General features: G+C 38.7%; 1 protein-coding gene across 2 annotated transcripts; it reads right to left on the bottom strand.

Moving 5' to 3' along the window:
- Positions 1–15,701: 15,701 nt before the first annotated feature.
- TMEM161B (transmembrane protein 161B) lies at positions 15,702–67,468 on the bottom strand. Of its 2 annotated transcripts, XM_054185050.1 has the most exons (12): positions 67,357–67,468; positions 56,896–56,999; positions 50,697–50,777; positions 45,273–45,370; positions 43,377–43,533; positions 36,439–36,590; positions 35,851–35,911; positions 33,993–34,133; positions 31,117–31,230; positions 29,831–30,005; positions 27,700–27,796; positions 15,702–26,830 (listed from the first exon to the last, which is right to left on the bottom strand). In XM_054185050.1, exons 1-12 carry the CDS (start codon positions 67,357–67,359, stop codon positions 26,553–26,555), a joined length of 1,461 nt encoding a protein of 486 aa, XP_054041025.1. In that variant the 5' UTR covers positions 67,360–67,468; the 3' UTR covers positions 15,702–26,552. The 2 variants fall into 2 exon arrangements, with proteins under 2 accessions (XP_054041025.1, XP_054041026.1); XM_054185051.1 differs by lacking the exon at positions 33,993–34,133.
- Between the last annotated feature and the right edge of the window lie 4,621 nt (positions 67,469–72,089).

The following is a 72,089-nucleotide window of genomic DNA, read 5'->3' as shown; positions in this document are numbered from 1 at the left end:
AGAAGAGAAGAGAAGAGAAGAGAAGAGAAGAGAAGAGAAGAGAAGAGAAGAGAAGAGAAGAGAAGAGAAGAGAAGAGAAGAGAAAAGAAATTAAAAAACCTGAAAGAAACAAACAAAAGAAAACAAAAAAATAAAATTAAAAAAAAAGAAAGAAACAAACGAACAAAAACAAAACAAAACAAAAAAGCAGGGGGGAGCCAACCAAAACCCAAAATAAAAAACAATATTAAAAAAAAAACAAAACTTAAAAAAAATAACCTAGAGAAAGCAGGAGGCACGGAGAAGGGGAAATGCCACGAAGGCACTGACTCCTTTTCCTACAACATCCCGGAGGTCCAGGAGCATCTTTCCCGCCAGGCCAGGGAGGGGAGGACTGGAAGGGCCGCATCAGTATCAACCTGGCAGCGAACGCACAGAAACGCTATTTTTTTTTATTTTAAAGCAGATGTTGTTGCTCATCTCGCTTCAACTCACTTGAAGCCAAAGGAGCTGCAAACCAAAGTTATTTTCATGTGAGGTATCACAGTAATGGTTGTTAATATGGTAAGGATTGTTTCTGATTTGCTCTACAAAAGGCTTTTTACACAAAAGGATTAAAGTAGTTTGGAGTATAAAAAGCCACGCCACACTGCCTGAATAATTTAATAGTGATAACGATGACCCTCACCCAGCACGAAATTACGCTATGCATGCATGCATTGTATATCCATATTAAATCACCTTTGATTTACTTTATTTTTTCATATTTCTTTGTGTCTAGTGGTCCGGGATGGTTTATAGATCACAATTATTCCAGTATTTGTTTTGTTGTTGTTAAAAAAGGGGGACTTGTTACTAAATGGATGTTTTATAAGTATCAGTTACTTCAACAAGAAAATATCGTCACCTAAGCCCCTGTGTTTTTCTCCCACAACAGTGAATTCTGTATTAAATTCAATATGAAATACAGATGTAAAAGACACTTTATCTTTTTCTCTTTTTTTCCTTTTTTCTCATTTTTTCCCTTTTGTTTTTTTTTTTTTTCCCTAAAGAGTAAGCTCTCACATAAACTGCCCTGTTCCTTTCTTTCCATAACCCCCTTCATTTATGGGAGATGATGAGAATTAAATTGTAATTTTTACAGATTTTCCCAATTTGCTTTCACAGCAAATCTAATTACAATATTTTTCAGTATTTTGAAAGTGAGAGCTCCAAAGCTCTTTTGCAAAGATGCCAGGAACTTGCTTAATTTTTTTAAACACAGAATAAACACAATTTTTTTGGCAATATACATTGTGTTAATATATAAAAAAATACAGTTACGCATACATTTAGATGCAAAGCAGAACTGTAGATTTTTTTTAATCAGTCCCCTCACAATAGATAGCACAGACTATAGGATTACAAAGGTATCTGCAAATACTAGAATGATGCTTAAAAAATCTCCAACTTTGTTGGTTTGGTCACCAAGTACAAATAAACTTACTCCAGTTTTCAGAAAGCTACCACTATGAATACTCATTAAATTAATAAGGGAGGGAGAGGAGGGTGCACAGCTCTCTTTTCTCCCCCCCCCCCCACCAAGAGATGTGTTTGCAAAATAACCCGGAGTAGTAGGTTATTGGATTTTATGGAAGTTTTAATTGTTAATCCAAAAGACACTGAATTTAAATTAATATATTTATGCAGGGATTTTTTGCCTGTTGCTTTGTTCTCATGCATCCATCCGAGCACCTGGGGCTTCCAACCCAGCCCCCGTCTGCTGCGTTTGCCACGAGAGATACCGCAAACTCCCTGGGAAAAACCCCTGGGCTTTTTGCAGGCACGGCATCCCCATCCCTCGGAGAGGAGGGAGCTGGAGGAGAGCTTTTCTTGCGGAGCACCAAACGCTGCGTGAACTGAGAGGAGCTGCGCTGGCATCTCCCCCCCATTGCAGACTTTTTGTTGTTGTTGTTGTTGTTCCAGTAAAAGCACAGCTTGGGGAAGTTCATGGGAAAGGTCTGTCCTGTCAGAGTCGCCCGCTCCCAGCAATGGCTTGGAAGTATTCTGTCGGGGGATACGTGGCTGCTGGAGTCGAGTGCATTAACGCATTTCCTTATTTTGTCATTTTCTCTTGAGAATGAAGGCTTCATTTCATCAACGAGGCGACCCAGGGCTGTGCAAGGCGCGTCCTTGTGGGTGTCAGCAGTCTGCACAACTGTTAGCGACTTTCCTTCCTTGTCGGAGCAATACTTTTAGGAAGCAATAGGGTTTTAGGGGTTTTTTTTTTTATTATTTTTATTCATTGCAGCCTGACTGTGCTAATATACAGAGTAGTTTTTGTTAGTTGCTGTAACTATAATCATTTAAGCTTTCAGAGGAAAATTTTGAAATTTTGCAGTGAAAACGCATTTTGCCCCCCACCACGCCAAAAAAAAATTCAAATAAAGCCAGACAAGATTTTAACTTTTCTTCAATGCTGACCAAATGATACATATTCTTACAAAATGTGCATTCACAACACCTTAATTTAAAAAAAAAAAATAAAATCCAAAAATATTAACACAAAGGAGGACTCCTTCTTCAGCAATATTCCAGAACTCTGTCATGGGTTGCCAGGGTCTTGTTTGACCTAAAACAACGTGGTCAGCCATCACACAGATGAAACACCAACGTGATTGCTGAAACGCCTACAGCAATTTTGTATGATTTCAGGAAAACTCTCCAGCGAGAGCCGGTTCCTCCAGCCTGTGTCCTGCCTCCCTCACCAGCCAGAGGAGCCCAGGGTACCACAGCTCCCACGATGTCCTTGGGATGGATCCACTGCAGTGGCAGGGAGGTGGCAATCCCTCTCTTCCTCTCACCAGATAATTTGCTAAGAAACTGATTTTATTAAGGCACAAAGCTTCACAGAATTATTGAAGACCAGACCCTTCCTATTTTCTTTGCAGACGTTTTGCCCCTCCTTATAAATGACATAACAGTTGGAAAATTTACCTGCAGGATTTTGTCTAAGTTGGGAAAATCTCTGTGTGGTGATGATCCGGAGAGGCTGCTGTGGATGCTGCCTCTGTGTCCTCTTCCTCCAGCAACAAAACCACTTTACATCTGCCTCTGGGGAACAGGAACATGGTCCAGGAGCCAAAATGAGTAACGCCTGGCGGGGTTTGGTTAGAGGGGCTTTGCCACAGAGCTGGGCACACAAATCCTGCCTTCTCACCTCTGCTCCTGTTCTCCTCCTGATGTTGTTCTGTGTGATGGAATTGGGGACCTGTCACCTCCCTCACAGGTGTGGCACAAACCTGTTTGGTTCAGCGGGGAAAGTTTTTGGGGAGTCTATGCACGTAGAATGGCAGAAATGTGAGGAAAGAGACCGGGCTAATAGAATGAATATAAACGGGCCAAACGCCACGCGTGCTTCATCGCTCTGCTGAAGCGATCTGAGGGCAGCTGCGAAAAGGCAAAGCACTGTTAAAATAAACCCCCACCATTCTGCTAGGCAAGTACTTTCCCGTCTTTCCAGTCTGGTTTATCTGCAGGGGAAGGAAACCTTCCTCTCCTTTGATGACCTGGATGCCGAAGCACGTCGGGTACCTTGCAGCGGGTGCTGGGGGCGAAGCTGCCGTCCCCGAGGGGCAGCAAAAAAGACTCCAGAAGAGATGTTTTACTCCTGGGGCAATTGCTGAGACTTCACCTCCACCCCCTGATTTTGCCACTGGGGCTGGAATGCTTTGTGGATGCACCGGAATCTGTGGGAACATTTGCAGCAAGCGCATTTAGTTCAGATGGGCTTGCTGCTTTCCACACATATGAGCGGCTATTATTATTATTACTACTATTATTATTAATTATAATAATATATAATATATAAATTATGTATAATATATTATTATATATTGTTATATTATATCATGAATATATTACTATATTAATATAATTCTATATTATATTGTATATATCATTAACAATAATTAATAATAATTTTGTTATTGTTTTATTATTATTATTATCAACAAAGGAAAACAAACCTTTATGTTTCTGAAACCCACACCTTCCTGGAAAGCTAATACACTTTGCCCTCTCACAGGCCAAAAGACATTTTGTAGGATCCCCTTGTTAAAATGCTGAGTGTCCATTATCACCCTTTTTCCCCCCCAAAGGGCTCTTCTTATTATGCAGGAACGTTTATCAAAGGTAAGTGGTCAGTCGGAAAATGCACAAAAAAATTATCCTTTTACTTTTTTGAAGTTAAAATCCATTCCCAGGAAAGGTACAGGACTGACAACAGCCCAAAAAATGAACCAAAGCCGCTTATTTACTAATAATGTCAAATACTCAAGTCACCTAAGGAATACCACAACCTGTCGCTCAGGTCAGCCCTGCCACCAGCAGCAACGTACACCTGCAGCCACAGGAAATAAAAGGCTCCTCCTCCTCTTTTTTTACTTATTTCATAACAGTTGTTAATTATTTCACTCCTTGCGGAGCCCACTTAGAGTCTACAGGAATTGTTTCTAAAATTTATAAACCTATTAAGTGCACAACGTACTGAAGTTATGCAATTCAAAATACCAAAAAAACCTTCTTGCTTTGATAAGTCAGACCTTGTTTGAAATTATTTGGTTAAAGAGCTATTAAAGATGCAGAAATAGAAGGTTCTTAATTATTTGATTCTCCCAAAATACCTTTGATTAGTCTGATGCAAAGGCATTTTCAGTTTATTAATTAAGCATACTTAATTAAATGTATTTCAATTAAGAATACTTAATTATGCCTAACATAAAACATATGAGTAATCCTGTTGCCTTCATCTATGCAGATATTTAAGTCCCTTGCAGAGAAACAGGGAGATGTTGCCGTTGAGTCTCCCAGCCAATTCCAGGAGAAACCGGCGCATAAACGAAGGGCCTCCAGCTGGAGGACTCTCGGTACGTGCTTACTCCTGTGGCCGACGGCCCTAATTCCCTCGAAATAAAAACTTGTTGAATGTGGAGCAGTTGGCAGCGTAAAGCATGTACGGTGTAGCGGCTAAACGAGAACTCAGCAACTTCGACTAGCTGAGATTTTGATTCCAGGCACTGGTTCCTTCTTGGGGTGGCACAGCAATAATTTAAAAAGAAAAAAAAAAAATCAACAAAAAAAAATCAACAAAATAAAAACCCCACAAACAACAAATTATTCAGTCAGCCAACTATTCTACATTTTGTTGTTCGGCAAAAGCCCTCTAAGTTGGCCATATAGGTTTATTCTGCCACCCAGGGGTCTCACGGTTAATTCACATGCCCTTGTGTAATAGTATTTAAAATCAAGCTGTGGGCAGAGGTTATTCCTGCTTACACCTCTGCGACTTTGTCCTAAAAAGGATGTCCTCTGTGCTTAAAGTGTCTTATCAAAGTGTTTCCCTGAGCAGTACATCCCAAAATCTGTTAAAACAGATGCAATTTTACGTTCTAGGTGTAGCACAGGGTTTCCAGAAGACTTTCCTGTTAGCACTGACACGTAGCAACAAATACCCCAAAGCCGCACTTCCCGTTCTGTTTCCCTCTTACCTGTATTTATACTTTTTCACACTTTGTTAAGAAAACAACTCAGAGCCCCACGGCAGTAGAGCCACGTCACAGCTCAACCTGCAAAGACTGGACCCAAAACAAGGAGTGAGGTAGCGGTCTGCTACACCCCCATCCCCCCGGCTGAACTTTCGGCTTATCTTAAAACCAGGTGCAGGGAGTTAAATTACCCCGTCTCAGAAACTGATAGCTTGATCCTCATGCAGGGAGACACATATACATCACCTGGGCATCACCACCGCCAGGCGTGTAGGCATCGCTCAATAACACAGTGGGGGGAACGAACCATCCATCAATCAAACCCTGCTGCTGAGGCCACAGCTGAGCAACTTCTAGAAGAGATTTCTCTGGCAGAGAGGAATCCGGCAACGAACTCACTTGCACAAGGTTGCAGGGAGACGTATGAGGTGGCAGGAGGTCTTGGCCTTCAGAAGGGAGGAGAAGGTGGGTGGTAGAAAGGGAAGAGAGAGCACTACATCAAGAGGTGAGTCATTTTTCTGACTATGCTTTCCTCCCCTGCAGTTCTTTATTTATATACACAACATTACATGTGCATATATATCAGGAGGGATCACCATCCAAGAGCAACTGCAATAATAAGTGACAACCTGGGGAGGGGTGACTTGCCGTACCACCTGTGGGATGCTAGTGACTGTGGCAAAGGGCAGAAGGAAGTTTGATGGAAACGTCACTGGAGCAGGCGGATGTTTCCCAAATGATAACGAAGCTGCTCATTTCTGAAAAGGGAGCATACAGTGAAAAGTTACAGCTGTGAAATGGTAAGGGATGACCATTCCCTTGTGATGTGGAATGACCCATGAAACCTAAAGAAAAGAAACAGTGGGAAACAATTTTGATGGAAGAGAAGTGATGGAAGAAGGACCCATGCGGTTGTACAAGCTGTAAAATTGTGTTGTTGGAGGCTCCAAAGTGGCTCTGAAGAAGAGGAGTTGCTCTGACTTGTTGGAGGAAGGACGAAACTCTGAGACAGAGCCTGACACAGCCCAAGCAGGACTTTGCAATGCATCTGCCCACCGTCCTCCGCAGAGAGATGGCACAGATTTGGGGGGAAAAAACACCTGCAGCATCCCTGATACTGTAGTATTTTGCTCTGCCACTGCTTCCAACGCAGCCCTATTTCTTTGTCCTTGTTGCCACATCACCCGAATTCTCACCTGGACTCACATCTTCCTTTTCTCACCAGCACTTGTACCCCCATTGTGGCGTGTCCGGCTTCATTGATGGGAATGCAAATTCCCAGTGCTCAGGGTGCGACCAGAGGGCAGGGTGGGCACCCATTGACTGAACGGCTGCTGCACTTTGCAGACTAAAATAAAGCAAACCAAGTCCTTTGTTCCCTTCCAGCTGCCAAATCTCTCACCCCTTCGCACAGGGGGCTTTTAGCAGGCGCTCACCCCCGGCTCAGCTCTGCTTCCACCAAGTTGATGAGCTGATGGTTAATCAACTGCAATATCTCAAACTTCTTGGGATTTGCAGCTTCACAAGTGAGACTTCTTTTCTTTTTTGCCTTTTTTTTTTTTCTATTTTTTTGAATCAGACTGTCCATAACTGCGTTTGCCCTACTGACACAGTTGTCTTTGAGCACTGCTCTCCTAGTTGCCTCTGAAAAGGTCAGATATCTGAGAGGCTACAAATAAAAAACCAGACTGCCAGTGCCTTACTCCCAGTATTTCAAAATTATAGTTGTACAGAGCATGGCATGTCTGTAATCACGTGTTAATTCACAGAAGTGTTCTTAATAAAAGTGCTCCAAAGAGTTTCCTCTCTTTGGAAGTCTTCCTCCATTACGGGTAGAGCTGGATGAATACCGGTATCGGTGAATACCAACACAAACCGTATGTGTATACTAGTGTTTTGTTTTCCAGTATTTTTGGGTTTTTCTTCCCCTTGGGTGAAAGTTTCCATCAACTTTGAGGGAAGCCAATTAATGACACCTGCTTCGATCCAATCCCCAAGAAAAGAGGTACGCATCCCCAAAGAGACACGCATAAATTTTGCTCACCATGAGGATTCAGACCAGGACGTTTATGATCTTGGGTTTATGCTCATTCATAAGACTAAGTGCAATTTGTATCACAGCTAAGATGATATTGGATTTCAAAAGTCAAAAGCAGACTGTGAAAGGGAAGACACAGGTCATTCCAAATGTGTAATGCTGGGGGCCGGGGGGAAATAATCAAGTTTTTTTGCAGAAAACTTAGTGTAAATTTGGTAGGAAATTTTACTTTAATATTGAGTAGGGAATGCACTGTTGATAGGGTATGTGAGTGTTCTTTGTTATTTCAAGGCAGAACATTCGTGTTACAAAATCACAGCTTTCAGGCATTCCTGCCTGACTGGGATGGGCAGTTGAGGTCGCTAAGCAAACCGAACTGTTCTCGTGCCACTTTGCAAAATGAGGAGAAAAATCAAGAGAAGGCATGTGCAAAAACTGTGATTTACACTCAAAATAACCGAATCATGTCATCACATAAGGAGAGAGTTTCTCTACAATAAGAAAGTAATTCCATGGCCACAAGAGTTAATAAGAAAGAGTAAGTAAGTACACAGGAGTAAGAAGGTGACAACTTAGCACTTTTTTCTTTTTTTTTTCTTTTCAAGTGTGGTAGGATTATTTTTCAAAATAGCAAGCCTTTTCGGATCTCAGTTTCTCAAACTGTTTAGTAAGCACGTGAGAGTGAAATGCATCCTCTTTTCCCACGTGAATGCACCTTTAACGTGACTAATGTCCCCACCAGCATCCGGATATTTTCATCAGGGTAGCGTTGCAGTGATCTCCCTCCCATCCACCCAGGCCAGGATGCTGCCGCTGAAGAGAAGTGTTGGTATTATCAGAGGGAGCCTTACGAGCACCAGCACCAACACATGGAGAGGTGGGGGGCGGAAAAAGCTAGGGAAGATTACAAGAGCATTTATAGGTTGTGCATACGACCGTACTAAAAGCCCTACAAAACTCACTACAATGCCGCTCGAGTCACTAACAAATTGAAGCACTTTACGAAATTTGTAGCTCTTCAATAATTTTGAATCATTCTAAAGTGCTCGCGCTCCAAACCATAAATTCTTTCTTAACCGCTGCAGACGTATAAAAGGCACATCACCAAAATGACGGTAATCAACTCCTTCAATCTCAGGTGTGAAATTGTTATGTATTTTTCCCTTGTCATTTTTGTTATTCACCAAGTGCAAAAAATAGAAGTGGTCATAAGGACACAAAAAAAAAAAAACCACACCGAACCACAACCTTTTCCTGGATTCCTATGTAATCAAATTCAAAAAACTTTGTGGATTAAAAAAAAAAATAAAATAAAATCACAGTTATCTTATGCAACATTGGCTAAGCTATCATAAACTATTTTTTAATAGCCATCCCATGAACAAAAAAAAAACCGAACACCCAAACATATAGGGAGTGACCAATCTCCAGAGATATTTCCTTTAGCAGAGAAAGTGTTTTATGGTCAGGAGATGCACACTTGAGGCATGTTGTGCTGGGTATTGAAAATATGTTAACAAATATGTTAAGCTTAGCATGTTTTTCCTATAACTCACAGCACACAGCAGAGAGCAGTATTGAATTGTCTAGGTTAGACATTCATGACTGGGAAGTCGTGTGAATAGTGGATATCTCAGTTTAGCCACTAAACCAAATGAACACTGGTGTGTGGGAGGAGGATAGCTCAACTTCTGCAATGAAAAAAGAAAAATCAAAATAATAAGAGAACATGAGCTTTGCCACAGTTGTTCATTTAATTCACAAATATGTTAGTCCCTTGAACAGAAAGGTCTTTTGGCTTTTGTTTTGTTTTTGTTTTTTTTTTTATTGAACTAACACTTCCTCTCCTACTGCTGAAGTGTAAACACGTGTTGCCAGCACACGCTCTTCTGTACACACTGTTATTGCAAGAATCCTCCTGTCCCTGTCCCCAAGAACAGCCCCGAAGAGAGATGTCCTGATGAAGTTTATTATAAATGCAGCAACACGGTGTGGTGCGTAAGAAATCTCACGCTTGCAAGACGTGAAACAGAGGTGGCTGCAAGGGAGAAAAAGGAGAGCCTTGCCAGAACTGGAAGAAGCAACTTTTCATTTTATTATTATTTTATTTAATTAATTTATTTTTTTTTTAATTCCTTTCTCCTTCTGTGGCCAACAAAAGTAATCAGATAAACCAGGTCAGCACAAATGAACAAGGTGAGCCAGCTGCAAACTCAATGGGCGACACAGCAGCGGCTGAGGTGGCTGGGAGGGCATACGCACCACAGTTCAAATCACCAGGGAACAGCTTCACACAGCTCTAATTAATTTTTACATGTGCTTACTCTTGGTTTTTACAAGTGGTTTTAAAACCGGTACTTCACACTAATTTTGGAACTATATTTTGTATCAAGCAACACAATAAACTAGTCACTAAGTTGCAAAACCTTCAATTAAAATTTCTTCCCTTTTTCAAATTAATCAAAATCTATCCCTTTTGATCCAGCAGGAACTAAGTAAGTGTCAGTGACCAGATTCCCTTGCAAACCTTCCACTTACCTAGTGTGTAAAACCTATGCATACTTTTATCAGTGAACAGAAGTTAAAAGGAAACTGCTCTCAGAATGCGCTAATTCACTCAAAGTACAAAGAAAAAGCACAGGATGAAGCAGGACCAGAATGGGAATCCCGCAGAACACTGCATAAAAAAGAAAATACAGGCAAAAGTAAGCAAATAACATTCCTCGGGTATCTCAGGAGTTTAAAACCAGCCCTGTGAAAGGGAGTTCTCATTAGGAGAAATGAACTAACTTCCATGTGAACGTGGTGGGTCTCGTCCTGTGACCCCATCTCTGCCCAGGACTTCGGGATTGCTCCCCATCCTTGGGGCAACGTCCAGCCCTCAACCAAGGGGTGACCTTTCATGGGCAAGAAGAAAAGAGAACTCAGTTCTAAGTTGCGGTGAACCCAACACTGCTATGTCTAAATCCTGTATCAATTTGCTTTTGCTTAGCCAGTTAGATATACGCCCGAGTTCAAAAGCCGCCAGCATAGCAAAACAAGACCAGGGTCTCCATACAGATTTAAGAGACAGACAGGCTTGAACGCTTTGCCCTGTGAAAACTCCCTCCCCCTGTTCCCAGCCACACAGTGCTCTCGCATTTACCCGCTAAACAAACTGTTTACATTGCTAATTCAGATTCATTGCAATTTTGTTTCTTCAGCAGCGGAAACTTAATTTTAAAACCCTTTTAATTGAATGACCTGCTAGAAGTACATTAAAGTGATTTCATTATTTTAAAATTTCCTATAGGAAAGGTCATTTGCATAGTGATCATTTTTCACATGCACCAGCAGTAGCCATTTTTCAGCACTCAGCTTCTACCCCTCCCTTCCTCCCTTGCATTTAATTTTACAGTAGGTAGCAGACAGGCTAAAGAGACACTGCAACCACGAAATCCAGTCAAATAATTTTTAAGTAGAGGTTAAAGCAGAGCCTAAAATTTAGTAGTAGATAGTTTCACACTTCGCCTTGTTTTTTCTTGCCTTCACTACATGAAACCTCACAAGGTCCTGAAAACTGGGCATGCCACGGAAAGGCGGGAGGACCTTTTGGGGAGAAGGTCTAAGAAAAGCCTTGTGGAGGACAAGGATTCAAGTCCCACATGGGTGTGAAGTGTATTGGCCCAAGTCAAGTGCCTGGGCAAGATTTGCTCGTGTCCCAAGGACTTTTCTCGTGCCAAAGTCTCTGCAGTAAAACCAGGACGCAAAGGTTATGGCCACAGATGCTTCAGGAGGTGAGCTTAAGCCCACCTTCCTCATCCTCTTCACTTCACCAGTAACTTACCTTCAACGCACTTGTACTCTTCAACCTCTGATTTTCTTACAACCAAAATACACTTCCTCGATGCTGCTTCTAAAATCTGATATTTTCACACGGATGCTGACGCCTGGCATTTTTATTTGAGTACAGAATGATGAAACCATCAGTAAATAAATATGTTGAGTCTTTACCAGTTGCACTTTCATCTACAACAGAACACGTGTTGAAACACGTAAGCGCCAGCAGACAAAATTTCTTTAATATTCTGACAATTTCATTTTTTTTATTAAGTATAGGAAACATTTGTATGTGAAAGGCTTAGCATAGTCATTTTCTCAGATATAATATCCCTTTCCCAGCAAAGAGCTTGTGAAAAATAAACCCGTTACACTTTTATGTGGTTGAATCAAAAGAAACACAAGATGGAAGTAAAAACAGGAATAAAATTTGCAGAAAGATATTTTATATAAGCAGCACGTGCCCTGACCACTTCAAAACTTTTTTCCCCTCCGTATTTTGGAGTGATGTTAACATAACCTAATTTGTTTGTTAAAAAGCAGAAATACTACTAAATCCACTTAAGCAAATAAGCCAACTTTCAGGGCATCTCTTCCTGCCCTGCTGGAGAGCTGCTCTGTTTCATATAAGTCTGCATCAGAGACATCAACAGCTGACTTTGGGCATATTTGTCCCTATTTAATGCGTTCCACAGAAGGCTACTTCCTTCTTTGCTACAGCTCTGGGATGGACAGAAAACGCCTATGAGTTTTTTTGTGTTGATTGGGAAGTTAAGAGAACACAGATGGAAAGCACCGTATTAATCAAAATCTGGTAAAAATAAAGACCATCCCACTGAAAGCAACTATTAATTCTATAATAAGAATCCTTTTTCTGTGAGTTTAGAATAACTTTGTTTTCTATAGACGCAAACATCAGGAATTTGTGGAGTTGACAGAAATTATGAAAGGCAGCAAAGGTGGACTTTACACGCTTTCCCAACAGGATAAATTTGTGCTGTGGGGTGACTTCAGTATGTTTCAACTCTTGCAACGGCTCTGTCTCTAAAACATATAAGAAACATGACTTCTTTAGTGGGAGTAAAGAGAGATGATACATAACGGTACCATGGAAGGACAGAAGGAATCAAGAGCAAGAAGAAGGTGGGATTTCTTTCACAACCAAACTCGGAACAAGAACAGCCAAACAACAGCACACAAATAAGAGGAAGCATAAAAAAAAAAATATCTACAACAGGCAGACAGGGACAAAACTGAGAAAGCTAAGAATATCTAAGGGATAATGGAAATAAGAAGGAAAATGAATAGCTGTCTATTACTTAATAGGGAAATTAAACAAATAAGTGGCTGGAATGCTCCTTAACTTTTTTATTTATCATTCGCAGTGGTAGACCAGGATACAGAAAGAAAAGACTGTCAAATATTAAGAAAAGTTAGATGCATTTAATCAGGAGTGCTTGAGGAAGGTCACCGGAGTGCTTAGCGCACTGGCCAAAAGCGTCACCACACAAAATCAACGACCAGCCCCAAAAAGCTCACGGAGGACAACAAGTTTCTTGAGGCTGAAGGCAGGGAAATACAAGGTCCACCTTTAGAAAGTGTGGGGTAACGGGGGTTATTAACCACTCAGCCCAACTTCAGCACCCAGACACACACCCTGAAGAGATTCCTAATCAATCTGTAAACTCTGAGAGGGTGAAGCGATAACGAAAGCGAACACAGACCTGCCAAGGACAGATCATGTCCAACCCACCCAATTTCCTTCGTTCAGACAACTGGCCTGGTGGGGAAGCGGAAAGTTAGAGATGCTATCTCTCTTGCCTTTATTAACGTCTTCGAGGCAATGCAGCAGGAAGTTTTCATAAACAGGTTAGAATATATGGATAAAGACCATGAAGCACCTACAGGCCGGTTAGGACACTTCACAGAAGAACTACTGTGAGCATTTTGCTGTTAGATGGGGAGTATATAACGGAGGTGGTGTTTATATATAAAAATACATACATGTAAATATATATACATAATACATCTGTGTGCACACTCCTATGAGGACAATATGCTTCAATGTTTTCCTTTAGCATCTTGGGGGCTGGACTAGATTATCTTTAAAGCTCCTTTCCAACCCAAACTATTTCATGATTCTATGACTGTATGATCCTACTATGTTTGCATAGAAGACACATATTAAATCTAATGGACTCAAGTTACAATTACCTTGAATTTAAAGTAACTTTTATGCATTGCAAAAATGCTCTAAATTTAATATTTTTTTTAAAAAAAGAAACACAACAAAGTGCCAACTACTTAATAAAAAAGAAAAAAGCATATATACAAAAATAGGGAATAATTGTCTTGTAATGGTACTGCATAAAAGGATCTGGGAATTACCACATATCCAGCTACGAACCAGTGTTGCAACGTTGCTGCAAAACAAGAGGCAGAGTTATTTGTGAGATACACTAACAGGGTGTCTTACTAAAGCTTGGGAGGTGATTGTCTGGGAGGGCTGAAAGAACCAGGCTTGTAGTCAAGGGTAGGAGGAAAAGAGACCAGGAAGACCGTAGCAGTCTGCATGAACATACATGGGGTGAGTAATAATGGGCTGAATCCATAACTACAGACGTTGGGGGAGTGCAGGTGTCCCATGTCCCTCTTCGTGGTGAGGAGGAGACAGGAGTACGGGATGCAGAGAGAGACGGTGAGTGTGTGCCTGGGATGGACGAAGGGACACAGCCGGCACCTACGAAGGCTTCTCTGCTGAAAACAACACCCCTCATCTAAAATCTGTGCTCTAGAGAGCGGACTCCGCAGTGAAAACTAAGATATGAAGGAATAGATATGAGTTAAAAAAAATATTTACAGAACATAGATGCTACTAAGGGAGAAAGTATCAAATCCAGCTTATGAAGACTTTGATAACAGACAAGAAACCTCTGAATTCCTACTGAAATATCCCAAACCAACCACAACATCTTGCTTGAACTACATCAGACATCCAATTCTCTAGCAAGGTTCTGATGAAAAGACAGAGTCGCAGGAGAAGAGGGGAGGATGTGTCTCCAAAGTATAGAGTTATCTTGAGAGTAGCAAAAACTTCTCAACAATATAGCCACCCAAGGGTTAATAGTAACAACAATGATGATAACACATAGCGGAAAAGAACAAAACGGTTCTTACCTCCAGGCATTTAAGAGAAGTGGGACCTTAAATTGCCAGCTCAGACTTGAAGCCAGTGAGAACAACAGCAAGTCTCCTCCTGCTGAAAGAACAACTTCTGCTGCTTGGAAAGCCAAAACCACAACTAACATTGAAGCGCAAGTTCTTGATCTCTCATCTACCCCCTGAACTCATCTGCTCTATTTCCAGCTGAGAAGTAAGAATCACAAAATTGTAGCATCAGAACAAAAAGTTCAAGTGCTGGAGACTTACACTTCTAACTTTGTAAGAGTCATGTTCTGACTCCACTCTTGAATGGAGTCCATGGAAGTCCACATGGAATTAGATTCAGCATCTTTTAGAATTTCCAGAGAATCTTCTTTCCTAAGATATCACTAGGCTTCTAGAAAGACAGAAAGTAATACTGCTATTTTCTTACTTTACAGTTCTTTATTTTCAAATTTACTTTTTTTTTTCCTAGATATCAGCAAAACTGTATTTTAAATTCTTTTGCCACTTACAACTTTTCAAAGGCATTAAAACCTGTGCAACATAAAGGAACGGCTACACTTAGTCCAGGTTTCAAATATGTTAAAGAAATGTTGTCTGCGTGTCTCCTGCTAGTCACGCGGCAATCCAGCCACAGCAGTGCCAATCCAAAAATTCCAAATTTCCAATTTTTAGAACAAACCTAAATTAAACATTGGTTTAGTTGTTTGTCCCCTGATGCCTTTACTTTTTGTTACTATCCTTGTATTGAGAGCAGTAACTTGCTCACCCATAGCAGGTTATAGAGAGGATCTCTGAAGACTATGCAGTGGAGAATTTAGCACTTCAGGCTGTAATGCAATTAGTGACTTTCCCTGTTAAAATCCCATTTTCTGCTACTGTAATTTATCTAGTGTCAGGTTGCAGCCTCTGGTTCCTGTTCTGTCTTCCTCTAAGATTGGAGTCCTTCTCTATGCAATTTTTATTCCGCATTAAGGTACTTTAACGTCTGAATCTACCCTTGATACTCTGCAGAGTTCTTACGTTTCTCACTAAAAGTCATTTTCCCAGTCCTTAAATCCTCCACAGCTTTCCCAGGTTTTCCCACGAAAAACAACCAACACGCAACACCTCGCCCTGCAGTGCTATGGCACTGGTCTCACTTACCCTGCGCTACACAACCTCCAACTCACCCCTTTGTTGGCTTTTGGTTTCGTGTTTTTTTTTTTTTTTTTTTTTTTTTTTTTTTTTTTTAAAATTGGAGTCACTTTCACTCCTCACCTCCTAGATGGCTTTTACTAGCATATATTGAACAGCCAATTTACCACATTGTACTTCCCTGTGGCCAAGGAATCCCTGTCCAGATCAGATGCTTCCTGTGTCTTTCATTCTGTAAATTCCAGCCCGAATTCCTTGACTCTGCTGTCCCCTTCCTCACTTCCGCGAGCTCCTGTTGCCTGGGAGGTGACAGTAACAGCTCAATCCCGCTCCACGAGCAAGAGGACAGGGGAACCGGCCATCTGGACCAGATACAGATGTTTGGGCTGGAGGAGATTTTATATTTTACTCTTCTAATGGGGCTGACACCAAGAACAGGAGTGGAATAGCACGTGCTCACCCAAGGAAGAAAACCAGACTTTGGGACCAAAACTTGCACATCTGTCCCATACCCAAAATAATCCAAATGAATGGGAAAAGGTCAGATACATCTAACTCCAACTAAGAGCTCGTATTCTTTTAGTATCTGACACATGCACAACTGTTTCATGCTATACCCCATACACCTATAAAAATGCGCATTTCAGGAAATCACACAAGTTCTACACTCGCTGAAAAACTGCTTTCAGATTTGACAGGTGGGAAGAACGTGGGCATCATGGAAAGTAGCTTGTGAATCTCATAACTCGGAGATGGATGCTTTGTTTTCCTTTCGGCTTTCAAGAGCAACAGAATTACAAAATGGCTCCACAATTCATGAACTTAGAAGCTGCCCTTGCCCCAGACCCATCACCCCTGGGAAAGCAAAATGCTAACCCACAACAGTGTTTCAGAGGGGTCTTTAAACACACAGATATTACGGGAAGCAGAAAATGTTGCAGGATTGACTCCAGAACAAATATAACAAATTGCTTTCTATTTTTTAATGTAGATCTAGAGGGAAACTGAACATTTCTCCAAAAGAGTGACCTCCCTGTCTCTGCCACATCTATTTTGCTGTCCACCAGCTAATAGCCTGTCTGTCAAGCAGACAAGCAACAATAATTGTTACATCATCTTTGAAAATTCTTCACAAAATCTGAATCAAACCAGCAACATCATCGTTATTTTCTCAGCCCTGTCCAGACCAGCTAGCACAGGACAGGTAGCAGATGCGTGACCTCTTGGTTGGAGTACACTTCTGGGCCTCACCCTACCACAGGACATACTCAGATAAAATCAGCATTTTTAGAAGTTGGATAATCCCTAGGCTGTTACACTGACTCATGCATGCTTGCACTTGACAGCAGAGGTCAGCTTTGCTCGTTTTCCTCCCCGAAGACCTTTAAAGTCAGTGGGGCTTTAGAGTGTGAACCTCGTCGGTCCAAAAGCAACACGTCATATAACCCTTGAAATCAAAGACTCCCTTCCATTCCAGCACGCTGCCAACGCTTTCACACGGCTGCTTCTGGCTGCAGAGCAGGTGAGTGTGAAGCGCTGGAAGAGCGGAGCACGCACCTCCACAGCAACCAGGGCTGTGGCTAGCAGAAGGATGGATGCTTTTTCCAGGCAACTTGCCTGGACACTTCACAGGCAGAAAAGATGCTGTAGAGTCAGCAGCCTGAGTAAGCTGACGGCAGAGTTTGACACCAAAGACCTTTTGCAGGTTAAACACAACAAACTTCGTAGATGCAGAAACCTAGCCTAGAATAAATCTTGAGAAGCACCTACACTGTTTCAGCACCCACTGAACAACCTGAAGTGGCAAACTAGCATCAACATATCTCCCAGAGCAGAAGAACAGACTATAAAAACTGCTGAGAAGAACACACTGCGCTAAACACCCATTCTACTGTGAAGTCTTGGGGACTGCAGAGTCCCAAGGCAGTCTCAGGCTTCAAGTGGCATGGAGAAAGCAGAAGGCCGAGGTGGCTTCTGAGACACAAACAAATCTCCCACCATAGCTCACTACCTTCCTCCTAACCATGGTTCTAAATTCACCCTGCTGTCTGGGACAGGCTGGTCACTTTCAGGAGAGGATCCCACAGCTCAAATGCCTCGCACACTTTCAAATCCCCATCCCAAAAATGAAGACTGGCTTCTCCTAGGGACTGCTGGGCATTTTTCCTCTCTGCAACAGGACCGTCCTTTACAATTGAAGGGGTCTTTGGTACTAACTCGGTTTTAGGTTAAAGGATGCTGCTTTCTCAAGGATTTTTTTTTACCACTGCAGAACTATCTGAGCGGTTCTGACATCATTCACCTGTACGTGTTGCACAGATGGAAAGAAAAACCATGCATAACCAAATCTGCTATTCAAAAAATCAAATTAAAAAAAACCAAAGGTTACAAGATGTCATTCCTTTAAGTATATTCCTTCTTAGTGCTGCTAGGACAAAACAAATAGAAGAGACCATGTAATATGTTTTTAAACACGTTCCTTCTCTTTTTTTTTAAGACAGCAAATGCAACCCATTTTTAAGTACTTTCCTATTAGGAAATGGTGACAGTCAAAAAGAAAGGTAGTAAGTCCCATGACTATCGTGGGAAACTCAGAATTTCCTCCACCCACCATGGCATACAGCTGATCGTTTTTCCAGAAAGTTAAATTGTTCCTGAATTTTAATTCTAAAGCACACAGAAATGAAAACATTTGTATCAAATCCGTAAGTGGTTCTTCATGGGTAAAGTGCCATTCATGTGAATACAGCATTATCTACATTTATACTAGAAAATTGTTTATTCTGCTGCACCCCAAACAAGGAGGGGATAAATGGTCTACGCTATTTCTAAAAAAAGAAGATAAACCATTTAGGCTACCACAGAAACTGAGAAAAAGTCTGTGTACTACACGTTCTTTGGCAAACCTGGACATTTTGGCACAAATTGTTAACACGTGGGATGTATAATACAAAATAGGAAAAAAAAATCACACCAATAGACAATAAACATTTATTGATCTTTGGCTTTAGAAATTTTCCTATTTTGGATACGGGAAATGCTATATAAAATAATGGAAGGTGGTTTTTTTTTTTAAACCTAAAGTACTGCAAAACACTCTATCCTTTGACAGTGCACAAATGCAAGGCATGCAGAGTACATGTAGGGACACTAAATTACCACGTGAGCATCGCTGCAGTGGACATTAAATGTCTAACACGATCAAGGCTTTACAAAGGCAAGCAAGTTGGTGGGGCAGTTGATATACAGCAGCTATCACAGTTCCTCTTAGATTTGCTGTGGTATTACCATTAGCAACTAATGGATGTAAATTTAATCATGTGTGCGTCATAAAAGCAAAGTTAAATTATAACATTTTAACAGAACGAATGGGGAGTAAGAAAGTATAATCCTGTTTCACGTTACAAAATTTACTGATGTTAAAGGAATTCAGGTGTTTAGACGACAAACCAATTCTTACTATTTTCACATTAATAAAAAGCTGCCTGATACATGGTAACACTAAGCAAGACAAAACCAGCTTTGTAAATGCTCTGCAGTAAAAAAAGCAATGTAATTTCTTACACCTAGTGTAAGGAGGCATTTGGTGAGCTTACTGGAGCAACATTTCCCAAGCAGTGTACTACATACAGTACAGATTGCTACGGCCACTTTTTAGAGCCAAAAGCTCAAAATGCTTTTATAAGCCTTCCTCGGAGGAAGGCTTCCTTTGGTAGATTTGAATGAGCAACACCATCTCAACTTACCAGCACTTCACATTGAGAACGCGTAATTAACTCAAGAGTAGGCACCTGCTGTTTCCTCACTTTTTTTTAATTTCCCTGCTGAGCCAGACCAGGCAGGATTCCACCTTCGGCTCTCACCGTTCTCAGAGGCAGGGAAGTAGTTGAAAGATGAGGTTGGTTTCGCTATTCAATACCCTAAACAGCATCCCACAGAACTGGTACAAGGTGTAACTTGTGCCTTTTCTTTCGGAGCCCCTTTGCTGGGTGCCAGCCAGCCACATTACAATCCAGCTCTTTCGTATTCTTTCTGCCCCAAAAATCTATGCGGATGCAGTGAACTTGAGCGCAGCCTTTCTGAGCTCACACAGAATTACTTACCTGGCTGAAGTCACTCGTGTGCCTGCACAACTCGGGCGTAAGTGACACCCAGGGTGTCCCTACAAAGTCAACGCTTTCAGAATTGTGCAAGTTCTTTCCCCCGGCCATAAAAAAAAGGAAAACTGAATGCACAGCTGGCAGTGGGGTGTTGTATTACCAGTCAGGGAGTGGGAAAAGCTGTCAGATTATCATTAGAGTCGGAAGGACGGAAAAAGGTTTCTTCAAAATCTTATTTGCCTCCAACGTGTAATAACCCATGAACACACACGAACATTCTGCGTGTCAAAAACTGTAACGAAAAAATAATTTTATAGCAAACCCCATTTTAAGGGCTAGCATTCCTTGCATTTTCTTTCCAAAAAGTTAACCTTCTATTATGCAGCAAAATAACTACAAAGGTACATGCAAGAAATTTAAAGCATGTCTTCTAGAGACCACCCACATTTAGGCACTTTAGTCTACAGTGTACAAAAAGAATGCAATGTTACTGTAGGTTGTTTATTATTTGTAGTAATTGTACCTAAGTATCATCCACACTGACTCCAAAAAAAAAAAAAAATTAAAATCAACCACCAAATGCCCACAAAACCCCAACACAAAAGAGAGCAAATCCCCAGTTTTTTCCAACATGTGCTGCGCTCTCCCGTTCATGGACCCAAATGAACCTCTAAAGCATAAAGCAAACAAGACAATTTGTTTTGAAACAGCAGGTAACGCACCACCGGTCGGGACAGGTCGATATAATGCAACAACCACTTGACACCATCTTCACTGTGAAGCACGACAGTCTTAATGCTTGTAAAGCTGTAACTACAAAAATCGTATTTTAACAGTAATTTAGCAATAAGAGGAAGCTGGAACTTACATAAATTACATCAGAGTCTTTCCCATTTGGCAAATACTGAAATGAAGGGAGGAGAATCTTTTGTTCTTAGGTTTGCTCTAGAGTAAGAAGTATTTAGTGCTTTTCACTTAAAAAGACAAGAAAAAGGCTATTAACAGAACAACACTGAGTTTATGTATGTTCCCAGCAACAGAGAGACATGTTTAAACTAAAATATTTACAGCTTGGAGGATGTTCCCTGTGCAATTTGTAACAAGTCTACCTTATGAGAAGTTTTAGGCTCAAGTCATTTAATAGCATCTTTACATGAATATTTGCTCACATAAATGGGAAGACTGAAACATTAGACAAAGTTTCCTGTCATTGCTATTACAGAGTATTTCCCCACATGTATTCTTCCTAGAAAGGCTTACATACTGAAAACACAGCACGATTGTTAACAATGGGACAAAGGAAGGACTGAATACAGGAGAATTAAAAACTGTTTGTTGGCACGTCATGACATGGGTATGAACTGTACTTATGAAACAAAATTTTTGGTGCATTTTTCTTTTTCCTAGGTTTTTATCAAAAATACTATAAACATGCATTCTTGAAGCTTAGAAAATAAAGAGAAGCAGAGTTAGAATGAACAGAGTAAAAGAGAAAAAGGTTGACTTTAAGCATAAGGTATTTTAAACCAGGTTTCAAAAACAAAATACTTAGCAGCATCATAAAATAAACAGAAATGGCCTACTACTAAGGAGTTTGTAAAAAGCTACTCAAAACTCTACTGAGGTGTTTGTTTTATAAATAGCAGTCATACGGATAGCATGTTGAGGGAAACGCTGCAAATCTGAATAAGGATTCTTGACTGATGTGTGATCACTTAGGGGAGAAAGTTTGGTATTTACAGATGGATTTCACACTTCAATATAAAACTGCATACTTGTTGACACTTCAGTCTGGACATCAAGTTTTAAAAAAAATTTAGTGCAGAAGTATTTGACTTCTAGTTGCAGGCACTGATATTAATTAAAAAAAATGAAAATATGATCCATGGTATCAGGATTAAAAATAATTTCCATTAAAAATGCCATTGAAATCAAAGTTATAAAAATACACATACACTGGCATGCAAAACAATGTCCAGTGCAGCATTACTCTCCTGGCAGTCCACAGTGAGAGACTCGAAAGAGTTAAGTGCAGCATATACAGATGTCAGTAAAAGCAGCCTTGAAATAACATCTTGGCCCCTCCCGCAGAGGAGGAAGACCTTTCAGCCTAGGATTAGGAGCGGAGATTAGACATGCCATCCGTTTCAGTGCATGCACTGCCAAGGCCACAAAGCATGGCAGACCTTGCCGAAGAACAAGTTGCACCAAAAAAAAGAAAAAAAATCACTCCAAAGCACAGGACTGACTACTCTGCATCAGCTTGCTTAACTAGATCAGACATTTGGCTTCAATACTTGTTGCCTAGATGGTCCTTAGAGTAAATATCCATGAGGTCAAAATATTGCTCTTAACTTGCTGTTTGGGATTTAGGACTTAGGCTGCAGATGCTGAAAATAACAGTCTTATTTACTCATAATGGTAAACATTCAGATTTAATATTTGATTTAGGATACAAGTGACCTGTTGTTGCCTTCTTTTATTAAGATTTTGCTCAGCCACAATGGAAAGATTTCTCCAAGAGAACACACGTTTTTCTTTGGCCTGATGTTCATTCCATGTTCCCATTTTCACCATGCACTTAATTCTTCAGTCTTAACTAAAACACTGTAGTAACTTTGTAGTGACAAAATGAACTCGGGGGTTAAGTCTGGGGGTTTTGTGGCTAAGAAATGCACAAGTTGTGTCATACTGCAAAGCATGAAGCTTTCAAAAACTGCCCAAAAATCTTCTCTGGAGAAATACGCTATGTTCAAAAGGAAAACAGAGGTCTTTGAGAATATAGAGGCATAAGGCCTTTTGCCTTGTAGAACCTTCCAACAGCTTTACGATTAGATACTTTAAATTTTCTATGCGGTAAATCCAAGACCTTTATTACCATTTAGCTGTAGTTACTGTGACAAAATACAAAACTTAAATTTTGCTTTGAGGTTAGTTGAAATTTCCATACTCACTAACCATTTTATACAGAACGGGTATTCTACCTAATTGTTGTGTTGATGTATCTTGGTGGCATTTTTGTTTGTAGGCGAGTTTGACTTCACAATCCAGGTAAGCCAAGTGTACATCTCTATCCACAAATCTTCCAGTACTTCTGACTCAAAGAAGGTGAAGAACAACTGTCAAAGAGATGAATTTTCTAAAGTGTGTCCCTCTGCACAAGGATGTTCCCTTGTACTGATGCTACCTATTTCCCCCATTTCTTCATCTGTTGATTCTTATGCAAGAGAAGTCTGGAAGAAGAAAAACCATGCAGCTAAAAATACCTCAAAACCTGGCAAATCCTACAGGTTGAGAAGAGGACAAGTGCTGACTGAGAACATCGCCTGCAAAGTGGAAGAGCAGGCTTGTGATAATCCATTCTCTTTTTCCTAATCAACTTCTCTAAGCTCGGAAATAACACAAGTGTTACGTATGGACTTCCCTGAAGTTGCTGGAAGACTTGGATTTATCACTATCTTAATAATCTCTCTAAAGGGACTTTCATAATAAAAGTGCAATGTTTAAACATTCATTAAGAAGTTTGTTTATACTTCAGCTAGAATTCAAAGTTATTTAAAGTACTTATAGGAAATAATCCTTCAAAAACAAAATATAGTCCTGAATTAATTTATCCCAGTCAGTTCTGTGTAGGAACGTAGGGAAAAAGCTATAGACAGGAAAAAAGTCAAGCTAACAAGTCACATTACTGGAGTGAGAAAGAGATGTGCACTGAGGAAGGAAGAAAGTAAGAAAAGCTGATTCTTTGTCAAAGGCACCTTTCCTTCTAAAATCTCTCAGAAATGAAGTAGTTAGTGGGCAAAAAGCAAGAGAAAATGCTTAAGAATCCTGAATTAAAACTGCTAATCTCCCAGTCATGTTTTACCTGCTTTTCCATTTCTGCAAGATGCTTCTCCCCCCACACGCCCCACCCCAAGATGCTGATAAAGGTCTCAAAAAAAAGCAGTTGCCAGCTGCTGTTTTAAAGTAACTTACTAAAGAAGTGAGCAGGTACTCATTTCAACCTTACATAATATATATGTAAGTCAGGACTGTCAGCGTTGCCATTTTGCTTTAAAAGTCACTTTTGAGCATATCACACAATTGTAGGAAGCATTGCTCACAACTATAGCAATACACTCCCTCCAGTTTCACTGTCACCTCACACTTCAAAGGCGTTTATTGCTATATTTTAGTTTATAATAAGCCTCCTAGACTCATGTAAGGATTAAATGGCTCCAAAGAAAGACCATCTCCCACTTGGATCAGACGGCTGACCAGAAGGTCAACTATTCAGTTCTGCGGAACAATGAAACAGCAATGGCCAGAAGTGTTGATCTTAACTTTAGCAACATCCAGGTGCCTATTTTTCACTGTGATCAGTGTGACGTCTGAAGAATAAGACAGCATGAGCTCTTACCAAAAGCGCTGTAAAGCTCGGCTACACACACAATTACCTTTGCTGAATGCAATATTCTAGAACTACAGTTCACTTTTACTTACGAGCTTTCAGAATAAATACCTATGCCAACAGAAACTCTGTTACTTAACGTTATTTTGAAGTCTTCCCCAGTATCCAAAGTTCATTCCTTTTCTTCAGATTGCAACAATATCTCCTATATAGTGAGCTGCTTCGCCTAAGTTCACCATAAGAATCAGGCTGGACTACACTGTTTTATTTTCCTGAATGAAATACATTGGATACGTAACTATAACTTAAAAGCTGGCCCTATTACTTCTACTAGTAATGATACATCTCGAACTAACAGAAAGGGAGTCCAGTATTGCTGGATCTGTCGTATTTTGTCATTCTATTAATCCAAAAGACATTTACTAGGAATGTTTTCGAGATCTGAATATAAGAAGTCAAATATTTTTCTTTAGGCGAATTCACACAGTTAAGCCTTTGTCCCCATTAGTTATGAAAAGCTGGTGTGAAAAAAACCAAAGCTTTCAGCACCAGGAGCACTGAAATACGATACTGCAATGAAACCGGTAAAATCATGCAAAGTGTTCTCAGACATCCCAAATGCATGCGGAAGGTACTGGATGGTGTGCACAAATATTTCCCTAGTATCAGTAAATACAATTTAATAAACTAATAAATAACTTACAAGGCATTCAACACAGTAAGACAGTTTATCCCCATCTTAAGTTCTTGGTTTTCTGCATTCATTGATAGTTTGTTTTCCCATATGGTAGGTTTGCTACATATTAAATATTTAGTTAAGCTTTTCCATTTATAAATGCTTATTATATGCCAAAGCTGTACACAAATTCAAGAGAAAGAACATTAACATAAAACCAGCTAGTATTAGTTAAAAAACCCACTGACCTCTGCAAAGTGTAGTATTAATTTTTTAAAAAAACTACTGCATATAAATTCCCATTCCTGTTTTGCAATTACACAAAACATCTGAAAAACTGTCATCCTCTTTGTTTTGCAATGGTTTTATACTTGGAATCTATCTCTCCAGTTAAGCAAAACTTGTAAAGTTTATGCTTTGCTCCTTACTGTAGCTGTTTTATTATACAGAAAATTTATTTCTGAAGCCAAGAGATATTAGTAGTTACTATATGGCCAAGATAACACAGATTAGAGTGACAAAAATCATCATCTGACAGAGCAGACATTTCAAGATTAACAGTTTAAGTAGATCTTTTCTTCCAAAAGAGCATAAGTTCTTTAGTATAGCTAAGTACCTTTGAAGAGGCACCAAAAACAAATAGCCCTTTCAACTGAACGTTCAGAAAAAATTCAATTTTCCTTTCAAAAGGGATCTTGAAATTACTAGATACACATACATCCCTCTCCCACGGCCCTGTAAGATACATTCAGTAATTTAAAATAAAGATTCCATATTTTATAACTTCATATATATTATATATTTAATATATAATATATATTTATATGTACATTACACAGACACATACACTCTCAGTCAGCAGGATTAAACTGTTTTGTTTTGAAATGTTTGGCGTCACTAATCATCTCCTATTATTTTGTGAATTCAATGGAATTTATCTATTACCTGAAAAGAAATTTAAAAGATCCAAATGGAATCTGTGGATCACTATTAGCACCAATATAGATGGCCATTACTTCAAAGTGACTGCAGGGACTGAAATAATATATTTTTTTATAACCCCTCTCTTACTGCACAAGCATTCCTGCAAAATATTTAGGCAGCAATACCTGTCAGGTCATACATCTATTCCTGTTAAATTTAAATTTTATACAACTTTCCTTACTGTAATATACAGTATCTCTTTTGTCCTGTTGGATTATTTCATTTTTCATGGAGAAAAGTGATTGATAGCTATCCAACAGAATATTTTTTTTTTTTTTTTTAAATCCCCTCTCTCCTTCCATTGTATGGCTCAGTTTCAAGATTTAATTGATAGGCAGCCACCATCACTATAACCAGTACCCTTCTAACACAGTTCTGTCACTGACTGTTGATGCTTAAAACAAAGTTTAGAGGTTGGCTTGCTGTTTATGGAAACTAAGATACTCAGAGGTCGTATCTTTTCAGCACGCTCACCACCACCTGCCACCCAATAATGTCAGTCAGTCCCGATACTATAATTCAATTAGTTACCTACCATTTGGGTAACAAAAATAACAAACCCAGTTGCGATTTTAAACATTATAAGAATATTCACCCTGAGAACACAGAGGAAGTGTTTAAAAAAAATTCTGATATGTTTTCTCTTCATGTATAGTTTTCTTTTCTCTTCATCCCCTCCTGGGTACCTGGGTTTGTATCTAAGTATTTGACCTCACGCTTGCTTTGTCATTTGACCTGTTCATGCCACAGTCAGGTACTGATGATAGAAAAGCCCAAAAAGGCTTGTAGAAAAGAGGCAAGCAGCAATCCACCAGGTGAGGAAAGACAGGAGTCCCCGGAACAGGAGTGGAGTGAAAATATTCTTTAGGCTTCCCAAGGCCATTGTTATTTGTACTACAGTTACTTTCATCTTTCCATCAGCAGGTGGAGACTCAGAATAAACTGAATTGGGAAGCAGGCTGTTCTCTACTGGAGTGTCAGAATTCAGTTCTGGGTAGACGCCCCAAGAATAATTACCTGTGAAAAAGAAACAAGTAACAGATATTTGTATAATCAAATCCAAGTTCTGTTATTTCTGCCACTCTAAAGATCATCTTAGATATGTTTTTCACACACAAAAAAAAATATTGACTTTTTGAGATTTAGTAAATACTAACTGTATTCATCTGCATGGCTTCCTGATCATCCTAGTAAACTGTTAGGGTAGGATTCACCTTACCTTTTGACACCCTACCATCTACGTATGATATAGCTGCCTTGAGACCCCTGTCAGTGCTGGGTATGATTCACCTCACCAGGTGTAGCTGTCTACCCTAGAATGGGATAAATCACAGCCTACTAAAGCCTATCTCCATTGACATTTTACGAAAAGAATGCCACGACTGCATGACAGGCTGTGAAAGACATCCCTCACAAGAAAGAAGATAAACAAAAAAAAACCCAGAGTGACATCAGATCTCCCAATAATGACACGAACCCAGTATCTCACAATTTCTGTTCAAAGAGACCACTTAAGATTGAAAAGCTGAAAAAAATTCATTTAACAGATGCTTATAAGGTTAAATCAATAATTCTTTATACAACTCACTTTTAAAATACTTTTTAGACAAATATTTCAACAGAAGTAAACAGCCCTATTTTTTGTATTACACAAATTCTCAAAAATAAATCAAACAAATTAGCATATAATTGAAAGATGTCAAAAGCATCAACAGAAGAGGATGAGGACTGCTTAAAAGCCATAGACCAGTATGTTTTAAGTAGCAGGAAGCTACAACGTATTTCTGTATTAAAGTACTCATACATTCAAATTCTCTTTAGTAAGCTGAAAATGTAAGAGCCCTGTATAGGAGACAACACATTTTTGTTGATCCAATTTTGCCTACCTAGTGTTTTCAAGAGCAGGGTTGTGTGAAGTAGCATTACCAATGGTGCAACGTACTGCAGTGCAATTACACAGAGATAATAGAATACCCGAGCCACCTGGGAAAACAGAAGAGAGCAATTCATAAGTTCTGGATGATCAAAACAAACCTTTACGAATAGATCTAGGAAAAACAAGCAATTTATTTAAAAAAAAAAGAAAACAACAAGTACTTATGCAGTAAAGCTGTTTTAAATGTTTTCTACCACATCTTGGGATGGGACATATTTTCTTCAAAAGACCTAATGAAGAAACCCCCATAATGAACTCCAGTTGCAGGGCATTTACAAATCTGAGAGGAAGTGCTGAAAGGAAGTAATTAAAAGCATCAGTTCTGTTAAAACGAACAGAAACAATTTTGCTTCTGCAAACTCCGTGTCATCATTCAAAGACTCCTCCTTCAATAAACCAGAATCAACGCTAAATATATGTTCAATTTTTAAAGTCCCCAGTGATTTCAAACTCAATCCTGTTTAAAAAATGAAGCAGTAGTCGCTGTCCAAAGCCTCATAAAAAGCAAATTAAAGTTAGGTTAATACTGCAGTCCCTTCTCAAAAGCAACATATTTTTAAGATATCCAACTGTGAAACACCGATGTTTTAAGAACAATGACAGGATGGTTTTTCATTAATAGTTGATCAATAACAGCATTTAAATGGTCTTTATTTCAGGTATACATTATGGTTCATTGAAATCCACTCAGATTTACCCCTCCCCCTGCTCCCAATCTGTTCCATCTTTCTCAAGATTGTTGCCTTACGTATTTTATATAAGCTATTGACCTAAAAGACAGGACCAAATAAAGAAGGAAAAAAAGTCATAAAATCAATAGCAAGCAAGCAACGAAATAAAGGTAACTGGATTTTAGAAAAGATGAAGGCATACATGACATTTTTGGAAATACTTCTAAAGCCTCAAAGGGCTTTGTGATGAGCAAGCATCAAAAAAACTAACATGAGACAAGAAATATTGTAAGAGAATTGATGGAATATGGTAAGAAAACATCATCGCTGTAGGATGACAGCTAGGAAAACTTTACTGGCAGTTCCAGGAGAAGATACAGAGATCCTGGATAAACAGATTTAGGAAACACCATATAAAGACATTATTGTTTTACAGATAGGGTGAAAGCTCCCAGAACCAAAATTATGCAATAACAGCATTCAACACAGTTCTGTCCTAACCAGTTGCTGCTACCTGTATTTCCTAACCTTTTTTCTGAAGCAAATTGCTACCCCCTTTGTTTGTAAATAGCTACTGCGTAGTCCACTTAACAACCTTCAGATACTCAGTGAAGCCAAGGACAAGATCATAAGTAATAGTGGCAATCCTAAGAGAGGAATCTGTCTTATGGCATACTTCCAATGCTCCTCCTGCAATATATCCCAGCTCAGCAGGATCATCAGGCACCACTATCATGCAACACTAGAAATGTAAGTTTATTTTGCAGGCAATGTGCAACACCATTCTACAACAAGCTTACGAATTTCTACCTCGTCACTTTGTTGATGGTAGGTTTCATTACTTTTCTTTAAAAAAAAAAAAATCAAATTTTTCCTTTGCCACAGTAAGATGGGCAGACAGTTTGTAACTAGGGCAGTGCACTTGATGGTGGTCTGACAGAATTAAGCACGTCTCATTTTATAGTAAAATATAACCACCTAATCTTAAATTTTGCCACAATTCAAAAATCATAGTTGGGATTAGGTAACAGTATTTCACTCTTCTAAATTCAACTATTTCTTTTTTCCCCACGTTGTAGCCACAGATCACTCTCAGCCTGTGCACTCCCCCAGATCTATTCATGCTGAACAGAAACACATCATATTTGTAAAGAACAACTCATGACGGGATCTTTTACGAGTACTTCCAAATAACTTAAGACAGCCATCTGCACAATACGGATGACAGACCTCTGTATATTTTGATCTGCAGAATTTCTCTGTAATAGTGCTCTTTTTACCAGAGACATAGTTTAGGAAGCTTCATTCGGATTTCAGCTTTGGTGCCACAGACGTCATAAGAAACTGGGGAAAACGCATTTGTACAGACAGAGGACTCCAAATTTGTAACCTCAGTAACACCATACTTACCATTTTCTGTAAATCAACCATACTTATTCTGCCAGCTTCCTTTTTCATCTGATCTACGCTTTTCTGGGCTAAATTCAGATAGGCCTGTAAATGATGACGCATCATAGCCAATCGCAAAGCACACAAGAGGATTATAATCCACAACCTCACGGTGTCAAATGTATCTTCTGTCATTCTGTGGATTAATAAAAAAAAAAGAAAGGCAATGCTGTTTTCCAAAGGTCACCTACTGCTATGGAGTTATTTGTTTGTATCATCTGTAAAGAAATTTTGAAGCATATTGTCAAAAATACCCAACACAATCTAAAGTTACAAAGTTCATGTGCAAGCAATATTAACTTTGGTCCTCTGCTCCTCTCTCTACTGCTACTTCTTAGTAGCCCTGTTACAGCATAAGATCCAAATTAGTATGCATTGTAAACAAGAATAGCTCTTAAATGCTTAAATTCCGAGTAATGAAGACAACACACTACAAAACAAGCTCGCTCAGATAATTACAGGACTTGATACACACAGTTCTAAATAGCAAATGTGTGCTTCAGTTGCCTTAGATACCCTGTTACAGCAAAACCCTCATTTTAAGAAAAACCAAGGAACAAAATGGGAGCGCAAAATATTTGCGATGTTTTATGTAATAGTTCAGTGGTCACAGAATCACCTTAGAAGCAGAAAACAATAAAAGCATCAGCCAATCGTATCTGTTATATGTCTATTTGACTACTACCATTTTGATTTATCTAGACTAAAGTGACAGTGACAATCACCTATGCTACTTGTACAATATTTATTTCAGACACCGCTCTTCCTGAAAATCCTGTCCATTTTTTATTTTTTAAAGTGTTTTAGCTATCAATTCCACATGCACTTCATCTACACATAGATCTTAAGACAAATTGCTTAGGTTAGTTCTCATGCCAGTGTACCCCGACTGTCTTCAGCGAAACCGCTCCTCTCCTACACCAGTATGTAAGATACAAGGTTCCAGAAGGTGGCAGTGAGGTCGTATTCCACCCCTAGGAAGAACAACCCATCACTGACAAGGAGATGCCAGAAGATAGCAGCTTTTTGGGAACCACCACCTTAACATTCACCACTTTGCGACTAATTCTCGTTCTTCTGAAGTAACAGAAGCTTTTTAGAGCTCAGCTGCAACTTCCACACTATCTTTGAAAGCAAATGCTGTTAAATTTTAAGTTTTTCACATTTTTATGACTTTCACAGGGCACTACTTAAACTTATGGTTTTGTTCTCCATACCCCAGAAAGAATTTTTAAAGGGAATCTTACAAAGGGACGCTCTCTTTGCCCAAAGGTGGGTTCATAATGTAGTCCTTAGCGATTGGTTTTACCCACAGTAGAACCATAAATAAAGGTGCCAAGAAGTTTATATGTAGCAATGTTCTGAAAGAAAAAAAAACAGGGAAAGGTTATTAAATACAAACAATTACCATGCTGCTGAAATGGGCGGTAGAGATTCAAAAGGAGAAATTCAAATTTTAAAATAGTCGTGAGACAGGGTAAATAAGAAAATTACTTCCCTATTTTACAGATATAACTTATGTTTAAAAAAAACTTACATACTTTGAAATCCCGCTGCTTAAAAAAGTTCTCTTAGAACATCTGAAAATTTGATTTATTCCAAAGAATCTAATGATAGGAGCTACCTGCATTATTCCACACTATTGTAAAAGACAGTTGTTGAAAATGTCCGTATGATAGCGTAACACCAAACTGCACTAGCTATTACAGTTTTAACCTACAGTCAGCATATAAGGATAATTACAGGAAGTATGCTGCTGTATTTATTTTTTTCGCTTTAGTAAAAATGTACTCAGATTAATTTCCATTATCTATATAGACCAGGGGAAGCAGTTCTCACAGGTCAGACTTCCCAGTTCAATGAAGATTTTTGCTTAGAAACCTTGACTAAATGAAACTAGGTACTTCCATTCAATTAAAGATATTCAGACAAAAACCAAACAATAGCCAGCATAGCTATTCTATTTTAAGAGCATTGTAGTAAACTGCACAGCTAATGTAAAAGTAGTACTCTCTTCTGATTTCTGAGTACAAAATACACACTAGAATTTAAAGAGAGGAGATAGTTTTCTGGAGTTTTTCCTGAAACTAATATCCTTCTTCGTTTCTGAACCTGATATCCCACTCATTTTTCATTACTAAAATGAAACAAAAACAGATGAAGACTTCAGTGCTGTCGTTCCGGTGGTTTTGCTAGTGCAATGCTTCCTCACTAACAGAATCAGCTTGTCTATACTGCCACCTCCAACCAGAGTGCTTCAACACTATAGAAAAAATGTGGTAATCAAAAGTTATTCTAAAGAACACAAGACCTTACTGATTTCAAACTATCAAGCTTCCTAAAACCATTAAAATGTTGGCATGTTTCAGAAGATGTCATCACACACACATTTAAATCATTGGTTTCAGACGAAGAAATAAGCACTGCTAGTTATTCAGTGTTGCTAGGGAACACGACGGCATCAAAGAACAATCCAAAGCACTTCAGTAACTTGTGAAAGCATTTTACCTGAGCTTCTACTTATTTAAGACATCCTACTGAGTTAATGGACTGGAGTGTGCCAAAGGGTGGCAGGAATCCCTTTCTGTTTGTTTGAGTACAAGGAGAAAGGCTGAAAGACTCCTGAAGCAGGCTAAGGAAAATGAGTGAATGTGTAGAAGAGTGGTACAAATTGATCAGGAAGATTCCAAAACATAAGCAGCAAAGAATACGCCTGACAAAGAAAAAAACCAAGCCATCTATCAAAAACAAAAGGGACACCAGATTATTTTTATTCTGTTTACCCCTCAAAAAACACAACTCACTCCCTGTGTACATAAAAGAACCACATTAATCATTTTGAACATATTAGTGAAGTGGCAGTTAATCGTTAACCTTTACTTTTTTTAGGGGGTGGGGGGGCAGGGTGAGGGGTTGAAGGGTGTCAGTCTTCCCTGTAAGTTGCCTTCAACAATCAGTTCCAATATCACCTAAACTTTAGGTTAGAGAAGATTTACTTTTCATAACCCCACTCCAGTGGATATTAATTACTCCTTTAGTTCATGATTAATGAACTTCTGTTTCAGAGATTTTATATTTCTGCCTAGGATCTCATGTCCACAGATAAGATGTTGGACAACTAGATAGAAGATACTTACAAAAAAGGCACAAGAAATCTTAAAATATGGAGAACCATAAAAATTAAAAACTAAGCACTGTATTTAGCTGAAAAGAACAGATTATGAGGTGATTCAGTCACAGTCTACACACTGAAACTTCACAGCAGATAAAACAAGCCAACATCTTACAGCTGTACCTGGATGCATTCAACTACGACGACTGCAAGTGTAACACAGAGTACTTGGTTATAAATTTACCAAGAGTGAAGGAATCTACTTTAAACACAGATTAATTTTTAAGATGGGCATTTTTCATGGAAAAAAGATAATGCAGTTTGCATATAAATAGTTTTCATTTCAGAAGATATAACAATTCTCTTAGGAAAGTGACCTGACTAAATGATCACAATGGCCTATGCTGCAGAATCTGTCATTAACATGTATTAAACATCAAAGGTCAAAATCTATGAAAGACATTTGGAGGTTTTCTCTCAACCAGAGAACACTGAAGAGAAATAGTTAAATCAGAGAAAACATTTTACTAACAAACTCAAGGACGGCTGAAAATTAAAATATTCCTTTAAACTGTTATTAACATCTGATCCTTATTAAATATTCTGGGTCATCCTTTCTTTGTGTCTTATCCTAAATTTATTAAAAGCACGATGCCCACCTGGAGGTGGGGGTGGAAAAAAAAAAAAAAAAGAGCCTGTGGTTGCATCTCTGCTTACTGAAAGTTATCTTAACTTCCAAAAAAAAGATATGATGGGGGAAAGGAAGCAGTAAGCAGAAACATTCGTGGTGGAGGAGGAAAGGAAAGCTCCTTTAATTGGGACTCTAATTACAAGGCAAAGAAGGTAACAGACTGGCAGAGCAGAAAGAGGCAGGTGGCAAGTCTGCTCAGGATACGAAAAGCAGGCAGCAACAGAAGTCTTAGTCACTACCTTCTTCTTGGAATAGTTTGCTTTGTTTATTTTCAGACATTAAAGACTGAGTAGCATATATGTGCACATATTTTCTCTTACTGTGTTATTTTTTCTGTTGCTAAATTCAGAGCATCCAGATGCATTTGAGCCAGTCGCAAGCCAGGGAATGTCAAAAAAGCACCAATAAGTGAACACAGAACAGCCAGGAACAATTTGAAGGTTAGTTTAGACACAGGACCCCTAAAAGAAAAGAAAGGAAATAAGCATTTTCTTGGGGGGGAAGTTGTGGGGGTAGGGTATCAGAAACTACTTTCAACTCAACAGTATCTAACATTTAATAAAAAATGCAAACATTATTCTATAGTTTTACTCTGGAATACCAGCATTATTGCAAACCAATCTGGAGTTAAAATTAAAAAAAAAAAAACAAAACACCAAGTCAGCTATTTATTTCCTAGAAAAACAGAAAACCTAAGCTACTGCCTGTAAGACGTTAAGTTTGTTAGTAGAGAAGGAAAAAAAAAAGAATAATTTCATATTGTAATTAACAACAAAATATATAAGAGAAATTGCTAATAGAATGAATTTAATAATTATGTTTTTAAGAGAGGAACAGATGCATCAGTAAGTTTAAGTGGTCAAAGACAAAATGAATATTTAAGTTACACTACTTACTTTCTACCTTGATCCATCAAAAAGCTCTATCAAACTGTTATTACTGCAGTTTTTCACAGATTTATCTAATACATACATATGGCCAATTAACGTGTCTCTTCAAGTGATTTATATAGTTTTAGTGAACTATGGAGTATATAAAAAAAATTACTGAAGAAATATCCATGATCAACTAAGTTACAGAATAAACAAACACTGATTACACAAAAAAACAAGTGACATGTAACTAACACAGATTAAAGAGTAACAAAAATAAATCTAGTGATCCACATGAGTTTCAGATTCTTTCTTAATCTGTGTCATATCAACTACCAAGAGACACCATCATCAACTCAACTGCTGCCATAAGCAGTCAAAGCACCACACAAGTTCAAAAATACACAAACACTGAACAGGAAAATTAATACAGAAGTTAGTAAACCTGCAATAGCTTAGAAAAAGCAGAGTGAAGAAAGGCTAAGAAACACATGGGATTCAGTTAAGGGTTTCCCATGAATTTATTCATAAACGACAAACTAATCTAGTTTGAGGAAACCTCTGTTCCTCAAAAATAAAGAGATTCTATAGCTTCTGCACGATACTTAAGAACTTCCAAGCAAGAAATTCAAAGTTGTGCTCCCATAGTGATTACATATCCCATAAATGCATTTTAGAGCATTTCTATAGGGAACAAATTGTAACCAAAATCCATTTTCCAATATACAAAGGCTGTCTATGACAGTGATTGTATATTTGTGTAACATAACAACCTATAGCATATTCTTCAACAGCCTATGCAAAACTTGGATGTCCTGTAGCAAGCAAATGATTTTGCATAATTGGAGAACACTAATAGAACCTGAAAACAGGACTGAAGGCCAAAATTTACTCCTAATAACTAATAACTGTATCACAAGCTTTATCTGCAGCTTTTGCACATTCATCCTCTTGCATACCATAGGAACGGCAAAAGATACCTAGCACCTGTTTTAAGCAATCCTTGCAAAGCTGAAGGGAATTACTGCAAAAAAAGTGTTCACAGTTTTGAACAATATTTTATGAACTACAACAAAATGTGAGGGTAGGAACTACCTCCAAAATAAAAATAGAAAACACAAATGCAACTTAAGTTACTTGTGACTGCTGATGAATTATTTTTATTAATCCACCTCTTCACATTATTATAAATATTATAAGCATGTACAAGAGAAACACATGCAAGACAAATGCTTGCTAAGAAAATCCAAGTGATTCAGTTATAAATGCACGCATAAAACAGACAAATGTATTTTCAGGAACTTACTGCGATTCCAAACCCTGCTTTTCAAGAAACTGCATAGCACTTTCTGAGAAATTCGAGAATCCTGCAGAGACATAAATTATATGTATTTTATGACAGTACAAATGCAGAATCCCTTTTTTGAAATAAAATGCCAGCTAACAGGTCATCTTATAAACAAATTTTCTTATGTATAGCATAGCTCTTTCATGTGCTAATTAGTATGCCATAATTGAATAAAACTTGATTATTAACATCTCTGATATTATTACACTTCAGGAACACAAATAAAATTAACATTATTTTTTACAAACATAAGTTTTTGGGGTTTTTTTGAGTAAAGAACCTTCACTTTACTATGAAAGGCAAAATGGGTTAAATGTAAAACTGGAAAGCAAACATAATTAACAAATGATTACACTTTTAAAAGAAATCAGGGAAAACAGAGGATATCCTCCAGAATCTACATTCCAAAGCAAAATTTCTTAAAAGTGTATGACACAGAGTTCACTTTAACACAGATATTCTCAAAAACGCAAAAAAGACTGGAAATAAAATTTTTCACATCATGCAATCACTAGAGGTGTTGCAAACCATAAAGAAAGGAGTTACCTGATTCCAGTCCAAATTCTAGATAGTTGTCTGTCACAATGAGGATTGCCATTGCTTTCACGAAGAAGAAAAAACCAAAGGTGACACAGACTGACCTTTCACCTCCATCCTCTACTTTGAAATAATGGGTAGTCAATGAAAACAGTACCTTACTACACAAGAAAAAGGTCAAGGAAAATTAAGTTTGTAAAATAACTATATTTAAGAATTATAAAGCTGTGTTTTGATCATCTACACTAGGGTTGTTCTATGATGCGTAATTTTTTGTAAAAAGTAATACGCGTTCAACCAATTTCAAGTTAAAATTACAGAACACTGGTAAAGCGTAATAATCACATAATGGGTAGCCAGGAATACACCACTCTGGAGTATAGCTTTGGTTTAGGCTTACTTATAGTTAATTGCAGCGGAATTCACGATCAATCTAGGAGAACTAAGCCACAGTTTAAGTGTAAATGATTACATAATCATAAGTTACATCAAACAAGAAAATAAGACAATTGTATTTTCAATGCAAAATATTGAGCTAAATGAAAAATATTCCATTAAACTACATAACTCAAGATTTAATTAATTTCAAAACCCAAAATACTACTTTTGAATGCAACAACTGGATGGCAGGGAAGTGAATAAACACAGGGGAGCTACGTGTGTTCTTCCTGGATGTACAACCCTAACCTATATGTACAAACAGGAAGCACAGGATGCTCCAACAAGCACTTCTATCAATAATGGGATAAGATTTCTCAGCTATGAGAATTTCTTCTCACAGGGGGTGCAGACCTGCCTTACAAGAAACTGTGACAAATAGCCTGGGATTCATGCTTAGATTATCATGTGACTGTTTACTAAACAGAAAACATACGGAAAGATGAAACTTAAAATTCTCTACTTCCACATGCGCATATTTGAGATTTCTCAGCCACCAAAGATAGTAAAATAACAGCATGTTTAGTACTATCTGGGAAATAAAAATCTATCCCATGCTCACCTTGGGAAGAAAAAAAAGAAAAAACTGACTTTAAAAAAGCCCTATATAGTCCAGCATGATATATTAAGTCCTTTCACGTAGCCGCAAATATGAACATCTAAGACATCATCTGCTCTGTTATCAAGCTGTTTTTAAAATTGAAGATTCTCCTTTTTAACACATTTCTAAACATAATTAGCTCCACAGTTAAAGAGTAGATTTGGATATATTGTCAACTCTTATTACTATGAATTGCGGATCATTATAAGTGATTTTTTCTTTTTTAAATGGCAGGCAATATTCAGTCCATATTTAAGTAAAGGACTTTGAGATCACTCCAGATATTACCTGCTTTGAAAAACCAAAGAGAAAAAGGGAAAAGAAGATTTTTAAGTGTAAACTGTACCCTTTTCTTCCCACCATGCAATAACATATTCATTCATATTTGCACTTTTTTAATACTGGAAGTATTTTAAGATGTAGATTACATGAAAATATATTTTAGAGTATCTATGCAGTAAAACATTTGAACAGTCATCAGTTATTCCTTGGAGAAACTATATGACTACGCAATATCGCACTTCATTAGGCAGCACATATTGTTCTGTTTCCCATATATGCAGAGAGGTACTCATGCACACAATGAAGTGGCCTAAGCACAGCATCCAATAACTCTAAGTTCAATGTAATCAACTTAAACTCACTTCGTACTTCACAGAAAGAACTGATATATCTACAGGAAGACGCACCTCATCCTAAAAAGAGGTACATAATAGGTCTGGAGATCTCTGTTTCTCTAATAATACATTCTTGAACCAAGTGTCTTTTTACAGCTAGGCACATTGATCACAAATTGAAAACACATTAATTTCAAATCTTCAAGTTATACATAGGTCTTCATAAGACTTTGTGATCAATAGTCCTAGTCTATAAATAGATTTATAATCCCCCTAGATACCTCATGTTTTCAACTACGGATTGTGCCTAAAGGATGTAGAAAATGCAAACGAGAAAAAGAAAGCATGCTGACAGTAAATTCCAATTATAGTGCAGATTCAGAACTCAATATATAAATTAATGATTATACAAACTATATGTGACTGAAGCCCTCTGTTAGTTGAATAATCACCACTGCTACCTCTTCTAGGGATGGAAAAAATTAAACCATTATGGCTCACTTCATCAATTCCACTGCTTCACCTACGTTTCAGGACCTACTGAAGAAATAATTCTGGAGCATACAGTGCTAAATTAGTAGATTCCCCACCTTTTCTTACTTTTGTTTAGTCACAAAACGTGGTACACCTATAGAATTTGTGGTATACACTTTTACAAAAAAAAAATTGTCTTTTAAATTGCTACAGTTATGGAATCCAGCGATACAGTCCACTGGTGTCTATGCACATGTTTGAAAAGATCTACCTTCTGTCTCTATTAAAATACATGAAACTTTTGGATTCACAAGTGAAAAACCAAATAAACTCCTCTGTATTTTTTCTAATTGCATGTATGTAGAAAAAACTATAGTTTAAGTCTTGGAGGTTTTTTTTAAGGTATTTGATGGCTGACTTTCCCTGAACCAGCCTTCAGTCAAGTTAAGGCTTTCCCCTTCCTTTGCTATGCCCTTGAAACATTTTCCAAAAGTAGCCAGTGAAATTTACTAATCTACCATCTCCTTCATTCCACTGGACTGAGGTATGAACCAATACCAACCTCACAGTTGGTAGCATGGATAAACAGTTCCAGCACAGGGAACTCTCTTTTAGCAGAACAGAAAAATAAATCTTTACATGTCTAGATAGTTTCAGGAAGACTCAAAGATGTTTCTTGGAGGCAGCATTTAGAAGACCTGTTCAGGGTTTAATATTTTTGAAAAGCTGCAGAATACTCTGTTGGTTGATCACTTTTGATGCTGATAGCCTGCGCTCACTGAACAGTTTCCAGTACCTGAAGAGAAGTAATAAAAGATCTTGCAAAACAAAGATGTTGCACTTTTTTTCAGACAGATTACTGGCCATGACCTGCTGATTGTGGTGAATTTCAGCTTAAAAATGAGTTTTGCAATCTTTCTTGCAAAAACAGCATTATTGTTTGTGACAACTCATTGTGGCGTAGGCGACATTGTGGTGTAAGCCCTAGACTTAACAGCAGGCTGAGCATCAGCTGCCACTTGAGCATCTACCCAGTCTGGCAGGGGAATCTGGCATCATTCACTGAGGTACCTGCCAATGCAGCTGTACAAACATTTCAGCACATGAAACACGTTTAAAGCTAGCTTAGTTGTGCCTAGCACAACTACCATCAACGTAATGCCAACATACTCTAACACTGTAACTCAAATACTAAGTTTATGCACTACTCCTTTTAAACTAAATTTCTGTTAAAATACAGATCTGTAGACTAGATTAATTTCTGGAATTTTTCTGAATATCTACACTACAGACATTTAAAAAATGCTTATAGTGGGTTACTGCACTGAATCCAAACCAAAACATCTATTTCTGGAAGACAGGGCTGAAGAAAATTCCAGTCATCACCTCCAACTTCTCTAAGCTTTTTTGGGTCATTCAGTCAGGCAAATCCACAGTACAACCTATCACCTCTTAACGCACAGCCATGAAATAGAAGAAACACCTGTCATCAAAACACAAATTTGTTCTAGAATTAATTGTTGACATATCACCCTGACTGCTTTCAACTGAAAATATGGAGGCAACCAAATTTTTTTAATACTTAAATGACGATGAATCATTTCTGGTCTTGACATAATGAATCAGTAAATATTTGCGTAAGTTTTAAAGTATTCTCAGCATCCCAGAGGCCTGATGTGACAACACATGAATGAAACAGTTTTCTTCTGAAATCTGTTTTCATCTGCTTAGGTGCCAATGATCACAAGGATTGTTATCAATACCTCTGTATATCATTCTTTCCACCATACTCCTTCACCCAAAAAGCTGTAATGCCCAGAAAAACTTATGTTACCATATTTATGGAGATGTTAATTCTAATGTAAAGTTTGGACCATGCTTCCTAGTACTGCAGCCTTCTGCTTTGCCATTAACCCCTCAGACTGCACAGGATCACATTACTTCATCCCATCAGTCCAGAAACCATACAGGCAATTAAGCAAAGCCCTGTTCAATATGAGGAAGCAGTGACTTCACACAGATTTCTACAAAATCACCTACTCTGCACAGAAGCCTCCAATTAAAACAAGGTCTATTTCATGCCACCAAAAAAAAAAAAAATTAAACAGAAGTTGTACATAGTGATAGAAAACCAGTTCTGGCCATTTGTTTCCTTTCTACAATTGATAAAAGACTGCTCAAGTACCTAGTACTGGATAAGTAATTATACTTTCTATTGTATTATCTCTTTCAAATTCTCCAAAAAGGTACAATTGGTTTTGGAAGTGATTCATTTAAAAGCCTAAAATTTAGACTCTACTGTTTGATAACACATTACAAAGGGGGAAAAAAAAAAAAAGAGAAAAGGTTACACTTTTTTATTTCACAGAATTTATTTATTTTGGAAGGCTTGGTCCTACATGTCAGACCATTCTTTGGGCTTCCCAAATTTGCATGTTTTTAGAAGTGCCATGTGCATTCTAAACTTTATCTTCTCTAATCTTTCTCTCACCCCAACAAACTGACAGAAGTCCTTAAGGATTTCCTCTATAAAGTATACTGCCTATTACCAAAAAACTCAAAACAATATTGGTCCCTTAGCTAATACATACCCAGGTACAAAAATGTTAAAGCACGCAAATAACTGTTCATAGCTTCTTAAATAAAATTTAGCTTTTGGCACACGGTCTTTTGCTTTTAATACTGTTCTATCTGATCTCACTTCCCTTTCAGTCATGTAGGAAGGCTAGTGAGAAAATACAGCTAATGTGCTTCTAACAAGCAGGGAATACTAGATTTGCTTCAATCTCCTCCAGGTCCAAATTAGGTCTCAAGTGCTTCAGCCAGATTAGGATAAAATTGAAATTAGGTCTCAAGTGCTTCAGCCAGATTAGGATAAAATTGGAAATGTTGGGTTAGGCTCAATTCATATAAAAATGGCAGGTGAGAAAGAAACAATCAAAAAAAAGATCCTAATATCAACTTGCATGTTCACACTACTGAGACAGAAAGCTTCCACTGCCAAGCAACTTAATCTTTTTTAATTTCTACATTTGGTTTTGCACTGAATATATGACCAAATGAAAGCAGTGATTAGGACTGTACTCAAATACCACTGTAACAAAGAATTACTGCAGTGGATTTTCCTACAATATATAATTCACAGATCTACTTCACCTAGAGCTGCAATCACTGTAGTATTAAAGTTGGCTACACCCAAGATTTGAAAGATGAAGCAAATGGAGCATTGCCACCGATAAATTTAAGACTGTATTGTGGCTTTAGTATTTCAAGCTCGTTTTTCCATTAGTTCTATTAACCTCCCCCTCATGCTCAAAATGGGAGTCAAAGGTGTTGGCTTTCATTTCTAATTTCTTCCCTCTGCCAAGATTAGACTAGAATTCCTGACTTCACCCAAACAAAGAAAACAAAGGCTGTGCCATAACAGATATATGTTAGCTATAATATAGCTATAGTATAATTATAAGGTGCACAAGAGCCAGACACAAGCTTTCCTGTCATTACCTGGTGGACTAGAAAAAACACCTTTTGGACTGTGGGTCTGTCCACAGACAAGTCAAAGGAGAAATACCTGGTCTGGAAAGCGAGTTCTTGTTCATTATAAGAAAAATTCTGGATATCATTTATACTTCAGGCTACTTAGAAAAGAATTATTATCCTTATAAAGGCAGCACATATTTAAATAATTATCAGGTACAGACAAGCCTTAAGCATATCCAGAACTGTTAGCCAAATATAACCAGCCATTAGAGTTCAAGGGTTTTACATAACACCACCAGCTATTGCGAACACAGAAAAAACAACACACACACAAACCAAAACCCCATAACATAGTAAGAATCTGTATTAAAGAACATGTATTTATACAGAGGAATCAGTTTTGAATATCCAAGTGCTATATGGACCCAAACTTAGCACTTTATCTGTCTGTCAGCTGTTGAGGAAGCAGAGGGGTTGCAGAAATTCATTTTCTAACTCACCTTTCCATAACCTGCACTCTTGCAGGCCCTTATTCAATTCCACTGCTTTATCACCTATCACATCTTTAAAAGACAACTTTCCTCCCTAAAGTGTATGTCTGGATTGGTCTATGGAAAGCAGTTAATTACCGTGCAAGCATCCATGTCTGATACTGCCTTCTCCAGGAAAAACAAACATAACAGCTGCTTCTTTTTATGATTTGATATTGCCTGCTTCCTAAACACTCCGCTTTTATTTCCCGTAGTATCAGAAGGGAGTTCAGCTTCTCACAGTGCTTTGAAAACTTAAAACCTCAGCTCCTACAACTGTTTACACATTTTGTTTTCTGCAAACTTTGTAACAGTGTCTTGAATGTATTTTAAAATTATGAATTCATGCATGTATCTTTGCAATAAACTAGTATACACATCACTATACTATTTTGTTCAGGAAGTACCAGACTAAACATAGGGAAAACAAAAAGGTGTGCAGTAAATTGCACACCCTTCCAAAAGCTGTAAATGCTTTCTGTAGAGAAATCTATTTCTGATTGCCAAACTGGGCAAAACCAAATTAGTTTAGAATCACTACATATTACAGAAGAACACTAACTGTATGTTCACAAACATGTATTTTTTCCATAAATTGTTTGGTATTAATATTAACAAGCTATTGATATCAGCACGTACAAAGAGCATGTACAGAATATACATTACCCAACAATGGCCCTAGTTTACACAATCCTTTTTCACAAATGCTAAATATTTATGTATCCTGCCAACCAACAGAGCTTTATATGAATTGCAGAATGATGTAAACTATTTGTAAGAGTGATTTAAGGGAACAGAAAAGGATACACTGCAAAAGCCAAGACAAGCAGACACCACACTACGCTGATATTCATTTCTTGTGAGGGCTTCACAATACTGTAATAGGCTTCTGTCACCACATACACAACTGTAGCTGCAACAGTGAAATCCACCAACCACTGATATTCCGGAAAATAATGCAATGCTGAAAAATACAAGTTTGCAAACGTTAAAGGTTTGATATGTTAGGCAGTTACTGACATACACCGAATGGAGTGACAAAAAACGCTTTCAATTAACTGAGATCTAGGTAGGCTCAAATCATCCAAGTAAAGAGCAACAGCTGCAAAAAAAGCCACATTTTTTCAATTCAACAACCTGAACTTCATTCTTCACTTCTGTTATTCAATACTTGTTTACTACTCAAATTTATAAGGCTACAAGATTTTACTGTTTTATCAGCTCAGTTTTTATACATTAACATCCTAAATTCAAAAAGCAGACTTAATTTAGATCTCAACATCATGACAGAAAATGGTTCTCTGGCTGAGTCTAGCTGCAATTCCACATAAGAGGCTTTTTGACTCACTGTTAAAGAATAAAAGCGCATCGTCAATCATTTAGAATACTACATATAATCACTTCCTCTTTTTCTTTAAAAAAAAAAACAGTACCTAAGGTACTGATGGTTAGTTCTTCCAGATTTTGTTAATATCTCCTGTACAGCAGTAAATAATTGTGTAAATTCCACTGTAAAAGCTGAGGATCATACTGTCTTGCATGCAGGCTGGGTGATTTATGAGGAGAGAGCTCCCATAGGTGCTAGGAACTGCTGGGAACAATTTGTGACAATGAAGTACAGACTGTCCCTCCCGAACACCTTCCTTACATCTACACAGTTAAAAAGTCACAAAACATTACTAGGCATTTCTCTGTTGACTACTACCTAACATCAAACACATGAAATTGGTCAAACTCAGGTATTTCCTATTTTGAAATAACTATCTGGTTAAATTCAACAAAAGTTTGTATACATAATTTTTTAAACACAGTTAAACCCTACACTGTATCAGTATCTATGAATACTCAGGGAAACAGTTAAATGCTATAACTTCAAGCAAATAACACCAATTGAAACTTGTGAATGGTTGGTTTGTTTACGTGCCAGCTTCAAAAAACCCTGCATTTCTTTTAAAGGTATTTTCTATACTGTCGCCAGTAATTTAAGCATCAATTAATTAATGCAATAGTTTAAGCACAGTCCTATGCAGGATTATGCTTCCTTTCTTCCTACGTTTATGCATAGAACACATGCACTGAAAAATGCAGATACAAAGAAAATACGTATCACACATACATAGCCATATATGGGTTTTCTGTAACAGAATGACTGGTTATGATTAAGGAGTCAAAAATTGCCATTTGAAAAAATAGCAACTTCCAAAACACTTAATGCTGCTTGTTTCGGTACTGTCACTTTCAGTTTCTTAAGCATTTTACCTCACCGCGTGGTTGAAAGGTCTAGGTTTCAATGCTACAGCACATTTCCTATTTTAGATGTGCAGAAAGTATATGTTTCGACATCTGCCAATTGTCATTTTCTTGTACAAAGCTATGATCTCTATTTCAAACAGACTACGATGTGATCCTTTGGGTGTTGTCTTACATTGCTATGGATGCCTAATACAACAATGGATGTGCTTTATGCTGGATTTCACCTACTCATCCTTTTCCATAACACTGCTATTAAGATGTCAACCATCGAACAACAAAGGAGATTTAGCCCTAATTCCTGCCTTCTCATTTAACTTTATTGTCATACTTCTATTCATTCATTGTCTATAAAAAAAGATATTCCAGCATTTATTGTAAATAAAGACTTGATAGAAAGAATCAGGATATATTTGAAATAATTTAATATCATCTGCATCTACTTATTCTTACCGATAGTGTCCCTTTCAGTCACCGATTTTGTTTCCAGATGAAGATCAATGTCTTTTGGAATGGTTAGGGGTTTGTTTTCAATATGACCATTATATTTTCTGTAAAAACAAATAAATAAATAGGTAATACACATACAGATATGACAAAAACTTTTTGAAGATATAACGGCATTTCAAGCTTAAGAAAAATGCAGAAAACTTTTTGGGCAACTGCTAACGTTTTTATCTATCTAGCTAAAAGAACTAACTCAAGTTCAAATCTTGAGAAACAACCAGGTATGTCAATGATTTCTAGCTTTATCTTAACAAGGCTCTGACATACTACTGTAGTACGGGTTTAAATAGCTTCCACATGCTGCATCCTGAGCGTGTATTAGGGCAAAATCCCATGGCCAGTATTTACGTTAGCCTGCTGATTTTCTTTGTTCAGGGAGCTACAGGGTGTTGTAGTAAGTTCCCACAGACCAGAATATATCCACACTGCCATGCAGATACCCTGGGAAAAAAAAATCAAAGCTAAATTGGGACATTTTAACTGAGGTCTAGACCAGGATGCTGAAAAACAGGAGCATTAAAGTCTTTGGATTGAAAGTAAATAAGAGAGACAGACAGACTTGGCAGTGTTAATTTATTGAATGTTCACTGGAAATAACAAACAGTAATCTACCTTGGAAGACAACTGATAAGGAAAAAAATAAAAAACAAATTTCCAAAAACATCATTAGGCCTTTTTGTCACAACAATATGCTTAGCAAGTACATCACAGGAGCTGGACTAACCTAGACCCTTGAAAAATCCATCCTACTGTCCACCAACCAAAGAGTTTTAAAATAATTTTCTAATCTAAAAGGGTATGTGTAGAAATACTATAGGCTTGTTTCTGTTAATACCCTGCTTATGAAAACAAGCAAAAAATGCTTATTGCAGTGTTACTAGCAATCCTAGAGATCCAGTACATCTTGAAAAGAAATAATCCATCGTGTCTTTGTGGAGACAGACAGGGCTAAGTACATCGCAATACAGCACCAGGATTCAAAGCTGTGTTCCAGGTTTTAGCCACTGCTGCACAGCATGACAGTGATACACGGGGGCTTCACAAAGACTAACACAGATTCATTTGATGGCTACTCGCTCATACAAACAGAAGGAACAAGGCAACCAAAGGTTGATGCTCACACTGCTAAACCCTTCCTGCCTTCCACCATTAAGTTACTTGGGGATAACCTGAGCCAGGGATCACATCTGAAACCATAATTTTTCAAAACTTACATGAATTTGCTGAATCCCTTTCTGAACCAGCCTGAAATTTGCTGAGCTGCATAGTGCCTTGCGGCACCAAGTTCCACATGAGTGTCCCAAACTGAGAAGTCCTTAAATCTACTCTACTAACACAATTTGGTGACTCCTTGTCTAACATAGTAGTAAGTTTACTACTCCCTATCCACCCTTTGCACACTGGACATGTACCTGTTACAAAACCCTCCCTCACCCAGTTCCTACACTAGTAAAACTTATGCTCCTTCTTCTTGTGTGGACGCCTTTCTTCTAGCCACCATCGGTTCCCCTTTTCCAGTTCTAGTGAATCATCCTGGAAATATGGTATAAACAAAAGTACTTCTTATACGTATAATATGAAGTTAGACTATGTTTTACAACTTGTTGGTTAGAATTAACACATCTTTAAGGAATTATTTTTCACAGCACAAATACATGTAAAGACCATAAAAGATGACATTTTTAAAGTAAAAGGTGCATTTTCATCCAGAGCTCTGAAACCATACCAACACCATGATCTTCACTTTCCTGAAAATAAGCCACACTACTAGACTTTAAATTGAAGAAAACAGGATACTCAAAAAAGAACCAGAAAAAAGTCAATTTACATGAAATTGGGCTGAGAGATTACCATTACTAGCTAGGGTAAAACTTACCTCATCAGCATTTAAAAAAAAAATCATTACAGCAGATCAGAAAATGTTTTGTTAAGTTAAAAAAAAAAAAATCAAACTCAAAACTTAAAACCCCTAAGTGACTAGAAGGAAACAGCAAGCTCTGTTACCTTTTAGAATATCACCTCACAAACTAGAAAAGGAGACATGGATTTCCCATAGAAAGACCATGTATTGGGATATAAGCATTAAAAATAGTCAATTGTGAATTTATTTTTAAGGAATTATGTCCTGTCAGCTAATGTGTGAGATGAGAACACAAGCAGAAGTATTAATAACTATTATTTTTTTCAGGTGGCATTGATTCTTAGTATCATCCGAAGGACAAGAATTTTAATGAACAAACTGAAAACTGAGGATAGGAATCTAAAGCATTGCTCAAAAAATTCAGGCGCTCAAGTCTTCAACAAGAATCCTAGAATCTTCATGGCTGGAAAGGACCTTTGAGATCATCGAGTCCAACCATACACACACACACAAAAACCCCTGCAATCTCTGCCACTAGAGCATGCCCTGAAGTGCCACATCTAGAAGTTTCTTGAATCCCTCTAGGGATGGTGACTCAACCCCCTCCCTGGGCAGGCTGTTCCAGTGCCTGACCACTCCTTCAGTAAAGTAATTCTTCCTAATATCTAACCTAAACCTTCCCTGCCACAGCTTCAGACCATTTCCTCTGGTCCTGTCATTATTCACCTGGGAGAAGAGGCCACCACCCACCTCTCTCCACCCTCCTTTCAGGGAGTTGTGGAGGGCAATGAGGTCTCCCCTCAGCCTCCTCTTCTCCAAGCTAAACATGCCCAGCTCCCTCAGCCTCTCCTCATATGCCCTGGTCTCCAGACCCCTCACCAGCCTGGTAGCTCTCAAGTCCCAAACACTGCCCAGCCACTTGACTACCTGCAAGCTTCTGTGTGCTCCCCTGTCCCCAGTTGTACTCTCAATGTTTTTCCACTGCATGCACACAGGAGTGCCATCATGAGTGAGATGAGCATTTTGGTAACTGAAGCCATTTCAGTTCAAAAAAAATTTGGTGTTCCTACACTTTAATTATCCCACGGGATCCATAACCCAAGAGACACAGCCAGAACCCACCCAAGATCACTGGCAGCTTTAATTCAAAGTAATTCATAGTAGCTATGGACCTTTATATTAGCCTAACAATTTAATGTAACACAAATGATTCCGAAATAGAAAATTTGCCTAAAATTCATGTACCATTATAACCTATAGCGTAATATGCTGAAGTATATTATGCATTGAATAAAATGGACTACAAGTTCACACTACTGCTGTTTCTAATGCTCATTTCCAAGCAAGTTCCTTGGATGTCCTTTCGACATTTCTCTTTTAATTACTTCAAATTGGAAAAATATTAAGTAAGGAGCAGGTACTAAATTTTGCAAGACTATGAGCTTCACAAAGCAAATTCTTTATCTTGAAAAGACATGGGGGGGGGGAATCAAATAGATGTGTCCTTATTTCTCCTACATCATCTGTTTCGTATCTCCTTGGTTCAAAGGAGCACTGCATCCCATTTTGTGCAACCTAAAGCGGTATATCCAAACCAACTCGGTAAGAACAATTCCTACTTTAGACTATGGTTTTCCTCCCACAACAGCTGCTTCTTTAGCAGACATACGGGTATATTTATTGATTAAAAAGTAAGTGTAGTATTCATTCTGTTGTTACAACAGCAAAGCAAAGTTGTAAGTTTAACATCATTTAAGTCTCCACATTACCATCCTGGTTTCTTTAAAGTGTCATATTGCCCTGTGATTAACGTTTACCCTAGTACAAACAACTACCTACAACTATTACAATTGCATTCTCCTGGTTACATGTTAATATAGTAAGATAATTATACCACTCTTATAATAACTAAATCACACCAACAAAATTTAACTGCGCAGACAAGAAAACATAGCGTCACATTTGAAACACTAAATGTAGACTTTTAGTAACTGAAAAAGGACTTAATGCATATATAGATGACTTGGGATATAGGTTCCTACTAAATTTCACAGTAAACTTTCCAAATATTACAAAATTTAAGATTGTATGTCAGCACACATTAACATATCATGCTTCCACTCTGCTGAGAGCATGTAATTGCTCTGGTGAAAGTGATAACACAGATGTTATGGGTGGCAAAAAACTGGCAAGACTGGGGACAGGCAATAAGAGCAATGTACAATTATTATTTGGCAATGTAATTGTGTTTTTCTGTTTAAGGCTCCTATGGATGGACTTAAAGTTATAGTTATATAATTAAAGTTAATTTTATGTATGGATAAATATTACTGGTTAAATGGATAGTTATAAATTATAATGCTATTCACAATTATTTTGTCTCAATTTTTACAGAAAACTGTTAGATAAAATGAGTTTCATATTGCAATATGTAAAATTAAAGTTATTTAATACTAAAGGAACAGCTTAATTCTTTACCCCAAAGTGTGGCAAATAAGGTTGCTAACCAGGTAGCTTAAGAACTACAAAACAGAAAAAAAACCAACATTACAATAAACAGACTGTATGTGCACTTTATGGTTTATATGAGAGTTCATCTGGAGTAAAAGAAAAGGACTAAAGGAAAGCTCCTGTGTCACCAGAAAGCAAGCCAGGGATGTTGGTTTGTTTTAAACACAGCCAATTCAGAAATCTTGCATCAACATAGCAGCTCCACCACCTCAAGATGTCTTTGTTTTTGCCACAGTTGTACTTCTGGAAGGCTGTTCCAGAACTTCATGCCTGAACATCAGAAATGTTTCCACCTTAAGCTGATAGACAGCTATCCCACCTCTCTCAGTCGTACTTTTGCTAGGTTGAACAAGCCAAGCTCTTTTAAGCTTCCTCTTGTAAGACAGACTTTCTGTTTCCTGCATGATCCTAGTAGCCCTCTGTTCATTTGTTCACGTACAAATTAATTTTTCTTGAACATGAGTGATCAGAACTGTACACAGTAATCCTGATGAAGTTCTACACTGGTGCCTTGACCAAGAGGATTAATATTTCCCTATCTCTTCTACTAGAAATACCTCACCTAATACATCCTAAGAGTACATTTACCTTTTTCACAGCTGTGTAAGAGTGGTGGCTCACAGTAATCCTGTGTTTAACTAATATACTCCTATCTTTCTTCTCTTGCTTCAAGATGAAGAGCTTCAATCCTATAGAAGATTTGCTTTCCTCAGTTTTTATCCAAATTAATACATTCACTAAAAAAACTCCTTGCCACTAAATTAGCAATTTCACAGATCAACTTTGTGGACTGGAAATTACCCAGTCCTGAACAATTTGAGCATATTCAACTCTGCTGAACTGAAAAAACACAGTTTGGTACAGTCTCGTGGCAATTAACACAAGCAGGGCAGTCATATGCAACTAGCAGTTTTTAACTCACACTAAAACAAAAGTTGGCTGGCAAAATTATTATGCTACAAAATAAAAAATGAAAAAATCTTAAAGTAAGTATTTACCTATCTTTTTTGCTCTTCCCTCTTTGTTTCCCTGCAAGAATCCGTAGCTCTTCTTCAGTAGGATGCTGATACCACCGTAAACTAAAGAAAAAGAAAATCCAAATTAAAACAGTATCAGTATTGGCAATTTAGTGTTTGGTTTGTTTTTTAAAAAGAAACCATATATCAACACAGATCTGTATCCATATTAAAATGCGGGTCATTTGCCACACCTAAGCAAAGGAATGGCTCACACTTCAGAAGGGAGAGCCACCCCGTAGGAAGACCTGGGCAGGCTGGAAGAGTGGGCTAACAAGAACCTTATGAAGTTCAACCAGGACAACTGTAAGCTCTTGCACCTGGGAAAACATAATGCAGGAGGGCAGCACAGCCTGGGATCTACCCGACTGGGGAGCAGCTCTGTGGAAAGGGACCTCAGGTTCCTGATGGACAACAAGCTCAAGACGAGTGAACAGTGTGCTGCTGCGGCAAAGAAAGCCAACGGGATGCTGGGTTCCAAAAAGGGCATCACCAGCAGAGACAAAGAAGTCATTATCCCACTCAGCACTTGTCAGGCCACACCTGGAACACTGTGTTCAGTTTTGGTTCCTACTACGCAAAAGTGATGTGGACAGGCTGGAGAGGGTCCTCAGAAGGGCCACTAAGATGATCAAAGGACTGGGAAGCCTGTCATATGAGGGAAGGCTGAGTGAATTGGATTTTTTCAGTCTTGAGAAAAGAAGGCCTAGGGGAGACCTTATCACCAGGTTCCAGTATTTAAAGAGTGGCTATAAATAAAAAAGATACTCCCTTTTTAGAAGGAAAAGACAAGGGATAAATGGGTACAGGTTACTCCTGGGGAGATTCCGATTGGACACAAGTGGAAAATTTTTCACACTGAGAATCATCAGCCATTGGAACAATCTCCCCAGGGAAGGGGTGGATTCCCCAACATTGGACACTTTTAAGATTCAGCTGGACAGGGTGCTGGGCCATCTTGTCTAGGCGTGCTTTTGCCAAGAAAGGTTGGACCAGATGATCCCTGAGGTTCCTTCCTACCTGGTATTCTATGATTGTACGAAAATACCTTTGTGTGCAAGTACCAACCCTGCCTGAACAACCACAGATACATTTCAGTTCTCTTCAGCACGTGAGATGCTGATTCATAATTAGAAAGCTTTGCCACTTTGTCATTCAAGTGAAAGCCCTTCACTTTTCAAACAACCAAATTTTCAAGTTATCAAATACAGCAAAAAAGGTTGTCCTGATATTGGAAGAAATTCACTAGAATAATTATAGCATTACAATCACCTATTAGAACCATATTCTAAATGATTTTATAAAGTATAATTATACCTCTCAAAAAAACAGTAAATTTTCCAGAAACGGGAACAGCTATTATCAAATAACCATTACAAGTCTTTTATCTTAGGCAGAGCAGATCATAACATCAACATTCCTTTCCTAAACATCTCCTCAGTGATATCTTCAACACGTACTAGAAAAAGTGCTACTAAAAAAAAAAAAAAAGAAAATCACTAAGTTACATGTAGTTGAGCTGCAAGTTTTTCCACTTTCACAAGTCAATGCACCCATCCATTGCTCATTTATTTAAAAGGCAAGTAGTGTCACAGAAATTCTGAAGACGAAAAACAGAAATGGTTAAGTTTCTAAGATGGTACATTCTACCTTAATCTCTAAGCATGTCAAGAACCTTAGTAGCTGAAAGAAGGTCTTTTCCACATTCAACAAGGGAGGGCTGCTGCCCAGATGTAGGAAGGATGTCACTCTGATCTCCATTCTGAAATGCTGAGGCAAAGGAGCCCAAGTATTAACAGCAACGGACTTGGAAAATTTATCTGTATTTATGTGGAAGTACTTTTCTGGAGTACGAGGCCACTAATAGGTGACCCTGGTTAACACAGGGTAATAGCTAAGAGATGATAATGGAATGAACAACCATCAGTACTTCTCACGTTAAAAAACCATCATCAAATAGGACCATTCTAAATTGGCAAATTAGAGATTAAGTTACATTCAATTTCAAAAAGATAGCAAAGCAAATTTGAAAAATAAACATCAAATCCAAATAACTTCAAGCCACTTGGTAACACTTGATTCCCAGCTCTGTTTTGGAAAGGCTTCTTGTCCCAAGTGGAAGTCTGATTCACCCATCTTTATATTTGCAGAATATGGCCTTTCACATAAAGATAAAAAATTTTGTCATTCTTCATGGAACATTGTCTACACAACAAATACTGTGGGAGGTCCACTGCTACGAGACTCATGCTAAAAGCAGAAACAATCATAAATGCAAGCAGCCACAATGAGCAATATTATACTTCTTCTGCCTTCCTCACAATGCCATGGACGCTTTGTGTGTGCACACATGTTCTGAAAGGGACACTGGATAAAGACTACGAGAAAGAATACCTATAATTTTAATGAAATCTATGTAACACAGAGGACATGCCTGCCTGGCAGATCTTAAACATGAGACAGTCGTCTCTCTATCCTGATACTGTCCTTGACACTACACTAAACCTGGCAGAAGACAAGGAAGTGGGAATGAAGAAAAATGGTGCAACAAGAACACAACACATTTCAGGAAGAGCTCCCAATTTTGGCAGTTTAATTGCTGGAATAAAGAAGTATTAAACAGGTAGTTCCACAGAGATCATGGACATCATCTTAAAATACCTTAAAAAATGGCACAATGGGTAAGTGTTCAAACCAGCAAAGAATACCATCTAGTTAATAGGAAGTTCCACGAGCCTGTGTCAATACGTACTGATGTGCTAAAGAACCAGCTGATGCTGGGATTTCTTCAAGAGAAAAGAACTTCAGTACCAGTCAGTAATACATCACAGACATCCAAACCACTGCATGCTGCAAATTTCCCTTGCAGGAATTCACTGCAGTTCAAAAACTGAAAAATGGTAACTCCTACAGACTCTGCAAGAGCAAGATGGGGGGGGGGGGTGTTGAATTTTCTTTGTGGGTTTTTTTGAGGCACCAGTAAGACAGAAAGTTATTCCATTAATTTATTTTTATGATGTGTGGTCCCAGCTGAAAAATTTGCTGTTTGCAAACTCTGCTGCAAAAAAAGACTTAACACTGAGAATCACACAGAAACCAGAGCAACTCCCTTCTCATCCAAGACTACAACCTACACTGGAGATACTACCTTCTTCCTGTCTTTCACACGACCTAGAGAATGTGGGAGAAAGCAGAGAAATAGTCTTCTGCGTTGTCACCATCTCCCAGATCAGAACTTGGCATGCTGAAAATACCACAAGTAGTTCTGTAGTGATGAAAATCAGCTGTGTTGGAACACTAGTTTTTCAAAATCTATCCTGCATAGATATAGTACCTAATACAGCAGAACAGAGCGAATTCCTGTTCTGTTTAAAATACTAACACAAATCAAACACTTAAACAACAATTTGCTCTTAATTACACAACTAAATTATGTTGCAAGTGATTCCTAATTACAACTAATAGGATACAAGAGTTTGGGGATTTTTTTAGTTAATAAACCCTACACACCTTGCATTTACAATCTCAAAACCAACAGACATTTTCTTAAAGGTAGAGCTAAAAAAAAGAAAGAGTAGTTAGTATCTGCTTTAGCTTATAGATGTTTAAAACCGAGATCCCACAACAGATCACTCTGTAGCTTTGACATATCCAAGTTAGTTTAAATAGCAACAACAGCAGAGATATGCCCCAGTTAATTTGAATGAAGGGCATTAATGAGTGCACTACAAAACATCCGTTTTATCCTGTCTTCCTGAAGTGACCTGAAAACGGAATGTAGCTGAGCAACTTAAAAGCAACATTTTGTTAGAGAATGTTTTATTAGTCAAAAATGCAAAGGCCTATGTAGATATTTAGGCTGCCAATTCTTTGACTTCAATAAATATGAATATTCAAACTCTGTTCAAGCTCTGAAAATAACATTGTTTGTAAAAGTTTGTATTTCTTCACAAATTTAGATAAATAGTTTTTCAACTATGAAAAACAGCTGGAAACTCCATAAAGAAATAATTATCTGATGTCTACCTATTCTAAACATTCTTTTAAATTTTGTAGTGTCCATGTTCCCTTTTAATGGGCTTTGAACGCACACATACAGGCATCTTGGAACCAACTGGTCACTTAAGAGTTTCTAGCTTGTCTGGTAATGTGTTTATCCTCCCTCACATTTGGCAAGGGCTATCTGTAGACATTTCAGGCTACCTGCTTAGAAAAGCCTCCCAACCCATTGGAAGAAAGACACTTAAGACAAATAACTTAAAAAGCAGTTTTTGGTACCAAAGACTAGTTGAAGTATATTGACAAAGGAAAGGAGGGGCAGGAAGCAACTTTTCCTAAGAAAGCTGGACTGCTCAAGAGTGTGTCTGTACACTTACATGTGTATAAAGCCCTCCACCACCCCACCCACACAGGTCTGTCAAAGAAAACACTGTTGGCAAAAAGACAGCACTAAGGAAAACGGGTTAACATAAAAGACAGTTTGTCAGCTAAACTACGAGGAGAACTGTTTTTCTTTCTGACATTAAAATTCAGATTCTTGTTGCAGTGAAGCTTCTGAATTGTTTTTATTTCTGGAACACAGCATTATTTTTGGCTCTTTAAATAATACTTGTGTTCGGGAGGTTATTCACAATGACTGAAATTACAATGCACTAAAACAGTTCCCAGATAAATAGAAGAACAGTGAAAAGCAACAATGAGATTCTCAAGGCTACTAACATGAAAGGCAATAAGACTCATAAGACTCCCATTGACTTCAGCGGGAGCCAAATTCCATATGCACAAGTGCAGAAATCCTGCGCTGTGTATTTATCAATCTGCAGGTGCACAATGAAAACAGGAGAAAAGGATTACAAAAAGTATCTGAACAGCAAACCTCTCCCTGTATTTGGCACAAGGCATGACTTAGAACAAGAATACAGAAAGGCAAAACTTCACAAGAATGAACAATGTGGGTATAATACTGAAAAATACTTTAAAAAGAGCAACTAAATATTTACAATTCAAAATAAAAATTTAAATAAAACTTAAATAGGACATAAAAGTAGAAAACATCATTTGAATAACTGCTAAAAAAAACACAATGGTAGTAACACACCTTAAAAATAAATGGTATGCAATTTCATATTCATTAATTTAATATTCTTTTTAGAGCACAAAAAAGGTGATTAACACCCTGCAGATGTGGTCAACAATGAAACTTCACACAACAATTAAGAGTGTGATTCCTCTGCATATTATTCACCTGACAATTACTGTTTTCCATTACACTTAACCAGTGACACCTAAACACACATCTAAACAACATTTAGAGTCATTTTTCCTTAGCATCTCTTTGGGTGGTGAAATGGTGAAAATTAAAAAGTTGGTAACTCTGAGATGTACAGGAAAAAAGGCAACGGAAATTTATGAGAAACTGGTAAAACTCCTGTGGAGCTCATTATTATTCAACGATACTTCTTCAGGAATCAGGGAGTAGAGACTTGGTATTCTCAAAATTTTAACAATTAGAAAAGACAGCAAACTACATTCTAATCACACAAAGTGTTTTTCTTCCCAAACAAAAAAACACAGTGCCCGTGATTCTTTTAATATTTAAGATACTGATTTATATTCAAAACAGCTGCTCGTTTTCACTATGATTATGGATACAGACACGCAGGGAATGCTCCCCTTGCAACTCATTATGTCTGTTTGATCTATTGTTATGAGGAAGTAGTGTACTGAAATTTATACTAATCCTGTCCTATGAAGTATTAAAAAATAGAATTTTTAATAAATACCTAAGCACCCTTTAGATGCAAGGCTAATCAGCAGGTGGATGATCAAGAACACTGAGGCAGTGCAGAGAAAAAAATCCTTCCATTTTTCAGTGCCTTTCATTCAGTTTAGCTATTTAAGTATGTAATTTTGTCTTTAATAATATAAGAGCTGGATGACAGCTAACTTTATGACTGGTGCAATTAATAGCAACGAACAAGTGTGTTCTTTGCAGCAACACTGTCTTTATACCTTAAGCCTATATGTCAGGTATTACAATGCTACAGTAACAAATTTAAGAACAGCAGATTAATTATTTTTCAAGAAAACAACCTAAATTAGTATGTTTTACTGTTACTACTCTAATGCATAATTGCATTACCATATTAACACACGGTATAGCAACTCTTTCTTATCTTACCTGCCACTACAGAGAAGCCAACGAGCGAGAGAATAGTGAGGTATGATCTTCTGTATGACACTAGCCATTACCATGGTAACCACCAACTGTACACCTATCACACCCTGTAGAGGAATAAGTTAATAACAAGTCAATATGTGTTTTAGAAAAGTGCTGAAGTACCTTTCAAAAAAAATAAAAAGTTAAAAACATCCTGTATGGTCAAGATAACATTTTTTGGTTCTTTTTAAACTAGAGGAGGAAAAAAATTGTTATATCACAGCTTTCAAGAAATCCCCTGGAACTTGATATAATCAGTTACATACTTCATTGAAGGGAAAAAGCATTGTCATGTCAGAGACTGGGAACGCATGTCCCTGTTTCACAGACTGTAAGGCCACATGTGGATGTGGCATTTCACAAGACATCATGCCTTAAAATTACATCACTGATGACAATTGTGGGTTTTGTGCTCTTTTCAGTTCTGACACGATTTAACAGTTGACGCTTCACAAAGCCACTGGAATTAACGCTATTTTACTACATCCGCATCATGAATTTTCATTCTTAGACATTAACTTTTGGTTACTGCTAGTTACTAACAATATTTTGAAGTGAAAATATTTCCTTCTATATTGTAGAGGTTGGGAATTACACTTCACTAGCTTTGTAGTGATGCAATGTACTATAGAAGGTCAGGAGGCAAAAGTATTTCTACATATGGAACCAGTACGCAATTAACCACTGGCAAATAAAACACAGATTACTCATACGCTTGAGAATCATTTTCTCCAAAACTCCACAAAGGAAAAAGTAAGCTTCATCCCCCAAGAACAGCTCATTAGCAGCACAGCAGGCAGTACTGCCATTGTTCAAACACATCCTCTCCCACTTAGCATACCTGTTCACTTGGAGGAAATTTAACCACACATTGTTTTTACAGAAGTTTCTCTCAATGTAAAGATAATTTGGGAAAGAAAAGACCAATTCTTACAGAATGGTGAAACAGCTGAGGTTGGACGGGACCTCTGGAGATCAGCTAGTCCAACCTCCCTTGCTAAGAACAGGATTAACTAGAGCAGGTTGCTCAGAGCCATGTATTCAGTCAGGTTTTGAATGTCTCCAAGGACAGAAATTCTACGACCTGTCTGGGTAACCTGTACCAGCATTTGACCACCCTCACTTTAAATAGTTTTTTTCCTTCTTATGTTTAAATGAAATATTCTGTGTTGTGCCCACTGCCTCTTGTTCTTTCACCAGGCACCACTGAGGAGAGTCTTGCTCCACCTTCTTTATTCCTCCCCATCAGGTATTTATATGCATGGATAAAATGCCTCCTGAACCTTCTCTAGGCTCAACAGTCCCAGCTCTCTCAACTCTTCCTCGTATGACAGACAGTCCAGTCCCTTTACAATCTCTGAGGCCCTGCACTGGGCTCTCTCCGGTGAGCCTGTCTCTCTTGTACTGGGGAATCCCAAACCAGATGCAGCAGTCCAGTGTCTCACCAGTACTGAGCAGAGGTGAGCACCTTTTTCAACCTGATGGTGATTCTCAGCATAATGCGGCCCAGGGTGCTGCTGGCTGCCTTTGCCACAAGGGCTCATTGCTGGCTTATGCTCAACTGAATGCGTTTCCCGGACCCCCAGGTGACCTGACCCTGCTTCCACCACTTGCATACTTCCAATGTTTCGGGTTAGTCATGAGCTCCATGTTCATCCATGTACATCAGGATGGATTGTTCTTGAGCTTGAAGAAGGTGATCCCAGACCCCTCTTCTCTCCAAGACCATATCCCAGAGGATTCTTTCAGGCTGAGGCCTGATCAGGCCAAAGTCTGCTCTCCTGAAGTCTAGGACTATGAACCTGATACTTGTTTCGTATGCGTCTCTCAGGATCTTGAACTCCACCATCCCACAGTCACTGCGGCAAAGGCTGTGCAGCCTTCACATCACCGACCAGTTCTTCCTTGTTTGCAAGTTTGAAGGACAGCAAAGCACCTCTCCTCATCCACTCCTCAACCACCTGTGTTAGGGAACTGCCACCAAAGCACACAAAAAAGTCTCATGGATTGCTTCTGCCCTGCTGTGCTGTCTCTTCAGAAGATATCAGGGCAGCTGAAGTACCCAATAGGACCAGTGCCTGCAAACCTGAGGATTCTTCCCGTTGTCTGAAGGCGGCCTTATCTTCTACTTCTTTATGATTAAGGCTATCTACAGCAGACATCTACAACAACATCACCCACGTTGCTCTGCCCTCTAGTCCTTACCCATAAGCTCTCAGATGGTTCATTTTTCATCCATGGCAGACCTCCATGCATCCCTTCTGCTCTCTCACTTAAGAGCAAGTCCCCTTCCTCCCTATCCCAGCCAGTCCTTTTAAAGGGCCTGCATGCATCCATGGCAGCACTCCAATCATACGAGCTATCGTGTCACATCTTTGTTATCCCAATGAAATCATAGCTCTGCAACTTCACACAGCCCCCTACTTTCCTATTTTCTCCCCAGGCACCATGCATTAGTGTACAAGCAGATCAGAGATGCACCCAAGTGTGCCAATTTCCCAGAAGATGTATAAAAGCTTCTCCCTCATAATGCTGGCCTCATTATCTGTGTACAGTTGTTTTCTTGTTTGTGTTTCTACACTTATGTGAGCCCCCTTCTGCACTGTTTAGTTGTTTTCAAGGACTACTCTCCACATCACCCTACATCCTTTGCTTATCAACTCAGTCCACCACTTTTTCCTGTCAACTTGTGAGTCATCACCTCCTTTCTCTCTCAGTCCTAGTCTAAAGCTCTCCATACTAGTTTGGACAGCCTGTTGGGAAAGATGCTTTTGCCCAACTTGGTCAGATGGATGCTGCTCCTTCCTAGCAGTCCTCAAAACTCAGAGAGGGTCCTATGGTCATACAAACCAAGTCCCTGCTGTCAACACCTCCTATGGAAACAGCTGTTAAACTACAGGATCCACCACTCATCATCAACTTTCCCCCTCCTCATCAGCAATATTTTCCTTGGTCTTAAGTATTGTACTAAGGAAATTTCTCCTCTTTTCTCCTTTTAATGCTTTTTTTCATTTAAATATATCAGAAATTGTGTCAATACTGCTTTTATGAAAAAGTATAGGCAGATTAAATGTTACAGGTGATGTCCAGTATCATCCTTTATAAAACATGATTAAGGGAGATTAAGAAAGCATAAATTACCTTTCAGCATTTGTAAACACTTTCACTATGTTACCACACATTTCATAACAAAGTGTCAAGTATAATTTAGAAGTACTTATTACTTTTTATAAGTTGAAATAACACCTTTGGGTGTTCTTTTTCAGATATTATTAAGTTTCTTTAGTACTGAAGCCTCTCTTTGCTGATTTGCCCCTCCTCTCCTTGAAACTTCTACTGCTTCTTTACATTGGTGCCATCAATTTTTTGAGGTACCTCAAAAGGTAACACCTCACGTTTCCTTATGCTCCATGTCACCAAGACCAAGGATGAAGATCAGGATTGAAAACTATATGTATATACCTTTATTAGGGATTCTTCACATCTTGGAGTCCCGTGCATAAGATTACTCAAACCAGTTCCCTAGCCAAGGGGAAGTGTACTTAAAATGAAAGGAAGCGTTATTAAACAAGCTGCCTGCATAATAGATTTATTATATTTAAATTACTAAATTGCTCAGGAGGTATATAGTCTGTTTACAAAACAAACCATGCATTTTAAAAATCAAATGTTTATTCTGATCACTTCACAATAAGCCACTTCTACTCAATATGTGAGAGAAACCATTGTGCCTCCACCTAGCCTGCCTACCAAGCCATGAACCTCAGAGTTCACTATCTCAGTGTAAAGTTACATTAATATTTCTCTAGAATAACGTTTTTATTAGGAGGACTGCCTAATCAGGTGCTAGCCTGTATCTTCAATTACTCCTAAGGCTTTCTGTTCATAAGGGAAAGAAAATGCCTTTTGAACTCAAGACAACAGGACAGAAAAATAATGCAAGTCCAGACAGTTATTTGTTTTGGTTTTTTTTTTTTTTTAATACAGTGTAGCAAGTCCACTAGCTGAGCTAAAATACTTACAATTCAACAAACTATTTAAAAATGCACCTACAGAAACCCATTTCCTCACTCACATGAAAGCTGCAAGTTGTAACTGAGCCCACTAGGATCATTTTGTCTTAAGCCACTGCACATCTCTCCGCATCCGCCCCACCCCCTTCCAGCAGAAATTCACCGTACCCACTCCCATAAAGGTTACTGCTATATTTATTAAAAATAGAAATACCTACACAAAAAAAATTCAGCTTACGACTGAAAACAACCTCGTAAATTTTAAGCCATTAAAAAAATTTAAAAACATTTAAAAAAATCAACAATGATATCCCTAATCTGAATTTTAAATCTGACTTTGTGGTGGAAATATCCTTCTGGTATTTTTCTACACTGCAAGCAATTAAAAAAAATTTATACACCCACTCACTTGACCAGGGCATTTTTCTCTTGATTCCTGAAGGTTAGTAATCAACCACGAACAATATGTTAACACACTACAGCTGTCACATGACATTAAAAAATTCCACTGCATTAATCTTCTTGCAATCAGCCGAGAACACATGGCACAGCCATACAGTAGCTGATATGCCACTCAAAATAACACGCTATATGCGAAGCACAACATTTTTCCAGCTCTACTCTCTTACCTGTAGATTGTTACACACTACTTATATGTTTATTAACACACTCTGGAAAAACCTACAATATCCCGAACCATTTCACATTATAACACCAGAACACATCTTTTCCCCACCCCCACACACAAAACCACAAAATACACGGTTCATTCCAATCAGGCTCTGTCTAGATCAAGTCTCTCACATACTTTAAAGTCTTCCCATTACCACTAATATCAGTTTAAATTCAAAACCACTCGTTTCAGGGATATGAAGATTAGCTGTTTGTTCCCACCAATATCTAATATCCTCTACTTGCCATACTCTAATTTAGAGGACAGAGTTTAGAGTCTAGCCAGAAATCCGTAACTTAAATAAAAAATTCTGTCCCTGCTTAATAGAGTATGATACGTGTTTGAGGGAGAAGATGCTCAAGGGCAAAGTCCACAATCACAATAGCGTTTTAAGGGCCTCTGGTGAACAAAACCTGGAACCCACCAACCCACATGACCTATGATAAAGTAATTGAGCATACAATCATTGACAGGCATGACTCAACAGTAATACAAGCATTATTCACCTCTTAGATGAGGAACTGCTGCACAGATTAAATAAAGGGTCTGCAGTTTCAGATCAGTTTGTGGAAAATGACATTATCTGAATCCATTTCATAAGACCTTCAGCACTCTCCGATTCCACGTAACTGCATGTCCCTATCATGCATCAAGTTTGCAGCTTGGAATTTGAAATCCAAATTCAAGAGAGAGAGAAGTCAGGATCTTGCTGGTCAGAGACATTTCTGTCAATCTGTATAACACCAAGAAGCGCTCAGCACAAAGAAAAGATGACTATAGAAGATAGTTAAGTTGGTTTTGCTGCAAAACAGAGGCTGGCAAGGCTGGTGGTCAAAGACAAGACTGAAATATTACAAGCTCTTCAGGAATATGCTGTCTAATAAACTGCAGTCTGGCTGCGTTTGTGACAGTGGAAGGTCTTTAGTTAGAGGTGTCTTAAAAGTCTTGAGCACTGTGCTCAGTTCCAGGTCCTTCAGTAAGTATGGTATTCTTACTTTTGCTTGTGCAACACAGCACATTTTACAAGAAAGCTTTTAATAAAACATAGCAGAGAATGCATAAGTTGTCTACAAGAGAAGTGTTAGCAGCTACTTTAAAGGAAAGATTGCCAGATTTCTTCAAATTGTGAAACAAAGACGACAGGCCTAAAAGGCAACAACGTTGTACAAGGCTGAATAAAGTATAACTTCAACTTTGATTTTCACAGTCTGTATCTTTTATACTACACACCTGGAGACACTGTTGCTGATAAACAGGAGAACAGAAAGTATGAATAAGCAATGAAGATAAAGTTAAAAAAACCCTTATCTACAAGTTAAGAGCACTTATAATACACCAACAGCTATCTCAGAATAGTAAACAAAAAAAAAAAAAAAAACAAATTTTTTAAAATACTTCTGTCGAAAGGACATTTTTCTTTTCATCATTAATTGATTTACAGAACATACAGATCAAAGATAGCTAAGGTTAATAGTTTTATGCCAAGACACCACTCCAGTCTCCTTATTTTGACCTTGCCCAAGGTTATTCTCCCACACCTGTCATAACAGGTCAGCTCTTTCCCTCTTTTTTTGCCCTACCACCTAGGTATTACAAATAATTCAAATACCTAGCTTTACACAAGACTTTGAAACTACTTGTTCCCTAAAAATAACGATCTCCTCCACTGCAAGATGAGGGCCCTGAGCTGCAGTCAAACACTGTACGCACCAGGACTGCAGTAGCCATACAACTGCATGTGTGAAAAAGCAAGTAGTGAATCCAATTTACCACTTCAGCTTCAGAAATGCAATGCCAGCTACTTACTTTTCTGAAGTGGCAGGTTTTGTAAGAACAAGACTTTTACACAAGTGCACTGGAGCATTCTATAGATGTTAATTCAGGGCATATCAATTTCTTTAAATGGTAGCACACAAACATACTAAAAAGGTGGTGAATTTTCAAGTAAGAAATGGAAAAGCTTTTGTATTAGTAGCAACCAGCAAGATCTCTCAGGATAATATAACAAATATTCTTATCTTCTGCAACTCCAAAGTGCAATGGTATTTGTGAAGCCTGGAAGCTAAATCGATACAACCTGTTTGAAATGTCATTTGATGGATGACACATTATTGCTCCTGCTATTAGATGAGACTCTTCCATATGCAAAATTTTGTCTGCATGTATATGTGTGTGCTCAAGCTGCAGCTTGCAAAAGCAAGACAGTGCTCTCCTGAAACATAAATGCAATTCAAAATTGTTTGCTAAATAGTAGAAACCATTATATGGGATGGCCAAAGAAAAGTGAGCTCACTGTGCAGTGTTTAAAATGAATGCTTTCTGTGAAAAAGACTACTTTCACAAAATACCTATAGTCAGAATGATATCTTGTAGAGCTATCAATCTAAGGCAGTTCAAACCTTACTATTTGTAAAAAATCAGACATTCATAAAGCTAATTTTGGGGAAAAAAAAAAATCTATGCCAAGCGACCTCTTCATATTTTATTTTTTTTTTATTTCTTCACGGACAAGTTTTCCCTGAATTTGTAATTTCCTACACCTACCATTGTTTACAACACAGCAGGGATGAAACAATGATGCATAAAGTCGCATGAAGAACAAACAAGGAACTCAGGACTACCACCAAACTGTTCACCTTCGCGGGTCTTTCCCGCCCAAAGGTTACTTCCCTCTTGATCAGTGGCTCTCCACGTGTTCAAAGGACAGCCATGAACTGCTAGATGAAAGCAGTCACCAGCAGTATGACTCCCTCTGAAACAAGTTGTTTTGTTTAAAACCAAAACTATATTTCAGTCAGCCAACAGCATTCTACCTGACAGTCTGGCTTCTTTTTCCACTGAGGCTCTCTAAGCACCAAGATTACAGAACTAGTGATCATTAGGCTGTCCTGGTTTGAGGTAAAACAGAATCAATTTTCTGTTTTGTAATTTTACTTTTTAGCTGGGCCTCTTCTAACTGACTAAACTCTGAAATTAACAGCACATTGTTCACAAACTGTTCACTCTCAGAGTGGTAAGACCTAATTATACCAAGGAATGGTATGCACAGAGGCTCTTGGTTATACTTATCGCTATAACAACCAAGGTCAGATAACTTCGCTGTTTGCCCCGTTGGAGGGTTGGAGGTGGAGAAGCATAGAGGGGTCACAGCTGTAGGGCAGAGCAGATGGGACAGGTGACCCAAAACTGACCAACAGGGTATTCCCATATGTATCGTGCTCCATATAAAAGCTGAGGGATCAAAGCATCAGTTATCTTTCTTCAATGGCCGACGTCCAGGGAGGACCCTGTCTGTTCGTCTGCCTTTGATCCCAATACGAGCATTCCTGACTCCAGATCTGAATTCAGCTCCTGTCCATCCCTGACTCCAGTCTGGGACTTTCCCTGTGTCTGCTGGTGATGCAATCGTCATCCTGGGAGCTGGATACGGTTTTGTATATATTGTATACTTTTTATTATTACTATTTTATTATTATTTATTATTTCATTATTTATTAATATTTTCATTAAAGTAGGTTAGTTCTTTTTCTAACCTCATAAGTGTCTTTATCTCTTTTTCTCCCCTCTTTGGAGCAGGGGAGGGGAGGGCCACGTGTCATTCTGATTGGCCAATCCAGCCAAAACCACGACATAGGCAAATGGAGTTATTGCTGTAGAAGTCTCAGGACTGGAGCAAAAGCATTTATAAAGTCGCAGAGTTATCATTATTACTGAAGAAGCCAATACAGAATTAGTGTTTTGCAGAACACTAATACATATCCAATGTATTATTAAACTACAAGTAAAACTAGTTCAGAGAACCGATCTACTACAAAGGGAAAAAAAAAGATTATATTCTATTATTACTACTCATAGATTTTAAAGATCTAGTTTACCCATGCTTCCCCAATAAACACAAGTAGGAACTATGGAAGCTCTCACTTTCGAGACCGCTTGTTTTTTAAATAGCTGACTTTGCCATTACAGGAGTCCTTCCAAGTATAAGAAGTGAAAAGTCTTTAATGCCTCTGCTGAACAGTCTAAAACACCAAGGCCTTGCATAGTATTAAGATACTTGTGCAGAGTTTAAAGTTGTGAACATAACTGGCATTGCAACTATGCAGACAAGTGCTGGCTGTCCCAACTTGGCAGAGCACTGCCAGTAAATTGTTTTGGTGACTTGATTTATAAGCCTCTTGATGCAAAAGAAACTGTTGCACATTTCATTCTGCTGTTGCTTTGGAACTGGAGAATACAGGTTCCAAACTGAACTATCGTCTTTTCACTTTGCTTACGTCATGGAATCACACACAAAGATTATTTGTCCACACTGCCAGCAACTAGCAAAGAAAAGTGGACCTGATTTTTCAACCTCATCAGGCAACAGAAGGAATCACTCAGTTTATTTAGATAAGGACCTACACTGAGAGGAAAAGCTGTATTTGCTTGCAACTTTCCAAAAACAGCTTCAAATACAGAGCTAGATGATAGCACCCATGCACTCCTGCAAACGACAGGAATCTCTCAAGACCTTTTGATTAAATATTCTAACCTCTACAGAAAATAAGAAAAAAAGAATGGAGGAAAAGACAGAACGAAAAAATACCTACACAGTTCCTTTCTGATTTCAAAACATACATTATTTAAAAATAGCTTACTAGAATCAGATGAATAAATATTTCAGTATCAGAACAGTTAAAAGTGAGCTTTTACTCCATGTATAACTCTAAAGTGTGTTCCCTACACAAGGTGTCCATCATTTGAACACTACATTGCTACAGTTAAAACGGCATATTGACATTTATTTCCATATGGAAGATAAATATATGTGTTAATGGGACATACAAAATATGTTTTTATACCTGCACTCATGTATCCCTATGGTGCTCCATATCTGTAAAATAAGTATGTTAAAGGCAGAACCAATCAACTCAGGTGTTTTAAATGGTTACTAGGACCTAAGTACAAAATTAAGTGTATCTTTATAGTGAATGAGGTCCATTCATGAAACACTACTAAGCACTATTTAAGCTGCAGGTATCCAAACATGCTTATGTCATTAGCGGCAATTACACCAGTCAAACTTTGCTCTCCTGTTACTGTCTACATTATGAGGAGCTCATCCACTGTGCATTATGCAGAGCACAATAAGTTGTGTCTGTGCTAAAACATCTGTCAAGAAAAGTGATCTGAGGCAGGATTTTTCATAAACCAAACGTATTTGCATATACTACTGGCTGCAGTGTCACCCAGAGCACTGAAAATGAACAAGCAGTAGTGAAAACCAAAATGTTTAGCAAAGGTTTCTAGATACATTCCAGATCACAGCTAATTAAATAATCAATTTACAGAGGATTTGAACAGGCAGTTGTATATACTTAGAAAAACACACCTTAAACCTGATACAGACCATAAAGCGTAGCAGCTTGCTCCACTTCTCAGTGGAAAAGCAGCAAAAGGGGAAATAACCGCTGGGAAGTACAAACGTGCCGGTGTGAGGTCGCCGTGAGGAAGCAAAAGGCACGGTGCTTTCTTAATGAGTAACTAATAAGGGAGATCAACGGAATCAACGGAAAACCCTCCCTCCACCGTTCCAGACGTCCCCAAACCCGTTCCTGCCGCCGAGGCGGGCCGGGGACGGCAGGGCCTCAGCGCCAGGACACCGGCGCCGCCGCCCTCGGGCTCAAGAGGGGCGGCCTCACCCCACACCCGTTCCCGTCCCCTCTCCCCGTGTCCCCCCTGCGCTGCCCCGCTCACCATGGTGCTCCAGCCGGCCCCCCCCGCCGCCCCTCCAGCCGCCCGGCCCGGCCCCGCTCCCAGCACATAAATCCGCCGCCGCTCCCGCCGGCTCCCGCCCGGCGCACGGAGGTCACGCTAGGACCCCCCCTTACGCTCCCCGTCAGACTGAGGACCTCCCTGTTTGAGCTGCCTAACTAACTGCCTGCGCAGACGGGCTGGCGGCGCGCCCGGATGGCGCCTCTTCGGCCGCTTCTTCTGCACCTACTTGGACTATAGAATGGAGGCGAAGGGGAGGTGTCCATCAGGGCAAACGACTCGCAGGTTTCTTTGTGCCATTCCGGTCAGGCGCTACATAGGCAGCCAGCGCCTGGAGGGAGAGGCGCATGCGCAGAAGTAGAGGGTGAAGCCGGAAGTGCCTCTGGGGAGGGAACGACCCCGGGGACCGCGCGCCGCCAACGTCTTTTGGCGGTTCGCGGTTCCCGGGGTCGTTCCAGCCTATCCCCGGCAATGGCAGCCGTTAACGGCGATCCCTGAGGGGATGCGACGGTCTAGTGTGGCCTTCCGGCAAGCCCTGAGGAGAGTGGGGTCCGCCGCTGCCTCCTGGGCCCGCCGGTGTGCCGCCGAGGCGGCAGCCGTTTGGCCTGAGGGAAATGTGGCCTTCCCGCCGCTTTCCCACGGCAAAATAATATTTGCCCTGTCACCTCTGGTGGCGTTTACCGCATGGTTCCTGTCTTAAAAGGGGTTGCCTTCACAGCCAGCCCCAAAAGAGCGGCGGCAAATTGTGGTTATCTCGTAACTGAAATAACAAAACGGCTTTGCTGTAAATCCGGCTGATTTAAACGTACCGTCATTTGTGAACTGGAAACTGAAGCGCAAGCATTCTGCTTGAAGGGATAAGTAGTATTTTTACGGAAAATATGTATTCACATCCATTGGTATCGTGACAAACTTTGCCTGCCTTTCAGCGAATCCCAAGGGGGGAATTCCCAGTGAGTCTAAATCTGGCTCAACCCACAAGTACCAAGGAAAAGATAATTTAGTAATGTCTTAACTGTCATGGAGACTTACAAACTGTGACTTTCTGACATTTTTAATTGTTCTTTTGAAAAAGGTGGTGGCTAAAAGACAAACCTAACAAAACCCACTCAACATCACAATAATAAAATAATACAGCAAACGGACATCAAAGGAATTCCTCTCAGATACCAGAGATTATAGTACCAGGGACAAAGACAAGACAATTTTGACTTGTTCAAGCCATTTCCTTTTAGTCAACAAGTCTTGGGTGTCCCAATTTATTAACATTAATTTGGCAATGTTTGTGGCAAATGTAGCAGGGTAGAGAAGAGCACTGTCGGTTTAAGAAAACAACAGATTCTGAAGTCGTTCTGTGTACAGCATTAATCGTGTGTTCCTGGCACACAGAGAATATTAAAGAAAATTAGTAAGTTCTTAATTTTTTAGGCATTTTTTATGCATAAATTTTTAGGCAAAGCTACAACTGAAAAGCATTCGTCACTGTAGGAATAAGAGATCAGATGCATTTGGAGAACAACTGATGTGAGACACATTTAACACTTCTGAATGCAAAAGTCTCAAAATTGTGTGTCTTTTCAAGGAAATTCATAAGTTCCCTGTGGATCTCTTTGGCATGAGATTTCATCACTGATAAGAATTTGGTGACATTTTATGAAAATTAAGCCATCAAAATTGATAAGGAGAGCTGTTTCATTAACTGAGAGAAGAATTACGTATCGGTTGGCTTGAACTCTAACAAACAAGCATGACTTCAGAGCCCTAGTATTTTAATTCCAGTGTTGCTTAAAGGGTGTTCAACAAAAACAATCAATATTCACACAAAAATGAGGCCAAAGTTGTTGTAATCACCGTGCAAAAATGGATTTTTTTAAAGGATTTATATGGGCTGAGTAGGACCTTTGAGGGGAACAAGCTGAAAAAGATTGTCCCATGCTTTATCCAGTGCCGCTGGTACAAACACCGTCTCACCTGCACTGGTGCTCTCCTAGACCCTCTTGTCTTGCACAGTGGGCAAGTTTTAAGAAATTGGCTGGAGCAGAGACATCCTTGCTGCCCGTGCTGCCTGGATACAAGGAAGGCTGCGTTAAGCGGAACACATATGCCTCTTTCTTCAGGAAACAGGCAAGGCTCCCCAGAGATACCAGCCATTTCTGGACTGTCAAATGTGGTCTCAGCAGCCTCTCTGTTCTCTTTATTCCACAACATTAAACTCTTTTTTCCTCCAGGCTACCATTTCCTCCCCCATGACAAGTATTATTCAACCTCCACGGGAAAAAAATCAATTTTTTGCCTAACATGCAACATGTTATGTGGCAACTAGCATGACTTAAACTCTACTTTAAGCAGACAAGCTTGCCAGCTTTGCCGAATGTATGCTGAGATCACATCATTAGGGGTTCAGAAAAATTTTCTGCATGTGGGAAGAAGCAGGACTCACAATGCTGATGAGAGCTCTAGGAACGTTTTCATTGTGATCTCTAAGGGCTCCTTCTCAAGCTTGGTATTAGAGCTGATCACTGTCCCACCTGCTTTACGAAGATCATTTCCACTGCTGTGATTTGAGACGAGCTGTTTCATCAGCGGTTTAAGTGCATGTGACCATAATGATGCTGCACCACAGGTCTTATTCTGCTGCCATAGTCACAGAAGTAATGACTTCCAGCAAAGAGAGTGAGGGAGACATCATTATCTTCATCAGATTTAGTGAGAAAATATCTAAATAGGGTCCTCAGCCTTCAAAGTTCCTCATGATGTCACAGTTAATGAGTTGTCAGTTTTATATCCAGCAGACCTTAATGCCATTGGGGCTATAAAGGAAGCTTAGCAGAGCTGTGGCACAACTGTTCCTGACACAACTAGGTTATGAAATAACTTTGCACTCAGATATGGCAGCAGTCTTGCTCCAGACAAAGGCAGAGTCTCAAAGAAATGGAGAGGAGGAAAGCTTCTGTCAAGGAGATTCCCTTTTTTCAAGTCTAAGGAGATCTAATCTCATGGTTATCTGTGGGACAGCACTTTGCTGTCAGGAGGTGGTGTCAGTGTTTTGGTGACTTCCATCTGATCCTCATCACTTGAAAGTGAAAAAATGTTATAAATGTTTTTGAAGGTGCATTTTATCTCCCAGCTTCCCACAGGCCAAGAAATCTTCCTCTAGAAAATGAGCCTGGGAAGAGTAGAAATGCTTACAGACATGAGAAGTCTGCCATGTAATGTTAAAGCAAGGCAACTGAGCTGCTGAAACAAAATTTAAGAGAATATTTATTTTATTATAATACCATCTGCAGTCCCTAGATGACAGGACGGTAAGCAGAAGGTAAGTTTAGATCAACAAGGGCCAATTAAAAAAAAAATAGAATGCAGTTTACTTAGCAACATTTTAAACAAGTTGCAGGAAAAGGTACTGGAAAGAATAAGAGCTCCACTTCCTACGATATGCTGGGATTTGAGTTGTCCAACATAAGCCAACACATAAAACGTGTATTTGACATTAGAGTTTACCCACCAGACAAGGGAAGTTACTATTATTTTGTGAAGAGGAACCTGAGATAAAGCCAGATAAAGCTTACCTAAAATCACTGGGTTTCTCTATACATAAATAGATCTCTGTAAATATGAGAAAAATTACAATCCTATGTCAGTGCAAAGTTTATTTTTAAAGGAAAGTTTATTTAAAGGAAACAATGGGAACACGTATCATTGCAATGTGTTCTGTTTATCCTGAACTTTCCATTTTGGGGGATTCTTTCAATTTTTGTAAGGTGAAGACTATTAAGAGACTCACTTAAAACCTAATTCTACACATGAGAGGATATTGAAGAAAAATGGTGGTAAAACCATCAAAATCTGCTCCAGAGAGGGCTCATTATTTTCTTTTTTGGAAGACAGCGTGTCAGGCTGGAAAATTTCTGTTTAGATGAATAATTCTGAATCTTCTGAGTAAAATAAAAATATTTCCCAGCCTTTCAAAATAATAACATAAGCACTTTTAGCATACAAAATGGGAGGGGGTTTACCTGGTGGTTCTCTTGACTTGAGTAGGTGGCCGCTCAGCTTATTTGAACTCGTCCTGTGAATAGTGGGGCTAATGAAGCTTGGTTTCCTGTGGATTTCTGTCTCATGATTGACAGCTTAGAAATGCACGTTTCTGTTTTAAGAAGGTGTCTGTTTGTGGCATTTGCAATGTCTCTGGCCTACACACAGGCAGCGTAATTATAATGGAGAATCTTACTTTACAAATGTGATTGATGCAGGCCAGTGGGTTCCAAACTGAATGAAAAATCACCAGCCTACGGATTCACACGTCCATTTGAGTTTACATATAGCCACGCTGCAGGACCATATATGCCTTATTTTCATAGGAAATCAGGCGGGAGAGAAAACGCTTGCATTTGTGCCACCAATGTTTTCATTTCACCTGTGTTACTGTGCCATAAGACAGAAAGTTATGACTACAAAGGCTGTGGGTTAATTTTTTTGTGTATGTGTGTAGTAAGTCCCCTCACAGGATCCTGGTCTGGCCAGAGATTTTGAGAGATTAATCCCCACCCCCAACCTCTATCATATTTTGTAATGATGAGAAAATTATTTTAACTATGTATGGAAGTACATCTTTTTATATATTGGTTCCCATGGTTATGCCATGCACGCACACATTCACACACACATATATATATAGTTATATGTATAGAAAACTTCTGTTATCTAAAACGCAT

This window comes from Rissa tridactyla, chromosome Z (genome assembly GCF_028500815.1).
Source record: "Rissa tridactyla isolate bRisTri1 chromosome Z, bRisTri1.patW.cur.20221130, whole genome shotgun sequence".
Taxonomy (NCBI): Eukaryota; Metazoa; Chordata; class Aves; order Charadriiformes; family Laridae; genus Rissa; species Rissa tridactyla.
This window is presented reverse-complemented; position numbering and strand designations above follow the sequence as displayed.

Bases quoted from the DNA above. Each gene is read 5' to 3' on its own strand.
- TMEM161B (XM_054185050.1), bottom strand. The intron at 27,797-29,830 runs GTAAGTATGGTG...CTGTTTTCCCAG, and splicing joins TGGTTGATTTACAGAAAATG to GTGGCTCGGGTATTCTATTA. The intron at 26,831-27,699 runs GTAGGCAAAATT...TCTTTTTCACAG, and splicing joins CCTGCTCTTGAAAACACTAG to GTAATTATTCTTGGGGCGTC.